The 60,948-nt window shown below is 37.9% G+C and overlaps 2 protein-coding genes across 6 annotated transcripts; one reads left to right on the top strand and one right to left on the bottom strand.

The window, feature by feature from the left end:
- The first annotated feature begins 7,703 nt into the window (after nt 1-7,703).
- Nucleotides 7,704-17,979, top strand: AGR2 (anterior gradient 2, protein disulphide isomerase family member). Of its 4 annotated transcripts, XM_017664931.3 has the most exons (9): nt 7,804-7,903; nt 7,989-8,024; nt 10,448-10,593; nt 10,853-10,916; nt 11,045-11,097; nt 12,448-12,521; nt 14,331-14,394; nt 16,387-16,470; nt 17,677-17,979. In XM_017664931.3, the coding sequence occupies exons 3-9, from the start codon at nt 10,455-10,457 to the stop codon at nt 17,724-17,726; spliced, it is 528 nt and encodes a 175-aa protein (XP_017520420.1). In that variant the 5' UTR covers nt 7,804-7,903; nt 7,989-8,024; nt 10,448-10,454; the 3' UTR covers nt 17,727-17,979. The 4 variants fall into 4 exon arrangements, with proteins under 4 accessions (XP_017520419.1, XP_017520420.1, XP_017520421.1 ...); XM_017664930.3 differs by lacking the exons at nt 7,804-7,903; nt 7,989-8,024 and adding an exon at nt 7,704-7,800; XM_017664932.3 differs by lacking the exon at nt 7,989-8,024 and having other exon boundaries at nt 7,812-7,903.
- Nucleotides 17,980-23,877: 5,898 nt separating this feature from the next.
- On the bottom strand, nt 23,878-53,636 carry TSPAN13 (tetraspanin 13). Of its 2 annotated transcripts, none has more exons than XM_017664934.3 (6): nt 53,348-53,636; nt 32,851-33,018; nt 32,126-32,206; nt 31,366-31,479; nt 29,907-30,020; nt 23,878-24,948 (listed from the first exon to the last, which is right to left on the bottom strand). In XM_017664934.3, the coding sequence occupies exons 1-6, from the start codon at nt 53,408-53,410 to the stop codon at nt 24,874-24,876; spliced, it is 615 nt and encodes a 204-aa protein (XP_017520423.1). In that variant the 5' UTR covers nt 53,411-53,636; the 3' UTR covers nt 23,878-24,873. The 2 variants fall into 2 exon arrangements, with proteins under 2 accessions (XP_017520423.1, XP_073094843.1); XM_073238742.1 differs by lacking the exon at nt 53,348-53,636 and adding an exon at nt 34,578-34,710.
- Between the last annotated feature and the right edge of the window lie 7,312 nt (nt 53,637-60,948).

Raw genomic sequence — 60,948 nt, forward strand, 5'->3', positions numbered from 1 at the left:
CTGAAAAAGAACCCAATAAAACTGGGCATGAAAAATAAAACCATTAAAAAAATGACCAGAGCCTACCACATACATGAAATGGATTGGTGAAAGCAGAGCGGCTGTCTTGTGATGAAGACATGAAGTGATTCCATTTGCATTCTTCAAGAGGGAAATTTCCCCAAGATGTCAAAAAGGCAGCACTCAGCCCCAGTTCTAGTAATGAGAAGTCACAATAATGCTCTTCAGAGCTCCAGTGGCATTATGCTAACAGAGCAATTACATAGGAGGATCCTGACTCAGTTCTGGTTTATAAAACTTCTTATGGGAACCTAGAACTCTGCTGAGCAAGCACACACGCATCCTTGGAAGATCAGGAAAGCAAGGATGTTTGAGGATATTTGAGGCTTACAAGTCTGGCTCCTGGGACAGATGCCGAGGGGATAAAGCAGGAGAAGGGTGTTCTGGGTCTTATTATAGGTAGAAGAAGCACTACTACCTTATTTTTTCTCCCTTTGCAAGAAGTACTGAATACAGATATGATGCTGGAACTACTTCTTTCTTAGACTTAAGATAACAAGATTAAACAATACATTCTTGTGACCTTACATTTGACACTGACCTGTGGTTGCCAATAAAATATAAACCTCTTTGTACCTATCTACCAAGGCAGAATTCTGGCAACTAGCTACCATAAACTGGCCCCCTGGGCACCACTTTTGCATTGCTAACTTCCTTCTTATGAGCTTAATAAATCTTTGTTTCATTATTGCCTAACCTGAACTGTTTCGCCAGAGTGCTTGTAAAAGGGAAAATGGCCACAAAATCTGACCCTCAGAGTGGTGTGCAAAGCTCCCTTGTGAAAGCTGTCATTTTCAAAACTGAATCAGTTCATTCTTCATTTCACTGAAATCTGTAGTGTTTCTGAGTGACAAGATATCAAAGGGTGTCCTGTTTGTTATGGTATGGTGTGCTTTACAGATTCATTTTTTAAGTTTAATGTTTTTGAATCATATGCCAGAATAAATATTATATGACTTCATACTAAGTCTCTGGTTTATTCTAGCTCAGAATATGTAGGATAACAAAGGGTGGAGGGGCAGCTTTGCCAAAATTCAGTAACATATATTTTTCAAACTGTTCAAAAGAAAAACCTAAAACCAATGGAAGTAAAATACTCATTTTTACTTCGTAATGTAGAAAAAAATCTCATTAAAATTCATGCATTATTTTAGTAATCCAAAGCAACCATTTAGGTCCTTTTAGCCACAATTCCATGGTCCAGTAGTACTGAACTATCTGACTGTAATAGGCAAAATCACAGAGAAAAAGCTTATGATGAAAGTTGACAGATGGTTCTGCAAGGAGAGTGGTCCAACCATGGCAACCAATTTACTATAGAGAATAATGAGAATAAAATGTATGATTTGGGAAATTTTAATTATTTCCATAGCTCTTTTGCTTTATTTCTTTTCCACATTTTCAGGAAATCATTAATTCCAGTTTTCTAAACTAATCTGAGCAATTTGGACATGTCATATAAAAGAGGAAATAAAGATTTTAATTTCTGAGCAGTGTAAAATGAGCCTGTTACTGAAATGAATCCGATAAGACTAATCTTTGATTCATAAAAAAGATGTCTATGTGTTCACTTGAAATTTTAAAATTTTGTATCCATAATTTAGTACTTAAGAAACAAAAATCATCCTAGCACTACATATAGCATTGTAAACAATGTGACCTGAATGATTCCATGTGGAAATCTGCATATAGCGTATCTGCATTTCACACCCTGCATACATTCAAATATGCCTCAAACCATCTGACAGTTCAGGAAATTCACCATATTCATTGAGTGGTTTAACATTTATACTAATTAGTTTGTAGAATTTCTTCTCCTAAGAGGCTTTATTTGGCAATGCAACATAAAATAGGAATAATAGAAAACTGGCCTAACTGTAATTAAGATACACATCTAAAATTACACCCTAACTATTCACTCAATTGGGACCCATTTTTCCCCATTATGCAGAGTCTAAAAGGTTATAAATAATGAACCATGTGATCTTTTTCTATAACCATAGATTAGGAAAGATGCAATGTGGTGAATATCACTAAGCTTCATCTTGAAGTGATGACAAGGTCTTAAAGAAATCAGGAAGAAAGTAAGTGTGACAAGTTTCTTCTCTGTTTACTTTCAGGGCTGACCTATTGCCGAGGACTATGAGAGTTATTACAGAATGAGTCACATGGAAAACACAGGCGAACAGAAGAACACTGAGAATATAAGTACGTGTTATATTTTCATTGGTACTTAACTTCAAGGATAAAACATAAAAATTGGATAGTGAAAAGTAACCCCAAAAGGTTAAACTGTGAAAGCTATAACTATTTCTTTAAATAACCACCATAGAAGATTTTTTTTGAAAACCCCAGAGTTACCCAAACTCTGACTTTTGAGACTAATTGTTCCATTTGGAGAAACAATATAACAAACCAGTTGGTATATAAAAGACACAAAGCAAATTTGAAATCCTAGATCACAGGATTGTTTTGATCCTCTAAAAAATATATTCAACTATACACACAAAAAATTGAAATCTTGGAAAGTTACTTACTTACTTGGAAAATCTTGGAAAGTCACAATATTACTATTGACAAATGAGAAAATTATAAGCCTACCAGTACTTTTTTTTTGAGCCTATTAGTTTCATACTAAAGAGTGTTTTCTGCTGTAGACTAAAAATATTAAAATTTAGGGGTTTTTTGCCTGTTTAAGAAAACTTCACAAACTTTGAAGTGTTATATGTTGTAGTGCATCATGTGTTTTATTTACCATGATAATATTGACATGCAATGTATTTATTCCTATATTTTGTAGGTATTCATTCACCACTGTACCTTACAAAACACCTGCCATTTCAGTATACAGACAGCTAGATAATAAGATAGAAAGCTCTGGTCATGACCACAAGACAATCTGTTTACTTTGGAAAGGAAAATAATGATATCATAGTTTTTAAAGGAGTAAAGGTGAAAAAATTACCAGAAGACACTTCCTAGAACTTGTCAAAGTAACACTATCACAGGAGGTAGGATTAGGCTTTTTAAAAAGTCACTTGCAAGCTTAAGGAGGAATGACAGCTTCTGACAGCATCTCTACTTATTCAGAACTCCCCACCCTCAGGAGTGTATTTGTCATGTAACAATATTGACTCTAGGGTCAGACTCCAACTGCTAGGGACACGTCTCCCTAATGTATTTGAAAAGCTTCTTTCACATACAGCTGAAGTAGTTACTGGATCCATATATATTTTAAATAACCTCTGTTTCCAGCCTACCCGAACTTGTTAGTAGCATATCACTTCAATGGGAAGTTCTAAATGTTTATGAGATTATTCATTTCAAATTCCAAAAGAAGGATGTCAATGTTTCCTTTATAAATACTTCTCTTCAAAAAGATTAGAGGTCTTGGGGAAATCACTTAACATATTGATGTTCATACATTTTTAATTACTTTTTATTTCCCCTTTCCTATGAGGCACACATCCAGCATGGTCTAAAAGGATTTTCAAATGTGAGCCTTTATTCAGATTAAACAGAGATTTTAACGCCTGTGAGACTGGGAGTCATCCAACTTGTAGTACAAGATATAGAATTTCTGGTAGTCTAGAAGAAATATTAGACTGTGCTATGAAACAAATGTAGAAAGCTAAATGCCAAATTCTAAATTTGTAGGCTCCTTGAGAATGTCTAAGCATAGACACTTGAACTTTTGAGGAAGAAATTTTAACCTGACATCTATGGATCCCACACAGGAATTTAGACATTAAGATGAACTCAAATGGCAATCAACTCTTCCTTTATGCTATGTGCCTATATCTCTAAGCTAGAGTCTAGGGAGAGCTTATATAGTCAGCAACTTGGTTTTAAGTTAAACAATTTTGAAAAGGATCCTTTAGAGGCAAAGTTCTCGAGTACAAGAAGTCATTCTCATTTTTCTCTACATAAGGTTCATGATAATTCAGTTTTGAGAAGCTAACATTTGCTTACAGGTACATCTATTTACTTCCTAACATCAGAAAACACCTTGGTGGGCTGCCAGGAATATTGGGTGAATTATCAGCAATTATGGGGGCTTTGGGTCCTATCTCTACACAACAGTTTTGTGTCTTTGGGCCAATTACTTCCATCCATTTGAGCTTACATTTCTTGATTTTTAAAGGAAAATAATCATTTCAGGAGAGGCTGTGGTGATAACAAATTAATGTTTCCTATAATATGTGTAGAAAGTCCAAGCCTTACAACAGGCTATAATCAAAGAGGAATCAAAGATTCTGCTGTCATGGAAGTTAATAGACTTAATATTATTTAACGGAGTTAATGGACTGAACTCTAAATGACTATAATACATAGAAGCAAATGATACATTCTATAATAAAAACTAATGCTTCTGAATCCTTACTATATGCTATGTACCATTCTAAGCACTTTACCTCAATTATTTTTATAATTTCTATGGATACTATAAAGTAGGCCTTACTATCCCCACTTTGCAAGTGATAATTTAACTCAAGCACAGAGAAGTTAAGTAATCTGCAGGGCTTAGAGTATGTAATAGTCATAAAGCTAGATTTGACCTTGAACCAGTCTGAATCCACAATTTGCCTCTTCACCACTGTACCTTACAAAACACCTTATTTAACCACCACAGGACACTTCCTCTTATGGATGAATTCTAAACTCCTTGCAATGGCATTCAAGGCCCCAAGCAAATAGCCTGAGAACACCTTTCCAAACCTGTTGTCCATGAGTTACCAGAAGGATCTCATTCCAGCAGGGCTATTCCTATTAAACATCCAAAAAACATTTTGCAAATTCTTTACCACTGTCTCCATCTGGAAATCTTGCTTTCTCCTACCAATTTGAGCATTCTAGTGGATAAAAAGTATAACAGCTGGTGGCTCTACCATTTATCTGTCCCCTATTGCATGCTGTTCTTAATTTTTAGTCAGATTCTCTCTTAATTTTTCAATCAGATCATAAGAAATCTCAGGGCAGGGGCAATGTCTTCAATTTCTTCGTGTTTTCCCCTGAATTACAATTATCTAATTGGTGTCTGGCTGCCTCAATAATGACCATGTCTTTCTCATGTTCTTATCCTTAATGCCTGGCATAGTATTTGCTACATAAACAGGTTCAGTGAATACTGAAGAAATATTTCTAAATGGGTAAAGAAATGAATGAATGAGTAGGTAAATGTGCATTCTGAATACTCAATAATCGCTAGTTAGCATTATTGTAAGTCTCTAAACTTTGTTCAAAAATAGGAAATAACCTACTTTAAAATCTGCTTGAATAAAATCCTATAAAATTATGATGACAAATGTATTACATACAAAGGTACAGCACCCACCTAATTAGGCTACTGTTAAGTACTATCATTGGTACTAAGCTTAATTTCACTTGCCAACATTATTTTATTTATCACATTGTCAAATCCCACTCAGGGAAAAAGGGCTTCAAAAATACCTAGTAACAAGAGATTTTTACAGTATCAGGCAAATCCCAGAGATTAGTCCTATGACATCACTGCTAAAAGTAATGAAGCTTAATAACATACAAGAAAAATTTGTACCACCTACAAAACCCTAGTTATTTCATACAAAGACAGATATATAGGCCAAAGATGCCAGTCACCATATGCATGGGATAAATTCTAATAATTACTTCCTCCCTGCTGTACCTTAACCACTATGACAAATACTCAGTTTTTATTGACAGATTAGGCACAGGAGTATAATGGTAGATTATGATATCATATTTAATTATAACAAACCAGAGATGTTTTTATTTGCCAAGTGGTAAGGGCTGAGTTGTGTCCCCCTAAAATTCACATGTTGAAGTGATAACCCCCAGAACCTCAGAATATGACTATTTTTGGAGATAGTGTCTTTAAGAGGTAATTAAGTTAAAAATAAGTCATTAGGATGAGCCCTGAACCAAGGGGACTGGTGTCTTACAAGAGGGAATTGGGACACAGGCATGTAGAGGAACGACCATGTGAAGTTACAGGCATCTAGAAGTCAGGCAAAGAGAGAGGCCAAGGAAGAAATCAAATTTACTGATACCTTGCACTCAGACTTCAGTCTTCAGAACTGTGAGAAAACAATTCTGTTGCATAAATCACCCAATCTGTGGTACTCTGTTACAGCACATTTAGCGAAATATACCAGGTACTTTTACATTTCTTCATTCGTTAAAATCCCTTTTAATTTGCAAAACAGTCATGGATGGTGATAGTATCCCTATTTTTTAGATAGGGAAACTGAAGTTTAAGAGATGTTAAATGATGTCTCTGACTGCCCAGTGAGCAAATGCCAGGGTGCAGGACTCAGACAGGAATCTTGTGATCCCAAATCTTGTCCACTTTTCACTCTCAGCAGGTAAGGGATAAGAGGTCACTTGGGGTTTGGTCCCTGTGATACTGTAAACTAGTCGTGGGACATTCAGAGTCATTAGCTTTCTAACATCTTTGTTTCTCCACCTGCAAAATGAGGGGGGAAATATTCTAAAGGCTAAATAGATTAAGGGTCTGTATAAAAGCCCTGTCAACTACACTTCAATAAAAAAAAAAAACATGTCAACAACAAAAGCCCAAAGTTTAAGAAGTCTAGCCCAAATCATTGTTTTCAAATCTCTAAAGAAATTATCACTGTAAACTCATTTAGAATTGAAACAAGATTCAGTGTTTTGGGAATCACTATTTTGCTCATGGAAATTTTAATTCTATAAAAAAATTATATATACTTGAAAATATTTTGGAATATTATGATCTCAAAACGTTATTTTTATAGAGTTTGTGTGCCATTAATTTTTTGCTATTAAAGATGTATCCATTCTGTGCTTTTTGCATATAGCTGTGTGAACAAAACTCAGGATTGAAATGTTTTACAGAAAATCTGAGTTCAGTCTTCAAGTCTTTAGAGAATAATTGCATAATCTTGAATGAAAAAAAGTAGTTGCAGACCTTAATTTCTAGGTCTGAAAGGTGGATTAAATGTCTTCCTGCATGTCTCACAGGAAAGTTTGCCATTACATGAAAGAATAGCTATGAAATACTTTTGAAATCTCTGGAGGCAAGCTGCTGCATATATTCAACTATAATGTAATTAATAGAAACTCATAGCATTAGGTATCTTTTTCCAACAACTTCCTCAGTTTTGCAATATCATATTAAAGCTTGCTTTGCAGTTTTTACATACCCATAGTGAATGAATATTTTGTTTGCCAGGAAGTGGGAAGTGTGTCATTGAAACTAATTTGAAGGATAGCAGATATTATGTGATTGTAGAGGTTAAACTTGTGAATCATCTCTTGTGTGTTTTCTACTAAATAAAGGCAATCTGACCAAGGGGAAGAAAAAAATCTACACACCACACACGCCATCCAATCACATAAAGACAAATCAGCCTTCAGACAAATCAAATGTCTTCATTTAAAGCTTACCTGGATTTGGCATTCTGCCCATCTTTCCAAATCTCTTAATATAGTTTCACAGTTAAAAACATGCCTACCGAAAAGAAAACGCTATATGATATTTTTTGAAACAAGATAGTCTTTAGCCCAGAGAAGACAGTCATTTTGGAAAAAGAAACTTCCTTTCTGAGTTTGCAACATGTAAATACGGGACTAGTGGGTGGGATTGAGGTGTGTTCAGGTACATAAATAGAGGCTTGGCTGAGCTAACACACTAGGAAGCTTGGACCGCATTGAGGCTGGCTGGCTGGCTCACACATACAAGTGGGTGGGGAAATCCAGGTAAGGCTCCTGACAATAGTGTTGGAAGGGCCCTTGCTAGAGTGAGCTTTGGCTTCTGGTCATTGTGTAACGTTGCAGGCAATCAACAGGCAATTAAGTGCAGGTAGGTTCCCAGGGCAATGAAATGCGATTTGGAGAGGGAACATGGAGTTTCTACCAAAGGCTTACTGGGATCTTTCTTTCGCCAGAGCTGGCTGAGTGCAACCCTCCTGAGCTGGTTCAAGGTAATTCTTTCTCCCTCGGGGGATAAGAGGTTTGAGAGCAGGTGATCTCCAGGACTTTTCAAGCCTGGGACATGGTCTGGGCTTTTCTGTCGTTGTGCACTGGTCACTACTGAATGCTCTGCATCTCTGGCTAGAAGCAGAGGCCCACAGGATGGGGAAACCTCAGCGCAAATGGCCTGCTAGGAATTTCAATTCAGAATATAATTGCAGAATATTATTGCAAAAAAAATTGTTTGCTAGTACATTCACAAGCCCTCTTTTCTGTCTGGTGTAAAGATGCTTTTGTTGCATTTTTAATCTTTAAATTCACAGGATAGGCAATAGGAGATCTGGTTGCTTTCCTGAAGCGTTTATGAACACGAACACTGAAACTTCCTGCAAGTTCATTCCTCACTAAAGATAAGAAGACAGAAATATAGTGACCAGTAAAAAATGCTGGTTTCATTTTAGAGAGAGAGGGCATGTGTGCCTGTGTTCAAATAATCAATATCCTTTGTGGTTAGCATTCTGTTTTGAGGTGGTTTACTAAGTTTGCAGAGCAGAGCCTATTCATATTATGAAAAGTCATTAGAGTGAATCTCAGCAAGTCAGCACACAATAGTCTGTTGGTACAGCAGGAGTTCTATTAGGCTTCACTGAGCCATCCTGCCATAAAACGCATGTAATACATTAATAGTTCCAACCTGTGAGCTGCAGAGTTATCAGCAGGGTTCCTCACAGCCATTTGCACAAGAGCTATGGATGGACTAAATAGCCAAAAGTACTTCACTACAAGTTTACTATTTTAGTTTTTCTAATATACATAGATGTATTGCTATAAATAAAATGCAAAATCAAATATTTGCTGATAAATGCAGAGTAGTTATTTGCCATGATATGTTTTTTAATCAAATCATTCAAAAAGTACAATTACTCTCACATAAAAGTTTTTCCTTTTCACGTTAAAAGGCAGTCTTTGTACTAAGAGGCTAGGAATTGTTGGCTTGTGATACGTTTGAGTTATTTCAGCAGAACACTAGGATACAAAAATTGTTATTTGCATTTCCACATCTCTACTGGTGTAGATATGAACAACGTGTATCCTTACTTTTTACATCTTTTTCGAGTAAGCTCTTTTGTGGCTACATGCTATGACTTGGATAATAACTGATCAGTTTACCACAAGGCATCATCTGGATTTGGTAATTGAGTAAAGCTTTAAAATCAGCAAAGGTTCCCACCCAAACTATCTGAATGTGAAACACTTTCCTCCTTAAAAATACGGAGCATTGATAGCCTATCCTGCTTTCCTTGCAGAGTTTGATTTCATTCAAAACCTACACCAGTATTACAGTTAGGTATTTCTTTTTAAACAATTTCAGTCTTTGGGTTTACTAGAATCCCACGTTTCCAGCTTTGCATGCCATGGTCCCTGGATAAACACAGTAATTTGCTAGTACACTCACTCTGTAAGCTTGCTCATGCACTCACAGATCTTATCTCGCCATTCATGCTCCTGTGCATAGGCACCTGCTTCACATTGCTATAACTTTCCGTAAGAATTAATCATGGAATATTGAAAAGAAAAAAGTTAACAAAGAGGCATTTATGGGGGTGGTTCCTCTGTGTTAGAAGTCACATAGAATATTTTTGTGCACTGAAGCACATGCCTACAACACTACCTCTCAGACCCAGAGAAAGAGTCAAAGAACCATCTCAGTAGAAGGAACTTGTATTGACCTATTTTAGTTGATTCAGAACTAATGGAGTTTGAGTAATGTTACACTAGCAAGATACACAGGTGCACATTTTCAGTTAAGTGACAAAGTTGACAGGTTTTAAATTAAATAACAGATCACTCTACTTAGATCTTATTCTTCACTGAAAATGGCCCCATTTTAACTGAAGGCTAAAGATGTTTGTATGTTTAGAGTGATCGTTTCAGGGTGGAAAAATGTGAGCCAACACTGCAAAATGGCAAAGTTCCAGAAACCTTGGTTCTGCACCCATCTTATTAACTCTCATCCCTCTGAATTTCAGATTCTTCATCTATAAAATGATGCATGGGGGGTGGCAAAAGAGAAAGTAAAAGAGGAAATGTAAATTTCTTTAGCTATAAGAATATGCACATCTATTTATTTTCTTGAAATGTATCTATACCTGTATCTAATTTTATGGTGTGCATTTCTATAGCAATCTGTCAGTATATTTTTATCTATATGGATCTCTGTAGATACATATATATACACATAAATGTGATAGTCACACTATATATCCTTAAGAAAATTCTGTGGAAGGTAGTTTTTCACTCCAGTCCCATGGTTTCACCTCAGCCAAGACTCAGTTCCTTTGAACCCCATGGTCGTGATGCAGTCTGAGAGTCTGGAAGACTGCTACTTCCCTTTTATATTATTCTCTTTTTGTGTGTTTGTTTTCCACATTAGATCTGCCATGGAGAAGATCTCAGCGTCAGCCTTCTTGCTCCTTGTGGCCCTCTCCTACACTCTGGCCAAGGACACCACAGTCAAACCAGGAGTGAAGAAGGACACGAAGGACTCTCAGCCCAAGCTGCCTCAGACCCTCTCCCGAGGTAGGCGACGGCCTCGCCTTGCCTCCCAATGCTTTTTAATCGGGAAGCTAAGACTCATGTGCTGAACACAGTTTTGTATGTGTTCCTTCTAAAGTTGTCAACGTTTGTCATTATTTCTACTTTCTGTAGAGATTTTTCTGCTTCCTTAATGTCGAGTATCTATGTACCCTAGTCTTCACCTTGCTTTTCAACAGCTTTGGTCTGAACTAGCTCTAGTAACTATGAATAGCTTCACATGGAGTGGTTCATTTTGTTCTAGGTTGGGGCGATCAGCTCATCTGGACTCAGACATATGAAGAAGCCTTATACAAATCCAAGACCAGGTAAAGATGAGCACTATGCAGAATTATCTCATGGCTCTCAAGAGCACCATCTAGTGATGGTCCCCTATAGTGAGCTATGTGAAATACGACTCATGAAAAGTTATCCAATCTCTCTTTGTCTCTTAAAGCAATAAACCCCTGATGATTATCCACCACTTGGATGAATGCCCACACAGTCAAGGTAATTTATTCTTCTAAATATGATTTCCTTTATAGGCTGTAGCTTGAGAGCCAGGGTTCAGATCACTCATCTTTACATCCTTAGCACCATTACATTAAAAAAAAAGAATATTTTATGCAGTACAAAAGTTTTAAAGTAATCTCAAATATTTCCATGTTTAGTTTTAACCGTTGCTGTACATTTTGAAAAAACAAGTTCTAGGATTCACTCTTCTTGCTTTCTCTTATGTTCTGCATCTAATACACCAGCAAACAGCACTGTTTTAACTTCAAAGTATCTCCAGAAGCCAGCACCAGCCTCGTCAGCATGCTATCCATGCCAGTGCACAGGGCCCAGTTCTTGGAAATGCCTATGCTTGGTTCAAAGCTCTATCATTGCTGTCTTAAAATTCATAACTATTTCAGAACAAGGGGCCTGATACATTCATTTTGAACTGTGCCCCATATTTTATGTAGGTCTTGCCCAAATCCAGCAATTTCCTATTGCCCCATTGCTACTGCCAGGTCCAGACCAAGATTGCTTCTTGTCTGGAGTACTGTGATTCAGTCATACAGCCACCTAACTGGCCACACCACAGTCAGTTCTCCATACAGTAGCCAGAGTGAGGCTGTAAAACATAGTATCAGATTCTGTAACTTATGTGCTCAAGTAGCTTCTCATCAGAGATAGTTAAATCCAAATTCCTGACACGACCTACAAGGCTGAGCATAATTGGGCCCCTGGCTCTTTCCCTTCTCACCACAGCCCCCTTCTTTTCTCTCCTATCCATTCAGCCTGGCCTTTGTGCTTTTCCTCAAACAGCTCAGCTCATTTCTGCCTCAGGGCTGTTTGCTCTTGTGGCCCACTCTGGGTGAGAAACCCCAAGTTTTAGGATGGATCACTCTCTCATCAATGTCACCTCCTCTGGGAAGTCTACCCTGACCACTCTAGAGCTCTTAAATCTCTTGCTTTGCTTCATTTTTCTCAAGAGTATCTATCTCCACTGCAAAATTCTTACATATTATTTACTTATTTATTGGCTGTCTCCAAACAAGTATTTGAGCTCTATGATGAAAGCACATTACTTGTTTTTCCATTGCTGTGTCCCCTGTGCATAAAACAGTGCCAACCACATAGTAGACACTGTGTAAATATGAGATGAAAAAACAAATGGATGAATGAATGAGTGAGTGAAAGGCAAGAAGCAGTGGTAGTCTATGGCCCAGACGTTACTTCCCTACTCATCTGCCAAAGGGGCAAAGTTAAACACTGTATCAAAAAAAAAAAAATGTTCGACTTAAAATGTAACAGAGAACAATGGTTTTAACTGGTGATGAGATGAATGCTTAATGATTTTTCTTTATATTATAGCTTTAAAGAAAGTATTTGCTGAAAGTAAAGAAGTCCAGAAATTATCTGAGCAGTTTGTCCTCCTCAATCTAGTTGTAAGTTTACTTTTCATCATCACTGACCTTTCTTTCTCCATGGCTCATTATTTGAAAAGGATGATTCTTTTGTCCTATACATCTTAATCATGCTGCATAACTGAGATCTGTTCCAAATACTTCATCTCATAGATCAGAGAGAAAGAAGGTATTTTATTTTGTTAATAATCTATCTTGCAGGTCTGTGTTTTTATTTAGTAATTAATACTTTTATTTAGTAACAAATGACTTTAGTCTCATGCATTCTCACTTTACTTTGCCATCACCACCTCTCCTGATCTTCAAGCTTTCTGTGTACAAGCCCTGTTTACTCAGTACACAAAATAGGTTCCACTTTTCTTCCAAAAGGAAGCAAACAACTGAAAGAACTACTATACCCAACCAGATGTCCTCTGCCCCACCCCGCTTTCTCTCAGCCTCTTCACAGGTTGACACACTGGCTTCAAAGAGCATCCCCGCCACTAGTTCTTACCTTCTTCCACAAACTCATTTTCCTCTTTCTACCCCTTAATGTCAGTGATGTGGTGAATCTCTCCTTGACCTACTTTTTTTTTTATATTTTATATTCTTTATGGACAAGTTCATCTACATCTGCCTTTAATCAATGCCCACACACTGATAATTCCCACATCTTACATAAATGTGTAACAACTTCCAACTTGTGTGTACAACCATGGTCCATGTATCTCTCATAATTAGCTTAAACTCAACTGAATTTATCAACTTGGTCCAGAATTTTCAAGTAGCTCTTTTCTCCATTCCCTATTTTACTGTGTTATTTTACTCACCTCCAGCAGTCAAGAAGCGCTAATTTCAATTCTCACTGTTGATTACTTCCCCGTAAACTGAGGTCCGCTAATTTAGTATAAGGATTTTTCACTTCACTGAGCTCCCTGCCCACAAGATAAATCTTGTCTAATCCCACATGGCCAACAGGGTAATCACTTTAAAAACTAAACTGGAATAATGGTATCTCTCTCCTATCCCTCCTGTAGTTATCTGTCTATGAACAAATGCAAACATAGTGGCATGGTGTGTGCAAGGCCACTCATGAGCTGGCCCTAAAGCAGCTCTAGTATCTTTTCTGGCTACTGCCTCATATATTGCTGTCCGTTAGTCTTCCCCAAACACTTGATACCAAAAAGTTTTCTGCCTTTGCACAATCTCTCCCCCTGCCTGGAATGACCTGCTTTTCCATGTAACTGACTCCCATTCATTTTTTTAAATTCCTCCTTACTCTCTTCAGAAAATTCTAGTGGAGTTTGCATACAAGGTTAAATGTCTTGCTCTGGGCATCCTCTGTCCATGCATATCCTCCATCATTTCAATCCCTGACTCCTCCATATCCATTTTCCTACTTGTATCTCCCAATAGACTATGTATTCCTTGTAGGTAAGTGTTTATATTTCTAAATAAAGACAATTCTAAATAAAGTGATAAATGGATAGATGGGTGCTCAAGATCATCCTGTTTCTGTAATTTCTCCAAAAATGACTTCTGCTTTTTTCATTCATCTTTTTCCTCCTACTTCATCCAAGATACCTTCCCCAAACACTGTTAACTCCTTCTGAGTTCTCCCTCCCTGAACATTTTTGCTCTTTATCATATTCATTCAGCTCCCTACTCATTACATTCTGCTTATTTAGATGTAACTTGATCCCCCATCTAGATTATAAACTGTGGAAGAGATGTGCCTTAAAATATCTTAAGATGCCTAGCCTAGTAATGGACACATTTTTGTATTAACAAATTCGAAAATAATTGAAGGATAAACAAACTAAAAGCTGCTTTATTTTTTTTTAACCTTAGTATGAAACAACTGACAAACACCTTTCTCCTGATGGCCAGTATGTTCCCAGGATTATGTTTGTTGGTAAGTAGAAGTAACAATGATAACAATGTCTGAAAATCACACAAATGCTACCATATCTCATCCTCTGTCCTACCTACCCTCATCTGCTGCTCCACCATGGCCAAGGTCACTACTGAGCTCCAGCAAGGGGTATAATGTTTAAGTTTCACAGCATACTTTCATTATAAAATGCAAGCTCCTACCTGTTTCCACTTTATTTTCCCTCATCTGCTGTTGAAATTTTATCATTTGCCCCAAATACATATGATTAAGAAGTAACCTGTGAACTATTTGAATGTGTTGATGATTTTCCAGAATACATCAGGTCTGTAAACACTTAGTTTCATCAGGCAAATGTCTGTATGTTGGCTTTTTTTTTCTTTTTGACACTTTTGATAATTATTTTTAGTGAAGTTAAGAATGTAGGCTGGAAAAAAAATCCATCCCACCACTGGTACTTTTCTCATGTGGTTCTGCTGCTGGAAAACATTTCCTGCTTCTCCCTCTGTACCTCCATGCCACCTCGCTAACTCCTCCATCCTCACTGTCATTCACAGACCTGGCCAAATCCCTGCTATGTGCTCTTGGGGCACCATGTTTCTCTCAATAGTCACACTTTCCTCAGTTATAATTTTGCAGTTGTTGGGTGACTGTTTAATAAATATTTTCCCCCACAGGACTAGAGCTCCTTGTGTCAGGGACTGTGTCTGTTTCTGCTCACCATCATATTTTCAGTATGACCCCTGCAGTAGGTTTGCAATAAATATTTGTTGAATGAACAAATCAATTAAGTTCAGCTTGGATCAAAGTCATACTGACTGAAAGACAATAGATAAGTAAACCCACCCCATGGCAGAGCTCACCCTCATCAAGGGGCCCACCTTCGCAGCTCACCCAAATTCACACTAAATGTATAAAAGAGGCGAGAGAAACAAGGGGGAAAAGGAGGACAGCTGAACTAGAGCTGATTTTATAGATTTGGCTTTGTGAGGGTTTAGAAAATCGAGAACCCTTACTTCGGGACTTTACAGGTCATCCAGGCACACCTTGAGCAGGAATCCTTTTCACAGTTTTCCTGTCTGAGGCCATTTCAACTCACCTTTGAGTCCTTCAGTCTAAAAACCAACTCCGAGGTAGCTTGCTCTCCCAGTTCAGTAGTTCTCCACGTGGGCTGCACATCAGTCACCTGGAAGATTTAAACCATCAAGCTACCCAGGCCACACCCCGAACCAATTAGATCAGAATCTCGGAAGGGTGGGACGCCCGGCAGCAGGATTGCTAAAGCGGTCCAGGTGATTCCCGTGTGCTGACAGCGCTCCTTCGGTCACGTCGCTCAAGGCAAGGTGTCTAGATCTCTGTGAATTCCAGTACTTCCCTTTTGGATATACCTTATTTTTAAAGTACCTTTTATTCCTTTTTTCTCCTTAATAGCTTCAAGTTAAACATAGAACATGAAAAAAACGTATTTAAATTGAAAGGAATGTATGCATATGAAAGGGACGACTCCTAAATTTCTATTTTTAAAATGTGGTTCATTAACAGTAAAGTAGAAAAGATGTGTATTTGGCCTTTGCTGCCCTTAGGGCTTACTTTATTAAAAACAAACAAAAAAACCTTGGTTTTGAAAACTAGCCCTGGGTATGGTTTCTAATGATCTATGTTGCTTTCCGCAACATATTTCAATGACAACATAATCATTTCAAAAGTTTATAAAGTAATTCTTTAGTAGAGAATGCCAAGGTTTTGACCAAAAATAAAACCACCACCCCAGACGTACATATTACCCCGTTTTTAGGTTGCTATAGACGACAGGGCTCACGGGCTTCCCCACCATAGCAGTGCCCAGCTGCTGAGCGCTTCTGCCCTGCTTTGGGTACTGATGGCCAGAGCCTGGGTCACAGAGTGGACAGAGTAGAACTCGAGGCAGCAGGACATGGATAAATACGCGGGCTTCATCATGCAGTAAAGCTTACTTGGAAACACAGCACTCCATTCCCTGTTTTTTCCTTATAGACCCATCCCTGACAGTTAGAGCTGACATCACTGGAAGATATTCAAATCGTCTCTATGCCTATGAACCTTCGGATATACCTCTATGTAAGTGTTCCCTCATTTGGACACCTCTGCTGCCATCCAGCTGGAGTAGAGTCTGCATGGAGAAGGGGAGAAAGTTCCTCTCAGTGACACCAGGGAAATCAGTTGGATCCTAAATAGCCTTTTGTCCTCAGGCAAATCACATTCACTTTGATAGTTTTTCATCTCCATTAAAATTAGTTAGATTAGGTATCTTTTCCTCTGGGAGGATTCTGTGACCATATTACCTGCATTCCCGGTTCCCCAAACATACAACTCCTTCTACCACAGAACCGAATGAAATAGTAATTGCACTACTGCACAAATAATAGCAGCAACCTTTGTTAAGTACTTTTTTCCAAACAACAAAAGTGAAATAATGTAGTCCAGCTCGCCGAAGCTGAATTCAAGTTCAGTTTTAAAGATCAGCAGGGAAGATGGTTCCAAACAATTGCCAAGGTTCTCATTCTCCCTGGGGTTGCCATAAAATGGAAAAGAAAAAAAAAAAGGCAGGTGAAGAACCTCAATGGGAAACTGTACCTAGTACTGACAGCTAATTAGTCCTTCTGGGAAGAAAACTGGGTTTTGTCCTAAGAACCAATTCTGCTCAAAGACTAGGGTCTGCCTAGAAATGTACTGCCCAATATGTTAGCCATTAGCCACATGTAACTGTTTACTATTAAATGAAAATGCAAATTTAAAATTCATATTCTTCAGACACACTCACCACATTTTGAGTACTCAGTGCATAGACTGAGTATTTTTCATTATCATAGAAATTTGTACTGGGCAGCACTGACCTAGAACATCACACTGAGAAGAAGTTAAGGCTGTGTCTGGGCAGCAGGGAAGAATATTCAATGGTCCATTAGCAATGCTCCAATGGGTGCTGGGAGGACCAGGGAAGCACATTCCAAAGATGGGCTGTTCTCAAGACAATAGCATTATCTTAATGAGATGTTGGACACCTTAAAGGCAGGTATCCTGCACAGGTAAAATCACAATGCTCTGTCAAAAGGCATTTAATGGATATTGGAAGAAAACTGGATTGCAATGAAAGCCATTTCACATACTTTTAGAAAAAAAATTTGCAGTAACATTGTCAACTATTCATCCTATGATAAAATAGCAGCCCATTAAACAATTAATAGAGTACCAAAGTTTGGGAGTTTAGTCTATTAACATAATTTCTGGCGATGTCTTGACTCTTGCAACTTTTTCTCCTATTAGTGCTCGATAACATGAAGAAAGCTCTCAAGTTGCTGAAGACTGAATTGTAGAGAAAAATAAAAACACAACTCTGCAAGCTCTTCTTCCTGTTAGGCCTTGAGACTTGGAAGCAGAGATTTTAGAAGACTTTGGACCACGCAGTAACACTGGTGGACACACTCATTAGATTATGGTTTAATGTTACAAAAGCTGTTTTTTTTTATTTGGTTTCAAGTATACATGTATGAAAACAATTTTGTATACTACCATCATGAGCCATGATTTTTAAAAAAATAAATCCTTTTCAGGTGTTCAAACTGTTAATTTTTCCCCCAACTTCATCTTTCACAGAAAAGCTGTTTGGTTCATTCACCAGGTATGACTTTTGGACACACAAAACATAGGACAAGACAAATGTAATTTGAGCAATGCAGACAAAGACCAAGTCATCTTACTTCCCTAGAGTTTCTCACTGGGTGACTAACAGTAGACATGAGCTAAAACCACAGAAGTTATCAAACAGAAAATGCTTTCATGTGAAAGAATTCATAGAAAGGCATCTGAAGAAAATCAGGCCCAGCCTGGCCAGAAACTCCTGTGTTCACACTTTAATTTAGTAATGCAATTTTAGTTAGATTTTGCTCAAATGAACCCTCTCAAAGAAAGCCTCTGGCTGGAAGCTTTATCCTTCAGAAGAGTAATTTCATGAAAAAGTCACAGAACATCTGTACCCATGAGCACACCCTGAAGAAATCCCAACAATTAGCTTTCTAACACACTCGGCCTCTCAAGGGTTTAGCATACTGGACTGGAATAAATACAGTGGAACTGTTTTCACCTTCTTCACCAAACTGACCAGCCGGGAGAAGAGCAAAGGGCAGTGATAGCAAGCGTATAGGGAGATCAGAGGTCGATACTTATCTCTGGAAAAGTTGAGAGGGCTTGGCATCAGATAAAAGAGCAACCTTAGTTACTTTTAACTATATTCTGCCTGACAATAATTAAACTGTATTCATTTCATCACATATTTACTCTCACATCCACTATCATATGGAATTCCTTTATTACTCAGCCCCCACTGAGTTCTTTGGCCCCTGAATGGCTGTGGTGGTCTGTCCCACAGTAAGAGTCAGTGCTTTGCATATTACCTATTGCTTGTCTCAAGTAACTTTTTTTTTAATAGATCTTTTCCTGAGTAGATACTCTGACAGTAACTTATCCAGGGCAGAAAATACAGTTTAAGTTGTTTTCTCACCATACTATTAAAGACCAATGTACTAATAGGTTCTGAGCATATACTGATTTAATGACATACAAATCCTCAGCAAAAATATCACCAGAAGGACTGGCTCCCTTATCATAAGTTAGTAACCTACATTTGCTTAAAAATAAAATATTCCATTTAGAAGCTCTTCGGTGTTAACAAGAATAAAAAGTACTATTGCCTTGTATACACATAGTTTTAATAATACAAATAATTCTCTGGGAAGTCAAATGTCAAGGTTGCAAAGAAAATGAATCTGCCTTAGGAAAGTGTTAAACACAGAACAATAGTCATAAAAAGAAAATTTGACTTTGATCCAGTAGTCTCTACTTCTGAGAATTTGTCCTCATTCAAATCAGGAAATCATTCAAGAGAATTAGAGATTTGTGAAAATGCCAATGGCAACATTATTTAACATACCAAAAAAAATCTTCAAATATAATGGTTACATACTTTATTAATACAAAGTACACTATGCTTTCATCTATAGAAGTAATGAATATTATGGAGAAACCAAAAGAGTAAGTGAAAAAGTTTAAGTATTTCTACACTATAACTCAACTACAGGAAATATACATCACAGGTAAGAGAAGTGAATATACAAACACTGCTGTTTTTAAGTTCATGGAAATATTAGCAATGCTGTTCTATTAAATTATTAAATTATTATTGTCTCACCACCTGTCTTGCGTGTTTAAAAATTTTAACTGAAAACTATTGACTATTTCTCTAACTACAGAGAAGAGGAAGAATGCTGTAAGACTAGAGATTATTTCAAACAGCTGAAAAAAAATGTTGGTAACATACAGGGAATGGAAAATGGTGTAGCCACTTTGCAACAAAGTAAGACTGTTCCTCAAAAATTAAATACAGAACTGCCATACGATCCATTAATTCCACTTGTATTTACCCAAAACACCTGAAAGCAGGGAAAAGGTATTTTCACACCCATTTTCACATCAGCATTATTCACAATATCCTGGAGGTGGAAGCAACACAAATATTCATTAATGGATAAATGGATAAACAAAATGTGGTATGTACATACAATGGGATATAACTCAGCCTCTGAAAGGAAGGCTATTCTGACATAGGCTAGAACATGGATAAACCTTGAGGACATTATGTTAAGTTCACAAAAGGACAAGTACTGTAGGTCTCCACTTATGTGTTACCTAGGTGAGACATTCATAGAACCACAAAGTAGAATGAATGGTGGTTGCCAGGAGCTAAAGGGAGAGGGGAATGGGGAGGTTGTTTAACAGGCACAGAGTTTCAGCTTGGGAAGACAAAAAACTTCTGGAAAAGGATGTTGGTGATAGTTGTGCAACATGTGAATGTACTTAATGCCAGTGAATTATACAGTTAAAATGGTTAAGATAATAAATGTTATGTATATTTTATCACGATTTTTATTTATCAGTTCAATCTGAGGCCCCACGGCTTAGGGAGAAAAAAGAACTAACTTTTTAAAAAGTTGGTAACATCAATTGTCTGTAAAAATCATTTATGTCGATGATCTACAGGCGTGATGACACCACTTTACCTGTTTTTGAACTGCAGATTTCTTCAAATGATCATGTATAAACATCCAGCTCTGCTTGTTTTTTTATTTTATGCATTCAGTAATCCTAAATAGTTTCTGAGATCCTTCTATTTAGCAATTGCTGGGTGACACTGAGAGCCGGGAGAGAACAGAAAAAAACTCTAATGCAAGAACAGAACCCTCTTCAAGGGTCTCATGAGAAAGGCAGACTTCTAAGTCTAAGTCAAGTCAGCATAATCTATTAAAAGCGTTTTGTGAAATTGTGATCCCATAAACTGCAAAATGCAAACTCTCGAAATTAAGAGAGGCAGTATCGTCCTTTGAGTGTCAGACTCCATTCTTTTGACATATTATTTTAACTCCAGGCAACTCCTTCAAGCCCTCATTTGAAAGTGAATTCCACACGCTGATTTTCCTGATGAAAATACATGAGAAGTAGCCTGGCACATGGCAGGAGAATCTGATTTTCCCCTTTCCCACTGTCTCAAGAGGTATTTCAGTGACTACAATTGCCCGTTTGTAACCTTGACGTTCAAGAAAAACTTCAACATGAAGGGCTCTGTTCTTTTCTCGCTCTCTCTGCGGTGCAGTGGACGTGTGGGATGAAGAGCATTATGGGTTGTTCCCTTAAAATTGTTGAGAAAACATTCACCAACAACACTTATTGTAACTATATTTGGCATACAGAGCCTGGTGCAAAAAAAAATGCTAGCCCCCCACACACAAAGTACAGAACAACTTTACACAAATCCCATTGCTTATCCAGAAACCTGGAAAACTTAGTCTTTAACTTTATAGTAAGCTCAGTAAAACAGCTGACAAATGAATGATCATATTTATACATTCGCAATGCCTGAAAGTATTTTCTCTTATGAAATACTATGTAAAAGGAAATTCTAATTTTTTCAGTACTATCAAAGAGTGGAATAGCTTCATGTATCTACTCAGTGTATTTTCAAAAAGATGAATAAACTTAAATGGGTTATTGAGAAAAATTGTAGGAGGAGGTTTTTAGCTTAAGGAAACTAAGAACTAAAAGCCATACTTCCTGTTTCTTCTCCCTCTGAAAGGTACCATTCAGAAGCATACCACTGAGGTAGAACACGCAGAACTGGTTTTCATACCAAACTCCTTGCTGCTTAGGTAACAGAGTATCTGAGATGATTTTACGTCACATGAGCTCAGATTTTAGAAATTAAAGCCTTTTATTTAGAAATAAAAGCCTAATTTTTCCTTTTTATTAGCATTATAGTAACTAAAAATTTCACGTTTAAGGTGGACTTGCAAAACTGTTCAAGGCTGACTAGGCAAATGTTCTAAGAAACATTCCTTTAAGTGGAATATGTCAACAGGGAATAAGAGAAATTATTCATAGTAGTATAGTTTCTTTTTTAAATGAATGCTAAATTGAGAAGAAAGAAGCTCTGGATCTTGGGTTTGCAACCCAATCATTTGTTGTAATTGGAGGACAGACTCTGATCTGAAGCTCACCCTCTTTTGATGCTCATTTGTGGCAACATTTCTGTGACTTGGACAGCGGCTTCCCTGTAAGCCTGGCATCAGCCTGACTTCCCCAGACTCACCAGCCAACTGGGACTCAGAATAGATCCATTCAGATGCCTTTCTAGTATGTGTTATACATATTGTACTGGAATGGGAGCTGTTATCTGTGTACCCAGAGATAGGATCACAGGACACCTCCTAGAAGAGCGTGGATTACCTACCTTAAAATCTGCCCGGGATTGTACATATTGTTAATGTGATCCTAAATTTTAGGTTGTGCCAGTAAAATTCCATTGGCTGTACTTTTTCATTTCATCACTGTATTTATGTATTCCTCGCCATCCTTTTTAAAAAGAAAAACCAGTGGTTGAAAAGACATGTACTTCTGTTTCTAGGAAGTGATGCAATTGTTTTTGTAAAAATAAACTTTCAGCATATTTAAAAAAAAAAATCTGCCTGGGGGTACAGAAAACCCAGATTAATCTGATAAGGGTGTTCTTGGTACTTGAAAATGTTATTATTTCTCACATGGCCAGTCATCAGTTATTACTCATTCCTATAATCCTACAGTTAGTAACCCTAAGGTAGGAACCCTAATCAGATTCCTAGGCCCTGATTTGTAAATGGGTTAACCAAGTAAGGCCACTGCAATTAGAGCACAAACCAAGACAATTGCTGGTTCTCTGTGGAACAGCCCTTTCCACACAGAGCCATTTATACCAAGAAAGGCATTTTATTAGGGGATTCCAGAACCTTATGGGAACTTGAAAATGAAACAAAACAGGGAAAATACTAAATGCCATAAAGATGACAGAGGTTCAAAAATCTCACTTCCTTTGCATGTCACTTACAATCCCATCTTATGGTTCAAGTGGGAACATGGTTAGTGTTGTGCAGAGCACAAGGGTGACATTGAAGGATAGCAGAACATGCCACCCCAGAATATGCCTCTACAGGATGTAGATGATTTTGAGCTGATTATTTTCAAGAAACAGCAGACACAGGACAAGTTCTGGAAAGAGCATTAGTTTACCCTCCAAGGTGCCAGGATATCTCCTTCTCTGTATTCGGAAGAGAAGGATGACTGTAAATCATAAGAAACTCATCAATGTGGAAGGTGCTTACTTAATTAAATCTGCGTAACAGACCTACTCATGTTCATTGTGCTCTTCCTCCAAGCGCAGTCCCCTACCCTCCACACACACATCTTTCTTTCTTTGGCATTTAGCTGGAGAGAGTATTTATAATGTTGGCTTAGGTCATGTCAGGGAGCTACTTGGTTTTTCTGGGTATCTCTTATGGATACATGAGGTATACCCATAAATAAACTTGTTTTTCTCTTGTTAATCTGTCTTTTATTACATGAGGTCTCAGCCAATAAATCAGAGGAGTGAAGGGGAAATTCTTTTTCCCCCCCTACAACATTCTGGGAATTGCACGATTCAGTTTTCTTGAAAGATTGGCCAGTCTTCCAGTCACAGAATTGACACACCCAGGAAATGCTCTAAAATTCTGTACATCAACAACTTACCCTTCTTTCTTGGGTAAAGCCCATCAAAACAATTACCAATAAAATAACATACACTACATAGAATGCAAGACAAGAAATCAGTGATTTTTGGTAACAGGAAAGAACTTACATTCTTTCCCAAATAAATATGAATGACTTTTCTTTCCCAAAACAATTCTAAGGAGAAAATATTAAACATTGAAACCTTTCAAGAAAGAATTGTGGGACATGAGCACTGGAAGTTCATTTTCGTGGCTGGATTATCCACTGAAATAACAATGTTCAGCCCGTGGTCTGTCCAAGAAAACCCAAAGCAAAAATAAAAGAATTCCACTGCACTTAATTCATTTGTCAATTCCTCCATTACTTTCTTTTAATTCAAACATTCATACACACAGAAAGGTTTCCATCCTTTAATTTTTAACATAATATACAGAACCACAATACTCTCAATTTCAAATTATGGGAGATAGCATTGAAATATGCTTGTATTTGACAAGTTGCTCTTACCATACTGAGAAATTTCATGAAAAAGTAACAATTTGTAAGATAGATAACTTTTTGCTAAGTGGGCCAATGCATTAAGAGTAACTTATTTAAAAATGTAGGCTTCAGGACTTCAAATTATTATAAAAGAATGTCAAGATTATATAGATATACTTTCTAATTTCTCAGACTCATTCCATTTTGAAGGCTGAAGGCAAATATTAGACATTAGGACATTCATAAGACCATTTCTCTTTTGCACTTACCTGTAAAAATCAAATACTAAGCCACACTGTCCTAAAGACACAGCTACTTCTAGAATAGAATACATTAGTGCAATAATAAAAGACTACTAGAACTAAATTATCACTTTTATGTTAACAGTTTTCACCACAATACATCTTCCCTAAAAAGACAAAAAAGTTGGGAATTTGTATTTTTTCCCTTATTGAACATAACAGGATTTCATACTTCCTGGCTTTAATAAACTTCAACTTTTTTTTCCAGTAGGAAATATCTACACAGCACAGTGCTACATACAGTTGATTATTCCAGTGAAATATGTATTTAGATTCACAATATGATCTACACAATAGGGCCATACAAAGTTTTTCTGCAGGTAAAAATGCTAATAAGAAAGGCCACAGTGGACAGTGCCAGACACTGTGAATACAGTAGGTTACAGGTACCACTGAGGTGTAGAGGTGACCACAAGTTTTTTTTTTTCCTTTTTTAGCAATGGGAAAAGAAAAACATTTAGAGAAACATAGGAGAGTAAAAAATTTATAATTCCACTGTCAATAATGTACTGTTTCAGATACTGCTTCCTTAAACAAGCAAATTAGCTCAACTCAAAAGGGAAAGAAAGTGAACAAGGTCAGAATATGAAAGATTTTCCTTGTTTTCTCATCAAAGGAATGCACTAGGATTAGCACGAGGATCTTTCTGGTTCCTGTATCTGTAGGTCAGCCAAACACCCAGGATCTGGAAAGGAAGGAAAAGAGAAGAAAGAGAAAGTAAAAGCTGTATACATTTATTTAGTTTATCGATAAACAGTCTGGAACATCTGAGGCACTTTACACTATTTGATCAAAGAAGAGATTTTGTTTTCTTTTTTAAATGACCCCAACTAGAGGTCTTTAAAAAAATAGGTCTTAAAAATAAATATGAACACTGGGGTAGGCTGAATAATGGTCCTCTAAGGATGATACTCCCAACTTGCCTAAGCATGATTTCCCTGACCCTGCCTCAAAAACAGTGGCATACAGGGAGCCTTGATCAGAATTTCTGAGGTTAAATATTTTGATTATCACCCCTGGATATATGCCAATAGTGTTAAGTTACAGTCATTAGACAAAACAAAGCAACTGCATAAATTAAATACTCATAATCTGAAGCCACATTTTACCAAAATTTAATTCCTCAAATTTAGCTGTAAGTGACAAATGAGATGACAATCTCTTCCTTTGCCCCACTGCTGAACCACGACTTTCGCCCACACTCCCGGGGAGAGCATGGTAGGGAGGCTACACCCCAAATGCAAAGAAATCAAGGTTAGGTAATTACTGGATTTTAAACTTACAAAGGTGCTCATGATTTAAAATTTTTAAGGGTGACTTTGACTAGACCTGGTCAGGAACACTGCTGATTCTAGGACTTACACCCTGTCTGCAGTAGGTCACCAGAGTACACCTTGTGACACAGAAATGTCTATAAAGAGTGTGCAATAAGTTTGTACCTTATTATTTTTTATATTTATTAAATATAAAAAGGCAGAAGGTAATATGCCAAAATATAAATGTTGATTATTTCCGAGTAGGTAATTTTAGCTAGTAGGTATATTTACTCTTCCACCTTCAAAACTGCCTATATTTTCTAACGTTTCTACAAAGAATGCATACTAACCATGATAACTTTTTTTTCTGATTCTAAATCAGTGCTTCTTTGATGATTTAAATTTATTTTCAGATACTGTAAGTGGTTCAAATCAAAGCTTTCTATTTCACCTATGATAGCTAGTTAGCCTCATCTCTTCAAACTCAGAATCTGTGATTGTGTGAAATACTGAATAAAATTAAAAAATTTTAAATGAGAAGGCCTATAAAATATTCACTATCCAGAATATATCAGGCTGGATAAATTATTATTAAAATCTCTTGGTTGATTTCAAAATGACATGGCATACAAAATAATGGAGCAGGGTTCCATGAAAGAAACTAAGTCTTCTTGGTTAGAAACCTAAGACTCATGAGGTTATTATTAAGTTACTGAAGAACTAATATTTTAAAAAACAGTGGGGCAGCACAGATGACTAGGGTGGTGAAAATGCTCTGCATTTGCCATAATGATGGATGCATGTAATTATAGTTGTGGGAATCCACAGCACGTGCACCAAAAGCAAACAGTAGCATCAACTACAGACTGTGGGTGATTAGGTGTCAACGGAGGTTCATCAGTTATAATAAATGCTCCACTCTAGTCACTCTGCTAATAATGGGAAGCCTCTACATATGGAGGGGTAGGGGAAAGAGGGGAATCTCAGTACTTTCCTCTCAATGTTGCTATGAACCTAAAACTGCTCTTAGAAGTCCTTAAAAAAAAAAAAAAAAAGCATACCTGAAGGCAGAATGATCTGCTGAAAAGAAAATGGAGCTATTCAAAAGAACTAAATTCTCAAAATAAATTGAAAATATAAAAAAAGAAACCATGTGGCAAAATTCTGGCAATTATTGACTGTTAATGGGGTGTATGGAAATTACTCACTCTGGTTTTTTTCTCTGGTTTTTAAGTTTTCCTAACAAAAACTTTCATTTTTTAAAGGAAAGAAAGGAAGAATCCACAGGATTACTTTCAGGCTATATATGAATTTTCTTGAATCAGTGTCACAACCAACTCACATTTCTCTTCTGTGAGAAAAAAATGAAATGAAAAATGCTCGGAGTAGGAAGGGGAGCAGGCAAAACTTCTTTTAAAAAGTGAGTACTAAGCTTGGTCTTTATCTCCACTTTGCAAATAACAGCCAAGTGTGAAATTTTCATTTTCAAGAGGAAAAAAAGAAACTGCATTATAATAAAACATACACATGTCTAAACCATGCTATATATTATGCACATGTATATATACATAACATATACATTATATACACAAATGCAATACATGCATTATATGTATGTTACAAGGACAATCAAAATGAGAATCTAATGTATAACTTGGTGACTATATTTGATTATACTATGTTGCATATTTGTGCATGTTTTGTTATATACAGTACAATTAAATTTGCTAAGAGAGGAGAACTTAAATGTTCTCATACATACACACACACACACACACACAAATAACAGGTCATGGATGTGTTCATTAACTAGATGGGGGAAATCCTTTCCAAATATACACACACACACACCCCAAATCATCATGACATGCACCTTAAATATCTTACAATTTTAATTGTCAGTCATACTTCAATAAAACTGACATATATATTCTTTTTTTTTTTTCTCTCTCTCTCTATATATAACATATATTTATATTTCATCCCAGATGGAGCTGCTTCTGTCCAGGGTGCCATATCACCAAAACAAAAACTTGGATAACTTTTGTGTCCCTGTAAATGCTCCACTTGATCAGAAAAACAGTACATACCCAGTCAGCGAATCCCCAAACACCAAGCCAACTCTGGGCCTTCTCACCCAAACAAGGTTGACTTTGTGGCCCCAGCCAATCACATCTTTTCTGTTTTTCTCTTCCTTGTTCTTTATCCTAAAAGCTTCCTGCCTTTGGCCCCTTTTGCAGTTCTCCAAAAGGACACTGTCCACTTCACGAAGTGTTAAATAGTTTGCTTGTATCACTTACATTGTCCTCTTCAATCATTTTTTAACATATATCAAAATGTGAAAGGATTTTCTAAACATAAAAATCAACTGTATAAACCATACATGAAAAAAGCAAATTTACATGAAAGGTAAACTCTTCCATAAGTTTTAATTAAAAGTCATTAAAGAAAGTTAATTAAATGCCAAAGAAACTGAAAGCAGAAGAAAGCAGCCTAGTAGTGTAAGGAATGAGAAGAAGAAAGGGATAGATCCCCAGCTTTGATCTTAACTTCTTGCACACCTTCAAGGACATGAGGCCCGCTCTGGTATTCTAATACAAAATTTCCCTTTACTGCAGTACATTATTTGAGTTTGTTGCATGCAATCCACAGGCCTCAGTCAAGACAAAAGTGGGCAATTCACAAACAAAGAAATGCAAATTGTCAAAAACATATCGTCAAATTCACAAGTCACATTTTCAAAAGACCAAACAGACTTTTGGCACTACTATTTTTACCCATCAAACTGGCAAATATCTTTTTTAAATAAAATATCTGTAGTAAGTGGTTGAATCAAAATTTGGTAGAATCTCCCCAAACAGCAATTTAACAATATTCATTAAATACTTTTAAAATGTCCACATACTGAGTGTGTCATCTTTTACTTCTGGAGATGTATTCTAGGGAAAAATATCTAGAAAATATAGATAAAAATTACATACAAGGAAGTTGACCAAGGAACTATTTACCATAGTAACATAGAGGGAATATTAAATATTTTAAATATTCAAGCAATTAAATGAACACCATTAAACTTCAACCATATCTTCACCACAAACTTCAATCAGAAAAAAACCTTGAGATTTTTCTGACTTTAAAGCTCACTCTTACAATAATCTACCCTATACTTCTATACTTACATCCACAATCTTACTTAATAGCATGCTATTCTACACATACTATCCTATTATCTATTTAAAACAGGAGTGTGACATGGACAACTACCATGATAATAATAGGGGTCCCATCACCTATTTTTAATGGGGCAGAATCTGGTGACTTACACATCAGTAATTTACTAGTGGCTGCAAAATGACAGCTAATATTTACACAGCACCTACCATGTACCAGGTACTATTCTAAGCTTTATAAGTTTTACACACATTAACTTCTTTAACCCTTGCAACAACTTTATGAAATAGGTGCTTTCAATTATTATGTCTGTTTTTAAAGATGGGAACAGAATCATAGGAAGGTTAGTAACTTGCTTAATGTCACACAATTAACAAGCAGTGGAACTAAATTTCCAACCCAGACAGTACACTTCTTAACTATTTCTTCTTGTCTAATATACCCTAATTTAACCAGCTCATTAGTAAGACTACAATCTGGCCCAAAGGTTTGCTTTTATAAACATTCTTGAGTATTCATTTTGCATTGTTATATGATTATCTCCATGAAAAAGCACCATAAGTACAATTTATGAGTTAAGGAAAAAAATTTTAATTTTGATATAAATTGCCAACTCAGATGCATCAAAAAATGTTCACAACTATTGAGAGTTTAATAAAGACACTGAGGAAGGAATAAGTATTCCTCAAAAATGATCAAATAATATGTGTGTGGTTTTACTAAGATATGTATGTTATATATAAATGTATTAATATGCTAAACATATTAATATAAGTATTAGGTTATATAGATAAGAAATTAGTAACAGTGTTTATTAGGAACAAAAGAGACTGCGTTGGAAGGCAATTTTTCAAAGCATACCTGAGTATTAAGTATGTGTGTATATATTAACATACAGGAAACAATGTGAATACCCTACCTATTCCATAATTAAATTTAGAATTATCATATCTCTAGAAATAAAAAGACTAGCAATAACCCAGTCTAATCTCTCACTTGTTCAATTAGTTTTACATAATTTAATGATTAAGGCTTTCATCCTGTATAAAGTTAATACTAGATTTGTGGAGCCTTCAGATGTCCAGCCAGAGCTTCTCCTATTACAATATCCATGGATACATTCCAAGAGTTAAGTACCATGCTAAGGTAAAATGCCATGCCCTCCTGCCATATAACACAGGAATCCTTATAACAAAGGGGAGTTGTTTGCACATACCTCTGTGAAACTGAAGAAGAGGCCAATACCACCCACAAATCTCAAAACCTCTCCGGCATATTCTCCTATTATGGGAGCACATGGTGAGCAGGAGGCGCTGCTTTTAACACAACTCTGTACCAATTAAAGAAAAGAACTTTTACTTCAAAGTGCATTTATAAAAAGTAGATAAAAACTGTACCCATATTAAAATTAGTGTCTGAAATATTATAGCCAATCTGGGCCTTGGTTCTTGGATAGTTCCACACTTCCAAAATAGCTCCCATGGTTTCTACCTCCAGTGTACACACCCTGAATAATTATCCCTTGTGTGTGGACAGGATTTGTAAATATGATGGACAGTCACTCCCATGTTTATGTTCCATTACATGAGACACCATTTTAACAGAATGGAGAGTTTATCGAGCTGGCTTGGATGCTGTCATGTGGTGAAAGGGCTGCATAGTTAGGACCTCTGAGTAGTTTCTGGAAGCTGAGAGACACTGAGCAAGAAAACAGGACTTGAGTCCTACCATGTCCAGAAGCTGAATTCAGCCAACAACCACTGAGCTTAGTAGAAGACACTACATATGAGATGGCAGCCCTGGCAGAAACCTTGATTTTACCCTGGTGAGATTCTAAACAGGATGCAGCTAATAAGCCATACCCAGACTCCTGACCCATGGAAACTGAATACTAAATGGGTGTTGTTTCTAGCCCCTAAATCTGTAACAATGTGTTACACAGCAATAGAAAACTAACAATCCCACAAACAGGCTTCATGACTGGATATCCAGCACAGGGCTTAGAGAGGTGGTAAAAGGAGTTTCCACAAAATATAAACACATATGAACTTCCAAGGAGAGCCAAGCTCCAAGTCCATCCTCATACAGCATTGGGTTGAAACTTGAAGGTCAGGGGTCTGGCCTGGGACTAAATACAGGATGGCTCCAACTGGGCCTCCACTAGCTCAGCTCCCAGAAAGAATGAACATGAAGTGATGATGGGCAAAACAGGATAGAGGAAAGAGGCTGGTTCCTCATGTCCTCTGCCCTGAGGAGTTTAGCTGGTTGAGAAGACCATTCTAGGATAGACCACTCTCCTCCTACCACCCTGATATTTCAAAACCAAAATATTTTCAAGCTTCCTCTAGATCTCTAAAGCTGATCTGCTGTTATTTCTCTGTCTCTTTCTAAGAAGAGTTGAATGGGAAATAATGAGCAGAAAACCAAAAGCATGTGTGTCTCACAGGGCTCTGGAATATTCAGTACTCTCAGGAGTGGGTATTTGAGAAAAAAATGATACACTAGTATACATGGAATGGGATGTATTATAGTTAATACATTATAATGTAAAATACAAGATACATGTAAAGCATCTTAAAAATATAATTCAGCATCAGAAAGTCCATTTTTGCATGTGAATCATGATTCATCTGCATGCAATACATCTCCAAAAAACATTTCGTACTATTACTTACAGCCAGACAGGTGTCATTTGGGTTAAAACCTCGGAACCCGCAGCAGTTTAAATTTCTCTGGATGTCATTTCGAGCACTTGCTGTATTGTTCCAACCAACTTCCAAAAGCTGACCCTAGAAAATACATTTAATATATACGGTGTGTCATCTCTGCACCAAATGCATAAAGCTAGAGCTACTTTTCCTACTCAGTGTGCCTAAAATAAATACTCTTAAAATCAATAAAACACTTAAAGGATTATACCTCAATCTGCCACAGAAATTATGGCAGTCTTTCTATCCTAAGAATGAAAAGTCTTAATTTTTATATGCAATTCAATAGAAGCACTTGGAATAATTGTTACAGCATAGCAAGACAAATTGTTTTCCATTGCCCCAAAACAGAGACCCATATTTTGCAAGTTAGAGTTTGAAAAGAGCAGTTACTACAATGGAACCACAAACATTCTGGAGCAAATGTTTCATTGCATAATGGTGGGAAAAGACCAGGTAAACATCTCTTAGAAGCAGCACTTTTTACCCAGTGAAAGCAAAATCCTACTTAAAGGATACAAAACAAAAAACAAAACAAAACACCACCTGATGGTGTCTGAGGGCTCCAATCAGCCCCACTAATGCAGTCATGAACAAAAGATTTTAGCTATGTAGAAGGAAAGAGATTTATGAGCAAGAAGAAATTTTATATTCCAATCATTTCTCCCCCTTTTTTCTTATACATACTATGGAGCACAATAACATAGGAAGAAAAATTTCGGCTTACCTGTTGCTCCTGGTTCAGTGCTAAACAAGCACATGATACAGAAAACTGAACAATAAATACAAGTAAGAGAATAATCATGTACTGAGTATTAGTCAAGGATATTCCTCGGTACTTTTAAAATAACGTTAAACAGAGGTACTAACAACTTTAAAATGCACTAGAAGGAATTCACCCAGAAAACAGAACAAATAGCACTTAGAAAAAGTTCAAGAAGAATATGCATAATTATTATTTTGGTAATACTCTGTAGATAAAAGTTCATATACAAAAATAGTATGGGTAAACTTGGTCTATTAGAATTTCATTTAGATTAAAATAAAAATTCTTAAACATACATAACATAGGAAATTAGTATACATAAACATATGTAGCCTTTCTTACTATTTATTGTCTAAACAAAAATCACTGTGAAATTCCCAACCACACGTGATTTTTGTTTAGACTGTGAACTGAATGAGGTCACCAAAATCAGTTGAACGGAACTCTGAATTTGCATTCATGAAGTGAAGAGGAGAAAGTGGGAACGTGTTAAACACACAGTAACTTCACCCTAAGAAATGTGTTGGTGGAACGCACACACACGTACACACACACGGTTTGCTAGGAGCTGCTGTCTGGCAGTTCATTTCCTAATGATAACTTCAAATTCGTTGTATCTATCAAAACAAAAATCAATGAAAGAATAAACCCAATTGGGGTGAAAATCCCACTTCCAAAAAGGATACAAAAAAAAGCAACACCTGGTGGTGTTTCACGGCTCCGATCAGCCCCACTAACGCGATCAGGAACAGAAAGATGCCCACGGCAATGACCACGCCCACCACTCGGAGACTGGAGATCAGCCCGAAGCCGATGCCCCACGCAGCAATTCCGATGAGCAGCAGACTAACCAACTGCAGAAACCACCAGAGAGGACAGGGTGCAGTGGGGAGAGAGGGGTGGGAGAGAGTGTCAGTTTCTATAGAAACATCAAGATCATTTTTCAGGCACCTGCTTATTATCATTTGAGTACAAATACTCAACCCTAGAAGACACACAAGGTCTCCGTACCTAGTATTGTTTTAAAATATTATATAAATTCTCAGTCATGCATTAAAAAAACCTAACAACAGTCTGTACAATTATTATGGAGTCTCAGAGGTCATCTGGTTTACTAAACCTAAATAATGTCTATTAACCTTTTGAAATAATAGCCTATATGAAGTTCTAGATGCCAACACATCTCAGTCCCACATACTGATTTCTTCACATGGAAATCACTTATCTTTCCTTCAGAGCCCAGCTTGACTGTAACCCTCTGCACGAGGCCTTCCTAGTCCCCAACAAACGAAAATAATCTCTCTCCCCTCCTATACAGCCTCTTCTTTGAATATGGCTGCTACTCCCCTCATGACATTCTATTCCCACACATATCTCTCCTAGGAGACTGAGAGCAACTTGAGAGTAAGGACCCCATCTTCTCACCTATGCACAATCCCAGAACCAATCACAGACCTGACCCCGGGCAACAGTAAAAATTTCTCACAGAATTTTGTTGACACAAACTGCCTTAAATGTCATTATCAATTCTATTAGAATTCATATAAAGAAAGAGACCATTAAAACTCTTAGGATGAAAAGAGTATAAGAGATTTTAGCTATTGAGGCTAAAATGGCATTCTGAGCAAGAAGAAATTATATTCTATTCCAATCATTTTATTTATATACGTATAAAACCAAACCAAGGAACACATGCCTCAAAATTGGTCATTACCGATGTCAGTTACAATTACTTCTTTAAAAAAATAAATAGCACACCATATGAAGATTAAAATTAACTGATAGAAGATACAGTTTAAACAGGTATGCAGGAGGGATGGGAATGGGGGTGTGGAGATAGTACCTTCAATTCACTGGAGAGTCAACTCTTTGCTGGGGCAGAATGACAGTATAATACCCAGTTGGGAGGAATCGAAATATATATAATGCACAGTCTAGCACCATTTCAAGACCTAATTAATCTTTTTTTAATATGAACTAAATCACCACTCATTCAAATGATTTTTTTAGTTAAATGTGTAATGTTTCATGCCTGTTAGCACAGTTTATTAACACAAATTTTAAATGTCTTGGTATATAAAACTTCTTATACATGTGGAAATACAAATAAAACTGATAAATAGTGACAAATACACCATCTATTGGTATTTTTATCTACTCATTATAAAGAAGCAAAACTTGACAATGAAAAAAACCTATCTGTAACGTCACAGGACCATCTTCTGAAGTCATATGGCCTTGGTGTTCTCCACTACAGCTACTACACACAGAAAGCTTGTTCCCAGAGGGGAGTAGAGGGAAAAATTTCCATAAACTTTACCACTCAGAAATTTGCTTAGTCCTTCTCATTTTCTCAACTGCGCCTCATTAGCTGGTCTATTTGCTTCTGTCTCATTTTTATCATCTCACTCACCATCTTCTCACAACTTCAGACAATCTTGGATTGTGAAAGAGTCCTCTGCCCCATCACCAGTGAACTTATTTCTGACATCATGGTATCCAAATATAACACATTTCCTTTCATGGGGTGTAAAAGGCAGAAGTCTGGAGGAGATGTGAAGGAAGAAGGTGAGATGAAGCAGGATCAGGCCTCTGCTTAGCATCCTCACTGCACTGTGGTACCTAACGCTGAGGATGGTCCACATTTGCAACACATCAAGAGTAACCTGCTGTTGCAGTCAGGGTTCCCCAGAGAAATAGACCCAATAGGATATATATTTAGAGAGATTTATTTTAAGGAATTGGCTCATGCAATTGTGGGGGCCATCAAGTCCAAAATTTGCAGGGCAGGACAGCCGTTTGGAAATTCAGGCAGGATTTCTATTATGCAGTCTCCAAGCAGAATTCTTTCTTGCTTAGGAAACCTCTTTGTTCTGAAAGATAAAAGCTTTCAACTGATTGGTAAGGCCCACCCACAATGTGAAGGCAATCTGCTTTACTTAAAGTCAACTGAGTATAAATGTTAATTACATCTAAAAAATATCTTCACAGCAACACTGTACCAGCATTTGACCCACTATCTGGGCACCAAAGCCTAGCCAAGCTGACACATAAAATTAGCTATCACACTTGCCCACCTCAAGTCTTGCAGGTGATGTATATTTCCCAATTCAATTAAATCCATGAGCAGTATTATCACTGTATGTCTTTGAGTCTTCTGGCCAAAAAGATGAGAAGCATGAATAACATAATACATAAACTTGTTCTAACTCTATAGTTTTAAAGAATACTTTTGGGAATCATACCAAATCCTTAACTGTATTAATGAAATTCTTATAAGTTAAATATTCACCAACAAAGGGTTGGTGACCACTAAGTACTGCAAGTCAGAGACAAGATATTCCTACAAGAACAAAGGTTGACAAACCTTCTCTGTAAAGAGCCGGATATATACCATCTAGCTCTGTGGATCACCTGGTCTCTGCCTCTGGCTGTTCCACTCTGCCACTTACCAGGATCAGTAGCAGACAGCATGTAAATGAGTGAGCAGAGCTGTACCCCAATAGTACTTCAGGTACAGATACTGAAATCTAAATTCATATAATTTTCATGTACAACAAAAATACCATGCTTCCCTTGACTTTTTTTTTTTTTCAACCATTTAAAAATGTAAAACCATTCTTACCTGGCTAGCTATACAATAATAGACAATGGAGTAAATGTGACCCCTGGACTCTTGCTCTAGAAGTCAGTGTAGGAGAGAATGAAAATTTACAAGGAGGCAAATAACTGCTGTATCAGAGATTTTATAAAGTGGATCACACTACAGAACAAAAATCCAAAAATTCCCGATAAACTGAATAGGACAAAGACTGCCAAAAAAAAAAAAAAGAAAGAAAAATCAGAAAAGGAACAGGTAGTAGGCTGAAAGCAATGACCACACTATGAATATTACCTTATACAACAAGAAAATTAGTATCATCTTATATGGGCAAAAGATGTAACTAATGACCTTAAAGAAGGAGCTTATCCTGAATGATCAGGTGGGCCCTAAATGTCACCCTAAGAGGAAGTATGTGGCAGAGGGAGATTAGAAAAGACAGAGAGGAGACAGCAATGTAAAGAGAGGCTGGCATGACCATAAGACAAGGAAGGCCAAGGAATGCCAGCAGCCACCAGAAGATAGAACAGATTCCTCCCCAAGGGCTTTCACAGCAAATACAACCCTGCTGACAGCTTGATTTCAAACTTCTGATCTCCTGAACTGTGAGAACAACTGTCTGTTGTTTTTAAACCACCATTGTCTGTGGAAATTTGTCACAGCAGCCATAAAAAGCTAATACAGAACAATTCTCACATCTGGAGTTGGGTAAGTCAGGGACCTGTAACTGTTACAGAAATCTGCCTGGCATTAACCACCAATGCAATCCCCACCATCTGGCTGCAGTGAAGTACTCAGGAGTCCTTGTCAGCAGCCTCCTAGAAAACCTAACTTTGTATTTACAGCAGCACTTCAGCAAAATGAGGAAAATTGTTCTCTGCTTTCTCAGCTACCAACTGACCGTTTCGTTAATAACATAAATCTTTTCCCCTTCAAAAAATAATGTCTACAACTAAAAGGGGAGAGGCACCCCATAACTTTCATAAGCAGTCCCAGATCACAGGTTATATATTATGCTATTACTGAAAACATTATCTAGAACATTCACAAGTACCTTTGCTTTTTTTTTCTAAAGTAAGGGGACAAAGAGGATATAGCCTTCTCTATAATCCTGTCAAAAGTACTCCTCACCAAGTTCACTGCTCTGTCTCTAATATAGTTTACAGTCTATCCCCATCACTAAAACCAGACACCCCTCCTTCACAAATGTTGAAGAAGGTTTATCAGTTTCCTATTGTTTTAACAAATTACCACAAGCTTAGTGGCTTAAGACAACACACATTTATTCTATTGCAATTCTGGAGGTCAGAAGTCCAACAAGGGTCTTACTAGGCTAAAAGCACAATGTCAGTAAGGCTGCATTCCTTCTAGAAGCTCTAGGGGGGTATCCATTTCTTTGCCTTATCCAGCTTCTAGAAGTCACTTGCATTCCTTGGCCTGTAGCCCCTTCCTCCATCTTCAAAGCTAGCAGTCCATCTTCAAATCTCTCAGACTACAACCTGCTTCCCTAAGCATATCTCTTTCTCTGAGTATAACCCTCCTACATCCCTCTCGTAATGACCTTTGTGATTACTTTAGGACTCCCCCAGAAAAATCCAGAATAACATCTTCAAAGTCCCTTTTCCTATATAAGGTAACATTGTGGGTAAAACTGAAGTTATTTTCAGAATTTCCCACCAGGTTTTAGTTCATCTGCATATCAATAGGTGTTTCAAGGGGTGGAGAGAAGTGGTCAATCTACATATCAACAGGTAATCACAAGGGCTTGCAAGGGTTTATCTGAACAAGAGAGGTTGGATGGAGTTCTCTTCTGCCGTAGCCTGGTCAAGAGAGAGGATGACAGCTTGTAAGAAATAAATGGGTTTCTTAAACTTTATTTCTCCCTTTGACTGATTTCAGTTTCAAAGGTATTTCACCCTGGATTTTCCCCCTGGAATTACAAACATATTCACAGGTTCCAAGAATTATAATGCGCATTCTTTGCTGGTACAGAGATATTATTCAGCCTACCACAGAAGGTTCTAGGAACAGGGGCAACTTAGCTATTACACTTATCCCTCCTGCTATGAATACTTTAAAATAATGAAAAAGATTGTGGCATTTGTTTAAATATATAGTTGAGCACAGAGAAACTCTGTGCAAAGTCCTGTAGGCCAGAGAGAAAGGAAAAACAGAAAGTCATAACTGTGAAGGTACAGCTGGTGGCTGTGGGGCCCATGAGAGGATGGGAAGAAGTTCCTGGATCAGAAAAGTCCCTAAAGGGGCAGGACTTGGGTCATAAAACAGGCAGAATTGGGAAGTGGAACTAAGACCCTTGCACAACAATGACATCAAGAAAGCTATTTTTCAGCATAAGGGGTTACAGAAAATTACAACACCACAGCCAGGAAGACAACAAAAGTATTTTGAGTCGCTTCAAAAAGTTTGCAGAAAAGAGAAACTCCACATGTACCATGCCCACATCTGGAGTACTCTAAATGTATACTACCCAGGCATACAGGAATCTTCAAGCCAAGCAGTTCAGATAAAAGCTGATCATGGGCAATGATGGAATTCTGGGAGGGAATTTAGGGAAGAAAAACTCCCAGAAGCCAATTCAAAATAACTCAGGAGGGACACTTCTAAGTTCTGGCCCTCACACTTCCAAAGAAGAAATGAAAACTTTGCTGTAAATCAAAAATCACAAAATGCATTGTGGGGGGACTGTGGGGAATTGGGGGGAGTGAGAGGAATCTACCATGAGGGAGATGAAACAGACCCAGCAACAGAAGGATTAGAACTCTCAAGAGTTTGAGGTAACACAGGTAACTCAATGAGACTAAAACAACATTTTTAAACTAAAACCATAAAAGAATAAAAACAATATGGAAAAAACAAAACCATATTTAAAAATGCAGACTTGAAAAACAGCCAAACAGAGAAGATCCAAATAAATTAGAAAAAAAATCATGTAATAGGAAAGATAAAGTTTCATTAAAAAAGAAAAAATGGCAGGTATTCAGCAAAATTATTTTTTAAGGAAAAGAATAAAATCCCCAAAATTGTTTTAAATGAATAGCTATCAAAAACCCAAAGCCAATATTATATTCAATGACAAAACCTGTGTAAGTCCAGGGAAAGGATATCCCAGGGCAAAATACCTCTAAAAACCGAAATCAGTCAAAGGGAGAAAGAAAGTTTAAAATCCATTTATTGCTTACAAACTTCAGTCTGGGACCTTCTCTCTTTCCTGCTCCAGCAGAAGCAAAACCAATGCTCCCCTCACCTCTTGGGTACAGATGAGCCCTTCTTGCCCAGGTAATTACCCACTGATACGGAGATGAACTTCTCTCCACCCCTGAGGAATGATACAAATGCACTAAAGCCATACTTCTTTCCACCTCTGAATGCCTATTGATATGCAGATGTGCAAAAGTCAAGCGAGATATTCTGGAAATGTTACAATTTTACCCACAACCTGAGAAACATTTCCTTTAAATTTCAGGAATAAGACAAGGGTGCCAGCTATTACCACTTGTATTCAGCATTGTAATATAGCTCTTAGAAAACAGTAAGAGTGAACATGGGAAAAAGATGAGGAGAAAACACAGCTGTCATTATAAAATTAACATGAGTATCTACACAGAAATCCAAGAAACTGAAAATATTAAAACTGGTGAGAATCAGAAAAAGTTGCTGGAAATAGGATCAATATACAAAAACCAACAGCATGTTGATTCACCAAAAAAATTTTTAATGTATTTTTTTAGGCTGTAATTTTTTAATAGGTCCCCAAAATACATGGTACAGATAAATGAATTTAATGAAAAGTATTATAAAACCTTTATGGTGAAATGAATTGAAGAACTTAGGAAAAACATAAAACCTAAGTTAAATGAAGAGAGAGCATGACCAGGAGTAAGAACACTCATTACAATGATGTATCAGATGACCTTCAATGTAACCTACAAAGTCAATGTATTCCTACTCAAAGTCTCAATAGGGTTTTGGGTGGAACGTTATATATTAATTCATTCATTCTCATGGAAGAATAAATGTCCTCAAAGAGCTAGGAACATTTTGATGAAATTTCAAGAAGGCCTGTGTCTACAGCACTTTTTCTCAGCCCAGCTGCACTGTCACCAGCACCAGGCTTAAGAAATGTTCCTACTAGTCAATCAACCTTTAACAGTAGCTGTATCTAACTGTCCCAAACTCTTTGCTGTTGCCTCCATCATGCTCTGCAGAACCTGAGCCTGACTTTACATCTTTTAAATGTGTTTTGTTTTCAACAGTAAAATTAAATATATAAATGAAACTTAAAGTACTAAATTAGTTTAAAATCATCCAAACAAGTATGAGCACTTACTATAACAGTTAGGTAATTAAAACTAAGTAACTGACACAGATTGAAATAAGTCAGCACTATGGGATTGGAGGATACAGAACTCTAATAAATCAGTAGGGAAAGAGGAGGTTTTACTTAATAGCCCTATGTACCTGTCCATTTTGAAAAAGGATAGTAAGAGTCCCTATTTCACACCATAGATTTAAATCCTAAAAATAAAAAGGAAAACTTGAACTTTTAAGAAAAATGACAGAAAAATGTATTCACCTTGTGCTTAAAGAAAAATTTCTTAAACAAGACCCCAAAAAAGTATATGTAATATGGCACTTACTATGTGGAAGTATTCTAAGTGCTTTATATTTATTAACCAGTTTAATCTTCACAACAACCTGAATGAGTAGGTAGTACTATTTCCTCCATTTTCCAGATCGGGAAAGTCTTGTATAGAGATGTTAAGTAAGTTGCCTGAGGTTACACAACAAGGAAGGGATACAACTGGGATAGAAACCCAGACTGTTAGGCTACAGATTCTGTGTTCACCTACCACACTATACCTCCCATTAAAATGTTTTAATTCTATACAATAAAAACACCAGACAAACGTTAGTATAAGCCTGGGACCAGGTGAAGGGATTTGCAGCACATATATATTAAAAGAATACCTACAAATCAATTCAAAAGGATAAAAAGCACACTGAAAAGTGGTCAAAGATAATAAGAGGTAGTTTACTAAAGATGAATCCGAAAGGCCAATCAGTACCTGAAAAATGTTCAATCTTATACATCAGGAAAACAAAAAGTAACACAATGAGATTCCACCTTACATGCACTAGACCGGCAAAAATTAATCCTGATGATACCAAGGATATGAAGAATCTAGAACTCACTTTTGAGAAGTGTAAACTGCTGTAGCCACTTTACAGAGCAATTTGGCAGCACCTAGGAAAATTAAAGACATGTATCCCTTACTAAACCAGCAGTTCTGCTCCTAGGTTAATACCCAAAGGAAACACCCATCTCCCCAACTAGACATACATCAGGTTTTTGCTGTAGCTTTGTTTGCAATAGTAAAAAAATTGAAAACAACCTCAAATACCATGACTGGGGAATTCATAAACTCTGTTGTGATCACACAGTAGAATACAAATGATTTTGATCTGTTTCTATCAAATTGATAAATTTCAAAACATAAACGAACAAACTGGGCGAATGACAAAACATCATATATGTAAACTTTTAAAACACAAAGAACAATACAATATATTCTTGGTTGATTAATAGGTCAAATTGTCATAAATATATAAAATGCATGAGAATGACATTGATTTTAGGAGAGTGAACTTCTTAAAAAGAGGGAAATGTGAAAAAAAAAACCACTGGCATTTCTGAAATAAATCTTTTGGTTCACAGCATCTACCATACTATTTTCTGTGCATGGATGTTTCCTAAATGAAACCAGCCTTGAAAATGTAACAGCCCCTTTCCTGCTGTCAGGTTGCTAGGCTGACATGAGTGGGTCCCTCCCTGTCCTGGACAAGGTCCTCCCCCACTCCACCTACCCCCTTGACACCAGATGGCAGAAATCAACCAAAACCCCTCGTGTTTATGGTTCAGTCTTCTACCTTATCAGGACCAAACAAGATGTCAAAAAGCCCAGCATGGCTTCCAGACCACCAACATGGTTGGCCAGAGGCCCACGAAGACCCAGGAGGTAACCAGGAGTTACCTCGGGGTTCATTATAACACAAATGTAAGAAATTTACATTGAGGTTTTGGCCTCCAACCAAAACCACCCCACCCCAGGGGGTTCACTCAGGTGCTTATGGGTAAGTGCCTACGCACTAGGTGGTTTATCACAGAAAGCAAAGCTCTAGGTCTGTCACACTTGGGTATTCTCACATGTGAAACACACCACCCTATTTTCCTCTTCTCATACCCAACTCATAAGCACACACACATGTGCAAACACACACAAACATACATTCTCATTTGTAAGGTGGAAGAGAACACAGATAATCCAAAATGAATTTTGCATTTATTATAATGGTAAAACTGAACAAACTTATTTGAGTTATTCAATTTTCTGACAAAACCCAAAAATATGCCAGATTGTTTTAATTTTTAAAAATTGCAAATATGTTTTCTTGTGTATGGCTGGTGTCTCTAACACCAGTCTTTTGGTTCACAAGCATCTACCATATTATTTTCTGTGCATGAGATGTTTAAAAAAATCTGTAATAAAAAAAATCCCCCAATAATTAACTTTTTAAATTAGAGATAACATCTAAAGGTTTATGCTATGCTGCTAGTTAGGTTTGATTATCAGTGTTCCTTTAATTTTTACTGAAAATGAGACATCTAAAGATAATAATGGAACAATTTACTTCTGAAGCATGGTAATTGCATGTTATGGCTGGTTTGTAATTTTGAAGAGAGTGAGATTATATGAAGTCTTCCAAACTAGTGATCTAAAAATTATTGATTCCAAAAAAATCAATTCTCACTGTATAATTAATTAAGCCTAAGTTTGTCACTACAACTTGGTAGACAAAAGAACTGCAAGAACCATTTGTTCAATAACGATAACAGTTTCCTTATAAGACCAATTGAAACAGAAAGTAAATTTAGACCTATGACAAATAGTTTCCTTCCTTTGGGAGACATAATGCTGATAAAAACAGATTATGGATCTGTTAACTAGTTGATAGCAATGTTTTTATACGCAGGAAGAGCCAACCTTTCCTGTTTTCTCTTTGAGACAAAGTAAAGTATATCATAATAAAAAGAGCTCTTAGGAGAGAAATTACGAGAGCCATGATGGAAAAGGCATGCCAAAGAGAGACTGTAAAAGTATCCACAACTGGCACCACCTCCCCAGGCAAATCCTAAGAGGAGGTGGCAGCAAAAGTAGTATTGCACACAAGGAGAGGTTCTGATGAAGGCCAGGAGACCGGACATCACAAGAGGAGGGGGCACAGCCATTCTCAGCCAAGGCTCACGCAACAGCACAAACTCATAGGACACCAAGGCACAAAGCGACCTGGCCCGTGAACTTACGCATCCCCTTCATTTTACAGGTGATGAATCAGAGTAGCACAGTGACACGCCCAATGATATGGAGGCAGAACAGTGGCAAACCTCTGGCTTCAGGCACTTTTTTCTCCCTGCAGGACAATATCATAGTGCCTGGCAATATATTTAAATAATTTTTAACACTGAGACATAATGCTAAAGATAATGTGTAAGAAATTGTAGCTCTTGCTTTGTAGCCAGATCGATACATGTGTGAAGAGCTTCCTTTGAACTTACTCCCTGTGAGACAACAGTCATGTATAAAAGAACAACAAAGTCCTCTATTCAGTGCATTTCTGTTAGTTAACTACCAAATGCTAGCTTATTCATTTTTCTTGTACTCGGCCTAGAAATTTTGTCACATCCGCCTACACTTACACACAAGCACACAGTGCATTGCCTGGAATAAGGGAGCAAGAAATTCTACTCAGTATGAAGAGATCACTTTAGCAAATACAGTCGTTTAAAACTAATAAGCATGTATTATGCACCTTTTGTACCAATACATGCAATGCCTTTAGAGAATGAGGAAAAAAATATGTTGTGCGTAACATTCTTTATAATCTACCTTAGGTGGGTGTTGAAGTATCAAGCCACTGTACTAAGCCTGTCAAATGATGGAGCTCCTAGAATATTCTAGAATTAGGAATAGAAGCAGACAAATTGCCACTAGAGAAGGAATTACCTCTGTAGTGGACATACATTGCTTTAAAACCCAGCTCACACAACTCTTGCAAAACTCTTCATTATAGTGTCTCATTGGCTCCCTCCAACCACCACCAGCAACAGAGACACAAGTCTTGGGCCTATGTATAGTGGATGCACACCCTCCTATATATGATTGGTCCATGGGTTAGGTCCATAAACCCAGACTCGGTATGTCACATATAATACAGGGATTGAAAGGGGGGAAAAATGTGTTCCTCTGGCATAGTAAGCTATATCGATAATGAAAATTGATTCTGCCAATGAACATCTTGCACATGGGAAGATCTAGTGTCAAAAAGTTTCTAAGCAGAAGGCAGCTGAGGTGAGGAGTGGATAGAAGGAGCAGGAGAGTTCTGACCTATTCTGAGCCCCTTGATCCAGCCATACTTGATGACCCAACTATTAAATATCCCACTGTTATTCTTTCAAGAGTTTCTAATATCTCCCCAATACATTCTTTGAGCTCCTCAGTAAGTCATGAAAAATTTTGGCTACTATAAGCTCGAGCAATCTTGCAAGTATTGATCATAAAAAGTTTAATAGTAACAAACTTGCAGTGACCTTCACAACTGTGGGCCCTTCCCTTCCTAGACTTAACTCTAAAGTCTTCACCTTGTCAATGGGCTTTTTAAAAAATATGAGCTCTTTCTTTTAGCTGAAAAGGACAAAACTGGAACGGAATCAATGAGCCAGAGAAATGTCCTAGGCATCTTTTTTTCAGCAAACACCCTCCCTAGGCTTACCAAATTTAATTCCAGCCTAAATTTTACTGCTGAGCAGGTCAGTGGTTGCCTGCAGGTTGGGAGCAGGGGTTGTATGGCAGGAGGGAGTGATGAAAAAATGATTAGGAAACTCCGGAGGATAATGGATATGCTTGAGGTCTTGAATTTGGTGATTGGTTCACATGTGTGTACATATATATACTGATCCCCTCCAAAAAAATACAGCTTTATAAGGGACAGCATTTTACAGTATCAGCCTTTTGCCATGGCACAAATCATGATACCTAGAGGTGCAAATGTAATTTGCTGACAAGGAAGAAAGTCACATACCCAAGGATGGGGCAGGAAAACAGATGGAAAGGGGACCTTGAAAACAAGTTTGAATTTCATACCTGCTCCAGATATCTTGCCACATGAAAATAATAAAGTTTACTATTTTAAGAGGCAGTTGCTGGGTTTCTACTACCTGTAGCTGGTCTCTCTTCCTAGTATGGTGGTCTCTGACAGTCTTGATTTTAAAGCCAGTAAGATCAGGTCATTCCATGTTGGCTATATTTCGTTTCTAATCTTGGAATAAAGTCCAAATTCCAGGCTGACAAACCCAAGGCTGTAAGGTCCTGCATCACCTCTAGAAGTAATTCATTAGCTACTACTCCCCACCTCCAGCCATACTTTGGATTCTTCTAACAAGCCTGCTACACTTTAAGTGTACACAGTCATGGCCCATGTTGATCAATATTCCCAGCACCTGGCTAGGTACCTGGTACAGAAGTACTCAAAATACACTGCTCAGTGAAAAAATTCATGATATTGCTCATCACACATTAAGGACAGGCAAAAGCTTTTGAGCATCCAAATTCTACCAGGAAGGGAACTGCTTTGGGGATAAAAGAGAATTATAGAACTTTTGAAAAAACTGGATTTGATTTTGTAGCTGATTATTCAAAAATGTTCTGCCAGCACTAAAGCAAGAGAGAAGTTGTGATGGTAGTGGAGAGTGAAAGATGTAGAACTGTAGTAAGATTTTGAAGGACTAAGCCACAGAAATGTAACCCAGCATCCACAGACACATGAAGGATACAAAGGCCCTGGACTCTGTTCCCTCTATCTTAAACATTCACACACTTAAACACGGACTCCCCCTCTGAACTTCTGCCTAATATGAAGCACTGAAGAACAATTCAGCTATGATCAAGCGTGTGTGTCTCTGATGCCAAACATCTGGCTAAAAATCTGTTAATTCTAGAAATAATCTAGATATTGGTAAAGATCCAGACATTTAGTGTTGATGTAAGACCTCAGCTCTTTGTTTCATTTTCATTTTTCAAATGACACTAGGAGGCCTGAAGGGCTTTGTCTCATATTTTTCTTCTTTATGTTCTCCATGGTACCAAGCATATTATTTTATATTACTAGGCACAAAATGCATGGTATATAGTATCTGCTAGGAAGAAACTATTCAAAGGAAATCAAAAGTAAGAGATTCATTATTTTCCAAGGATAACTAGTTTGAGGGGGCACCCACAGCCAACCCCACCCTACTGCATCCGTCTTTGGAGCAGTTCTGGAAACTGGAGTTGTGGGCAGAACAGCCCTGCACTGATTCTTTACTTCATTTAAATAATACCAACCCTAGGCCAGGGTTGTGCTGGGCACACAGGAAAGCAGAAGTGATTACAACATGGTCCTTACTGTTGAGGGGCAGATAGTCTATTCTGTGAAAAATGAAGGGGTAATTGTTCTTTTCAATGACTTCTTCAAGGATCACTTTAAGAATCAAGTTTTAATCCTCATCTTACTTAGCATTTGACCCACCTATTCAATTCTGCCTCCTTACAACGATTGGCACTTGGCTTCTAGGACGCCAAGCTCTACCAAATTTTTCCCCTACCCATCCAGGCATTCCTTCTCAGACTGCCTTGCTGAATCCTCCTGGCCTCCCAAAACTCTTAAGAGTGTCTTTTGTTCAACCTGCAGACCACTGCCCTTCTCCATCAATTCTCACTAGATTGTTGATTTCACCCCGTATCAACTCCAAATACCATGCTCTCTGTTAGTGGCTCTCTGAATTTAAACCTCCAGCGATTCTCTCCCTTGAAATCCATTGTTGTTAGTCTAACTGCTACTTGACCTTCCACCTGGGTATTGACTGGCATCACATCTGATTGTGAGCCCCTTACTTTCCTCCCAAGCCTGCTCCAGCCCCAGTCTTCCCCATTCCTATTAAATAGCAGACCACCCTACCAGGTACTTAAATCAGAATCACGGCTAATCTGACTCATCTTTTTCTCACCCCCAATTCCAATCCATCAGGAAAATTGTTGGTCCCACCTTCAAAATTCACCCAAAATCTGTTTCTCTTACTTCTATTGCTATCAAAGTGGTCCAAATCCCCATCATCTCTTGCATAAATTACTGCAATAGCTTTGTATCTGATCTCACTGCTCCCATTTTTGCCATCTATAATCCATTCTCAATTCAGTAGCTATGCAGTGTTTTAAATAAAAATCAGGCCCAAAGCCACCAGTGGCTCCCAACTTCCTCATGCAAAAGCCCTCACAGTGCTCCCTCAAAGAGCCGTTCATAAACTGGGCAGACCTTCTCTGACTCATTTCCTACCACTCCACCCCTTGCTCACTCTGTCCAAGCCACACTGGTCTCCTCTCTGTCTCGCATAAACCAAGAACACTCCTCCCAGGAACTTTCCAAAGGCCAGTCCCTGCAAAACTTTTCCCAGCTCTTTGTCCTTCATCTCCTGCAAGTCTGTTGCAGTGCTGTCTTCCTAAGCAGGCTCATTCTGACCACCACATACAAAACTATGGACATACCCTCCCTGACCTGCCCCACCACTCCTCATTCTTCTTACTCCACTTTCCTCCATAGCACTTTTTTACCCTCTAATATGATGTATAATTTATTTACTTATCTGCTTATCATCTGTCTTTCTCCATAAATGTAAGATCCACCAAGGCAGGATGTTTCAGTTTGTTTTATTCACTGCTGCTGATGCTCAATTAATATTTACTATCAGAGTGAACAAAAGTATTTGGGTTCACCTTGTAACATACTCATATTAGACTAATAACATAAAGAACCCTAGCCAACTAGGATTATGGTACAATTTTACAGGAAGTAGATTTGTTCATGGGAAATGTTACAGAAAAACCTCAGAAGTATATGAAAGGTTGGCCAAAAATTGAAGAAAAAGCATATTAGATTCTACAGTAGATAGATAAAAGCAATGCCTGCTTATTATTTTTAACCCAATACTAACTTCCATGTTTTAAAATATTTGGCTGTCTCTAGGTTTACCTTAGTCAAATCATCATTTGTATGTAAGTTTTCATTTGGTATGTTTTACTTCTGGTGAAAAGGGGTTAGCCAATTCTGTTAATGCAATTCAAGAAGTACTGAGAAAGATAGGCTCTGCCTGGGAAAAAATAAATAAAGCTACACACTGATGGCTGCAACAAAGCCAGCCGCGATGTCTGCCAACAAAAGGTTAATGGTCTATGGGGGGAAAAGCAAACACAAAGCTATGTGCAATACTGGGCCTCCGCATGGTCAATGGCAAGGTAAAGCAGCATCTTATCACACTGGTTCTCAGCCCTCACCATATTTCAGAATTAGCTAGAAAGCTTTAAAAAATGTTTAAAAAAAAAATCACAGGCCTTCCTCCTTTCCCTGAATCCTTACTCAGTCTGCAATGGTACTCAGGTATTAATATTCCAATGTGAAAATTTAAGGAAATCATTCTTCTGATCAAAGAAATAGAAGGCATTATTTGTGTTTCTTTACAAAGGCAAAGCAAGGTTTAGGTTGTGGGCAGAGGATGAACTCAGCAAACAAGGAAGGCAACAAAGGGCAAAATGTATGGGGAATCCTCTGTGTAGCCTGCCTTCACCAGTAATTCAAATGTGTCTGGCAGAACAATGGTCCACTTTTAAACCACCTAAAACCTGTATGTAAATTCAGCCACTGAGAGGTTCAAATCCCACTTTCAAATATGGGCTGAAATAAAATTTTCCCCAAAATGAGTTGTTTCTTTCTTTGTAATTCCCTTTTAATCAAAGTGTTAAACTTTGTGAAAGTCAATAACCTTGTTTCAAGTGAGAAATGGCAAACATAAATGGTACATTATTGTTACTGTGTTTTTAAATCACAAATTGGGAAATTCTATAAACACATTTGGCACAAAGGCAGAGTATAAACATCAGCACAATAGCATCATATGAAAATTCCAGGTTCTGCAAATAGTGAATCATTTTTAAACTCAAAGTAAATATTTAGCAACCACTTAAACACTTTAAATTCCTTCTGTAGTTTGAACAAGGGCAGAGAAATAACATAAACCTAACCACACATTAAAATATTAAACAATAATTTGAGAAATGATTATCATAATTTTGCAAAATGGCAAATGCAATAATTTGAAAGTAATTACAATAAGTAGTTTTTTGGGGGGAGCGCTAAAGTACTAGTGTTTTTCATTGATTTTGGAGTTGAGACTGAACAAAATTATAACTATTCAGCACTCTGATGACTAGAATAGGATTCAAAAAAATAAACACATAAATCACTTCTAATTTATGCTTACGGCACCACAATTTCTTTTCTTACAATTTAAAGATTAATACTATACTATATTGCCTCATAAGGCCCACTTAACCCTAATCTGTAAGTGTTAGAAATACCAAAGCCTTGAAAATCTTTTCATTATAACATGCAAGTATCTAATTCAGAAATTTAAAATAATTCAACTTCTTTCACTTGAAGCTCTAGTAACTTAATCTTTTTTCTGTAGTGCATCCAAAGCATTTATCCACATTCTTTCACTTTATTCAAACAACCCCGTGAGGGAAAAATGAAAAATATCAACGCCAGCTTATAAATTTTTAAAAAAATGAAGTGCAAATGAAGTACGCTGTTTGCCCAAGGTTAAATTCCAAGCAAATTGTAGAGCTGGTATTCAAATTTGGTTTTCTTACTGAATCCAGTTCTTCTTCTCATAATTTACAAAAATATATGTTTCAAACTTTAAATATGGTAGTTTTTACCTATTTTAAGACAATCCCAATTTTAGAGATATTAAAATGTAAATCAATGTGTGTCTTCAAATGGATGTAAATTAGTATAATTTTTAATACTGCATGGGAATTTTTCCCAAAACAATCAAAGGTATAGGGGAAAACAAACTGCCAAAAAAAAAATCAACAGAAATAAACTTGGAAAGATTTAAGAACAAATATGGAAAAAGAAACAAAACTGAAACTTCTGAAATCACTTTTCTCATTTAAGGTCACAAGTTATTTTCTATTCCTTACATTCCTAATTAAAACAATTTTTATACATAAATATAAAATCAGCACAATTCCTTTTTTCTCTGCTTAAGAAGAAAAAGGAGATGTATTAAAAATCTTCAAAATGTAACATTTTAATATAACACTTCATATTTCCTAACATTCCCCACAACATAACTAGATTTTTAAAGTTGTTTTTCATTTTGTCAAAATATTTTCAAAATTATTTTAAAATAAACTATTAAAAATAGACCGTTTTCCCAAAGTAGTTTTCGTTTGTGTTTATATCCCAAACAAGAAGACCCATGCTATTTCTACATTCCCCCAGTTTGACCATACCCTTTTTCACTCCCCCAACTTCCCTAACTCACAAAGATCTCCTCTAACCCTAAATTTTATGGCACCTATATTCAGTCTTTTTCTTAAATAGCATTTAATTTTCCCACTTCATGAATCCCAACTTAGAGCTTGTCTTCAGAGTTAGGTGTTTGCCTCTGAATGTGTTTGTTATTTCCCACAGTTCTCAGAAGAGTACACACAGCAGGTAAATAATATATTTATTGACTGAATAAAGCTCAAGATCGTATGCTGAAAAGGCAGTAAATAAAAGAGACTTCATAAAGGCATACTGATTTTAAAGCCCAGTTTGGTTTACTGTTGCATTCCCAGACTGACAGCAGAGCGTTGCACACAGTAGACATACAATAAATAGCTAAGCGAAGAAAACTGTAGTTTCTTTAAACCAGGAAGTTCTAAAGCAAGTCATTCTCTTTCTTATAACATAAAGGTGCAGGAAGAGATTGTAGTTTTTCTTTTTTGTCCCATAACTATAAACTGTTTATACACACTACACTAACTTAAAAGTTGTTCAGTATTAGGGGTCCTATTAGTTTAAACAACCAGACCATAGACACAACAGAAATCAACTGTACCTTTGGCTATGAGAAGTAAAGAATGTTCCTTCTGACCTATTTTAGTGACACATTTTCTGGACTGATCATTTCTACTCTAATCTTAGGCTCATCAGCAGGCCACTCGAGCATGTGGACAGCTTGGCTGCTAGAGTCCTAAGTTCCTCAAGAAATCACAACAGGGATGACACTTAAAGCAGGCCATGACCTTTACACCTGTCACTACCTGGTTTTACTAACAGTTATAGAAACCACCTCAAACCCAATCCTGCAACTTTGAGCATATTTTAGAGGCAGTGACCCAAGTAAGATTGGGTCCTCCTATTCATGCTTTAAAAAAAAAATGTCTCCCAAGTTTCCAGCCTCAACCTTGCCCCTGACCACTGCACAATTCTCATCTCAAAACGTTGAGCGAGAGACCAGGGAAGTTAGAGTTCACATAACAGCAGTGGCACAATTTCAGCATCTTTTTAATATCCAGTCCTATTTTTGCCTTTCACACAACTCTCAACTTAAAATGCTGAATTTATTTAAGCCTGTTCACAGTTTATAAGAGCTAGACACTGCTTCATTTTAAGAAATATACTTTGTCCAAAATGTCTAGGATTGAAAAGGACTAACCATTTTCATAATCCTGTGAATTTTCAATTAATTAAGTTTTACTCCATAGCTTTTAAAATCAACAGAATACATTTGAAGGTCAATAATTTAGAATAGATATGTCTTAATAGGTTCTTTTACAATCAACTTGCTCCTCACTTCCCTGATAGTAAGTACAACTCAAAATGACATCTTGAAAGCAACAGAACTAGATTTAAAATAGCTTGCCTTTAAAAAAAAACTTAAGCTGCACATTAACCTATATTGACCCCTCAGTCAAGTAAGAAAGCCAAGGAGACATTCTTCTGTGTGTTAAGCAGACACTGTAAGGTTTGGTGTCTGGTGATTAGGTGACTAAATCATTGGAGGGTTGGAGTAGAAGTCAGGGCACTAAATGGGGAATCTATAAAGTTCCAAGCAGGCCACTCATACAAATAAAATACCTGGAGAATTGGTCAGCATTTACTTAATAAAAAATCAATGTGATAAGCAAGCCCCAAGTGACACAACGGTGAATTCTGATCTGAAACTTGACATGGATCTCCAATTACAAGGGGTTGAATCACCAGGTGTTCTACAATTTTTTCCCACAAGTCTACCACTAGGTACCATGTCGATGAGATTCCTACTAACTAGCCAAAAAGCATACTTTATTTCAGTTTTTGTCTGTCTGCAAAGCTTTGCAATCATGTTCACATACAAACGAACAGGAATGGTAAAATTACCTGGCCTCTCCTGTTAGTGACCACAGGGCAACCTCTCTGTTTCAAGGATGTAACTTAATCTTGCACAGATGGCCTCGCTCTCCTCTAATGCAGGGGGGCTGGGTTTGTTTTCAGGGTGGGTACTATAAAACGCCAGGTGTATTTATGGAAGGGAGAAAAACTAGGATGGAGGGAGGATGACAAAAGAGCAAGTTTCTTCTGCCTGGTAGAGAAGCTTGCGGAAAGATCTGGATTCCAGTCCTGACTCGCCACCTACCAGCTATGTAAACTTATTAAAACGCTTTTTGGTCTGTTATGTATAAAACTTGGACAATGCCCCTTGCCTCGAATGGTTGTCAGAATGACGAATGAGATCATGTATGTAAAACCTGGGACATGGTAGGCAACCAATAGACTGCAGCCTGCTCTCCCACCTTCCTGTTCACCCAGAATTGCGCCTCTAAAATCTCAGAAAGACTGCAGCCTTAAAGCTAAAAGGGCCACGCTGGTTGGCAGGGAAAGAGACGACTTGGCTGGTGGCTCTGTTATTTACTGGAGGGTTTTGCTTAAAATGGAGTTAGGATATTAATAAAAAGAGACACATGGAAAAAGCATCAAGCATGTGCAAAATTCTCCCCGCCCTCCAGACAAAAAAAAAAGGCGTCCCTTTTCTAAGCACAAAACAAACTTCGGAAGCTGCGGATATCCTGTTAATATTCACTGGGTGATTTCAATTAAAATCACAAGAGCACGTAGAGCTAATCAAGACTCACACCATCCATATGCCACCTTGTCAGTTTCGGATCATGCTATTTTTTGCAGAACTGTCCTCAAACTCAAGGCGGCTCTCTCGCCACCAAACCCAACCCAAATGCGGGTTTTGGAAGCCAGGAGGGAATAGCAAAAGGGGATAGGGATGGAAAAGCGGGAAGCTCTGGTAAAAAAAAAAAACGAAAAATAAGGCGGTGGGTGAGGGGGCGGGGCAGAGCAATGTAGCAGAGACGCGCCCAGTGAGCAAGAAAGCCGGCGGCTTCACAATGAGGGAACGGCAGAGACTGCGACAAGCGCCGGCTCCTGGTCGCCGGAGGGGTCTGACGGCAAGGCCGGGGGCGCGCAGGGCGTGGGAAGACGGCAAGGGGGCGCGGGAGAGTGTGAGTCCTTGGCCAGGCACGAAAGCCAAAGAGCACCGAGCAGCAGTAAAGCCCCCAAGCGGGGAGGAACTGGCTGGGGATACTCACAGTGTAGAGCAGGTTGAGCGCGCACAGGCAGTTCTTGGAACACGCGAAGCCCCCGCAAACCATCTTGGAGCCTGTGGGTCCCAGCAAGTGTGGGTAAATCTGGCTCCAGCAGAGCCTCCCGGAGAGCCTCTTTGTCCTTGCCTTTAAGGCCTGACCGAGGAGGGGCAGCAGCGCGGGCGCGGATGGGGGTCGGGGCTGGGGCTGCAGTGCGCGGCGCGCCCACAGCGGCTCAGACCCGCTCGGGAACCTGCGGCCGCAGCAGCTGGATGCCGGAGCCGGAGCCGGAGCCCGAGCCCCGCCCAGCACCCCCGCCTCGCCCCGCGCGCTGATTGGCCGCCGGCAGGGAACAAAGGTAGAAATATGCAAATAAATGCGCTCGGCCAGCCGGGATCCGGGAGGGCGGAGCGGTCCCCGGGAGAGAGGGAGGGGGCCGAGGTCGCGCGGTTCGGAGCCGGAGGCCAGGGTGGCCTCGCGGCTGTTTCCTGGGGAGCAGGTGAGGAGAAGAGGGCGGGACTCCACGGAGATCCGCGCTCGCAGGGAGAAACAGGACAGCACCCTTCGGTTCTTGGCCCTGGCGTGTGGCTTGACACCATATTGAATGAGGTTTTTAAATTAAGCACCTGACCTTCTTTGAATGAATGAAGGAAGCAATAAATGAATAAATGTGAAAAATTTTAGGGAGTGAAGTGGGGAAAAAAATGAAAGGAAGGAGTGAAACAATAAAAGGAGAGAATAAAATCTCTCAAAAAACAGGTAAGGTACATGGCCTATACTTGTGACTCTTGTCAGATCGTATTTATTTTACCAGGATTTGCAAAATACTAATAAACTTTATGAATACTTGCATGCAGAAAAAAAGAGAGATTATTTTTGTCTTCCAATCCTGAATTTCAATAAACTTTTTTTCTTCACAAATAACTGTGAAAAAATTTAAATGTCACAGTCTCCACTTCAGTCAATTAATTCATTATCACTTTGAGTGTCTACTGTAGAAATGCATCTTGTAGCCTCAGATTCCTCACCTATAAACTGGAATGTGAACGGGATGGCAAGCAATTTTCAACAGTACCTGTCACAGGGCAAGTGCTCAATAAATGTCAGCTAATATTAGTATATCCAACAGTTTTGAATACCTACTTTGTTACAAGCACAAAGGTAAGCCAGTAAAAATTTGGTTATTTCATAGTATTGTCTATTAAAAAAGGTTCTAATGAAAAAATTTTCAGATACTTATATGGAACCTAACGGTTGATGTTGAGTAAATTATATAGCAAATGCTAAATGTATGTGAAATAAAACGTTGCACTGATTAAAATATTGTCTAGGAATTTTCTGCTCCATCTTCTCACTTCTTCTTACCTCCTCAAATCCCACCACACCAAGAAGGCCTCACTGATTCTTTAGCTCCGGTATTCCTCCTTAAGCTTTTGTAGACACGCACAAGTACTCAGAAAAATCAATCTGGAAAATGACCTGCAAAAAGGCCAGAGATTTATTAAAGAAAGTATTAGCAGGGAGCTATGTTTTTCCTCTTTTCCTAGATGACACCAATATTGCCACCACTTCAACATCACTCAGCCAACTATGAAAACTCACTCTTTGCCCTCTTCATAATACTCTCCACTATCTACCTGTGGCTTGAATCTCTTTCTACTTCTTAGAGAAATGCCCCTTATCATTTGGGGGGCCAGCATGAAGGAGATGGCTCATTCAAAGAGCATAATTGAGAAGAGTTTAATAAAGGGACTATTTTCCAAAATGTGGACAAGGTTAAAGAAAGCCGACAAAGGATGGTGATGCAGCTCAGACCTGCAAGAGCAAGTAGTTATGACTGCCTGTAAGTATGAGGGGCAATTTATGGGAGCAGTTACAGAAGCCACCAGAGCTGTAATTTTAGGAGGGTTGTTTGATTGGAGCTGTGGACTTTAATAGAGAAAACAGGAATGTTAATTGAGAAAGAAAAAAAATGAACATAATGGAAAACTCCTTAGGATTTGGATATAGACATTTACAAAAGACTATTTAGTCCCACCCTAACAAGAATGAGGTAGATAAACTACAAAATTACAGTTTCTTAAAAACCTATGAGAGAACTGAGGACCCAAAGATATATAAAGGAACCAAAATACAAGAAGCAACTAGACATTCTTAGAAAGAAAAAGCCCACAGTTAATTTTCTCTCTTATGGGTTGGCTAGAGAAGGAAGACTGCCATAGAAAGGGATAATGAGAAACGAACTGATCCTTTAACCATCTTTCAGTGCCCATATATGGACTAGAGTAACAGTTTACAGCTCAAGGAGCCTCAGCCACAGAGTGGGTCTACAAATACTTGCCAGCTCTAACCCCCTGGGCCTTTGCTTTCTACACGGGTTATAAGCTCCAAAGCCTCTAGACAAGAGTTCTCCCTCCCCAGCTAGGCTCATAGGCATTCCCAAATATAAAATAAGTGGCTAAAAACTGAAGTCAAGATAGGGAAAAGAGAGAGATCCCTACAAAGCAATCTGGATCTTTGGAGAAGGGAAGAGTCCTTCTACAGTACAATATGGTAAACAAAAAGATATCAGCCAGGTTGTAAAGCACAGAGATCTCCCAAGGCTCAGAAGCTGGTAGGTGGGCTACAAAGCACAAAGAGATCTCTACACAGACCTCCTTCTTGTAGAAAGAAAGTCTTAATCATGCACTCAAAAATATTTGAAGCCAATGCTGAATTAAATCTAACTAAACCTATAACAAATCCTGACTCAGCTAAACTACAATTTAGACGGATCTAGGCACCCAAGTCGGACAGAATAAGGGACTCACCATTTTCTGGGGTAATTATTACTTACTTCAGTCTCAGTAGTTCTCTTTTTTTTTTTTTTTTTTTTTTTGAGAGAGCATCTCTCATATTTATTGATCAAATGGTTGTTAACAACAATAAAATTCTGTATAGGGGGGTCAATGCTCAATGCACAATCATTAATCCATCTCAAGACTAGTTCTCATCAGTCTCCAATCTTCTGAAGCATAACGAACAAGTTCTTACATAGTGAACAAATTCTTACATAGTGAATAATTTCTTACATGGTGAACAGTACAAGGGCATGCATCACAGAAACTTTCGGTTTTGATCACGCATTACGAACTATAAACAGGTCAACTATGAATATTCGTTTGATTTTTATACTTGATTTATATGTGGATCCCACATTTCTCCCTTTATTATTATTATTATTTCATTTTTATTTTTAATAAAATGCTGAAGTGGTAGGTAGATGCAAGATAAAGGTAGAAAACATAGCTTAGTGTTGTAAGAGAGCAATTGTAGCTGAGCAGGTGTGTGCCTGTACACTATGTGCTAATCCGAGCTAGACAAGGGCAATAAAACATCCATGGATGCAGAAGCTTTCTCTCAACACTGGGGGGGGGGGGGTGAAGTTCTAAGCTTCACCAATGTTGCTCCCCAATTTCTCACCTGATGACCCCCCTGCAACTGTGCCTGTCTTAGGTTGTTCCTCCCTTGAGGAATCTTACCCGTCTCTGGCTAACCAGTCATCTTCTGGGGCCATACAGGGAAATGTAAAGTTGGTAAGTGAGAGAGAAGCCATATTGTTTGAAAAGGTTAGCTTTTTACATCTTTGCAAATTTATGCCCTGTGGCTTTTATGCCCAGCACTTGTCTCGAGGTATCTTTACCACCTGGAGGAATTGTGATACTCGGTAAATTCAATATGAGGCACGAATTCTATTTAAGGGTTGTAATTAGGAAGGAAGAAGAAAAGCTATAGAGGTAGCATATGGAAGGAAACATGGGAGGATTGATTATTTCTTTGACATATCTTCTTGTAGAGTAACTTAAACATGTATAGGTTTTAAACTACTAACTAAATTGCGGACACATATTAACATAATAGGAATACGGTGACATAAACAAAGCAAATCTATAATTACCCGCCATCTCCAGTGAAGCCAAGAAAACCAGTTAGGCACCCTAGGCATTTGTGAAAATTTGTCTATGATATGATGGATATTGTACTACTTTACTTGAACAGTCTGAGAGAAATTAGACAAATTAAAGCAACCCATTTCTGGGATCTGTTCACATCCCATATGTTCTTTTAACCGTAGATAGTCTATAGTCATAAGATTTTGGAGCGCTACAACTTGCACCCCTCCCAACTCCTGGTTCAGTTCCAACAGTACAGATCCAGTCAAATTTGTTGTCTCACTGTATGCACATGCCAGCCTAGACATCTCCCTCCTCATTCCAATGGCAAATCCAGGAAACGGTGGGATGGACGCAGCCACAACTGCAACATCGCCAGGATCCCTGTGAAGGCTTTTTGATGATCATCCCCCAGCACGAGTCCTCCAGAGAGTGTTGATGCCGGAAGCTCCTCCTCATATCGTATCTTAGTTCATTTTCTGGGTATCCAAGCTAGGCCTTGATCTTCTGCGTAGAAACAAACAGGCCCTTTGCCCACACTTTGACATGCCCTCTATACCACTGTGCAGAACTCATTGGAGGTCAGCACACAGGAACTGCTTTTTTTTTTTTTTTTTAATTAAGAGAAAGGAATATTATCAGAAAAGAGTACCTCCATAGCTGATCAACTGACACCCTTTAAGTGATCAACATTAAGGATATTTAAAGCATGCGTTGATCTTTGATTTACCAATAGTTTTATCGTGTCAAGGAGTAATCCCCCTTTTCTTTCTTTCTTTCTTTTTTTTATACTTTAATCTACACTTACATGAAGAAGACTATGTTTACTATGCTCTCCCCTATACCAGGTCCCCCCTAAAAACCACATTACAGTCACTGTCCATCAGCATAGCAAAATGTTGTAGAATCACTACTTATCCTCTCTGTGTTGTACAGCCCTCCCCTTTCTCCCTCCCCCCCCCCATGCATTCTAATCTTAATACCCCCCTTATTCTTCCCCCCGCCTTATCCCTCCCTGCCCACCCATGCTTCCCAGTTCCTTTCCCTTTGGTACCTGTTAGTTCATTTTTGGGTTCTGTAATTCCGCTGCTGTTTTGTTCCTTCAGTTTTTCCTTTGTTCTTATACTCCTCAGATGAGTGAAATCATTTGGTATTTCTCTTCCTCCGCTTGGCTTATTTCACTGAGCATAATACTCTCCAGCTCCATCCATGTTGCTGCAAATGGTAGGATTTTTCCTCTTCTTATGGCTGAGTAGTATTCCATTGTGTATACGTACCACATCTTCTTTATCCATTCATCTACCGATGGACATTTAGGTTGCTTTCAATTCTTGGCTATTGTAAATAGTGCTGCGATAAACATAGGGGTGCATGTGTCTTTCTCAAACCTGATTGCTGCGTTCTTAGGATAAATTCCTAGGAGTGGAATTCCTGGGTCAAATGGTAGGTCTGTTTTGAGCATTTTGATGCACCTCCATACTGCTTTCCACAATGGTTGAACTAATTTACATTCCCACCAGCAGTGTAGGAGGGTTCCCCTTTCTCCACAGCCTCGCCAACATTTGTTGTTGTTTGTCTTTTGGATGGCAGCTATCCTTACTGGTGTGAGGTGATACCTCATTGTAGTTTTAATTTGCATTTCTCTGATAATTAGCGATGTGGAGCATCTTTTCATGTGTCTGTTGGTCATCTGTATTTCTTTTTTAGAGAACTGTCTGTTCAGTTCCTCTGCCCATTTTTTAATTGGGTTATTTGTTTTTTGTTTGTTGAGGCGTGTGAGCTCTTTATATATTCTGGACGTCAAGCCTTTATCAGATCTGTCATTTTCAAATATATTCTCCCATACTGTAGGGTTCCTTTTTGTTCTATTGATGGTATCTTTCACTGTACAGAAGCTTTTCAGCTTAATGTAGTCCCACTTGCTCATTTTTGCTGTTGTTTTCCTTGCCCGGGGAGATATGTTCAAGAAGAAGTCACTCATGTTTATGTCTAAGAGGTTTTTGCCTATGTTTTTTTCCAAGAGTTTAATGGTTTCATGACTTACATTCAGGTCTTTGATCCATTTTGAGTTTACCTTTGTATATGGGGTTAGACAAAGGTCCAGTTTCAATCTCCTACATGTAGCTGTCCAGTTTTGCCAGCACCATCTATTGAAGAGACTGTCATTTTGCCATTGCATGTCCATGGCTCCTTTATCAAATATTAATTGACCATATATGTTTGGGTTAATTTCTGGAGTCTCTAATCTATTCCACTGGTCTGTGGCTCTGTTCTTCTACCAGTACCAAACTGTCTTGATTACTATGCCTTTGTAGTAGAGCTTGAAGTTGGGGAGTGAGATCCCACATACTTTATTCTTTCTCAGGATTGATTTGGTTATTCGGGGTCTTTGGTGTTTCCATATGAATTTTTGAATTATTTGTTCCAATTCATTGAAGAATGTTGCTGGTAATATGATAGGGATTGCATCAAATCTGTATATTGCTTTAGGCAGGATGGCCATTTTGACGATATTAATTCTTCCTAGCCATGACCAGGGGATGAGTTTCCATTTGTTAGTGTCCCCTTTAATTTCTCTTAAGAGTGACTTGTAGTTTTCAGAGTATAAGTCTTTCACTTCTTTGGTTAGGTTTATTCCTAGGTATTTTATTCTTTTTGATGCAATTGTGAATGGAACTGTTTTCCTGATTTCTCTTTCTATTGGTTCATTGTTAGTGTATAGGAAAGCTACAGATTTCTGTGTGTTAATTTTGTATCCTGCAACTTTGCTGTATTCCGATATCAGTTCTAGTAGTTTTGGAGTGGAGTCTTTAGGGTTTTTTATGTACAGTATCATATCACCTGCAAATAGTGACAGTTTAACTTCTTCTTTACCAATCTGGATTCCTTGTATTTCTTTGTTTTGTCTGATTACTGTGGCTAGGACCTCCAGTACTATGTTAAATAACAGTGGGGAGAGTGGGCATCCCTGTCTGGTTCCCGATCTCAGAGGAAATGCTTTCAGCTGCTTCTCACTGTTGAGTAGAATGCTGGCTGTGGGTTTATCATATATGGCCTTTATTATGTTGAGGTACTTGTCCTCTATTCACATTTGCTGAGAGTTTTTATCATGAATGGATGTTGAATTTTGTCAAATGCTTTTTCAGTATCTATGGAGATGATCATGTGGTTTTTGTCTTTCTTTTTGTTGATGTGGTGGATGATGTTGATGGATTTTCAAATGTTGTACCATCCTTGCATCCCTGGGATGAATCCCACATGGTCATGGTGTATGATCCTTTTGATATACTGTTGAATTCTGTTTGCTAATATTTTATTGAGTATTTTTGCATCTACATTCATCAGGGATATTGGTCTGTAATTTTCTTTTTTGGTGGGGTCTTTGCCTGGTTTTGGTATTAGGGTGATGTTGGCTTCATAGAATGAGTTGGGGAGTATTCCCTCCTCTTCTATTTTTTTGGAACACTTTAAAGATAATGGGTATTATGTCTTCTCTGTGTGTCTGATAAAATTCGGAGGTAAATCCGTCCGGCCCCGGGGTTTTGTTCTTGGGTAGTTTTTTGATTACTGTTTCAATTTCTTTGCTCGTAATTGGTTTGTTTAACTTTTGTGTTTCTTCCTTGGTCAGTCTTGGGAGGTTGTATTTTTCTAGGAAGTTGTCCATTTCTTCTAGGT

This window comes from Manis javanica, chromosome 6 (genome assembly GCF_040802235.1).
Source record: "Manis javanica isolate MJ-LG chromosome 6, MJ_LKY, whole genome shotgun sequence".
NCBI classification, from domain to species: Eukaryota; Metazoa; Chordata; class Mammalia; order Pholidota; family Manidae; genus Manis; species Manis javanica.

Excerpts from the sequence above, each read along its gene's own strand:
- AGR2 (XM_017664930.3), top strand. The coding sequence starts at position 10,455 with ATGGAGAAGATCTCAGCGTCAGCCTTCTTGCTCCTTGTGGCCCTCTCC. Across the intron at positions 10,594-10,852 it reads GCCTCAGACCCTCTCCCGAG|GTTGGGGCGATCAGCTCATC; the intron begins GTAGGCGACGGC and ends ATTTTGTTCTAG. Across the intron at positions 10,917-11,044 it reads TTATACAAATCCAAGACCAG|CAATAAACCCCTGATGATTA; the intron begins GTAAAGATGAGC and ends TGTCTCTTAAAG.
- TSPAN13 (XM_017664934.3), bottom strand. The coding sequence starts at position 53,410 with ATGGTTTGCGGGGGCTTCGCGTGTTCCAAGAACTGCCTGTGCGCGCTC. Across the intron at positions 33,019-53,347 it reads CGCTCAACCTGCTCTACACT|TTGGTTAGTCTGCTGCTCAT; the intron begins GTGAGTATCCCC and ends TGGTTTCTGCAG. Across the intron at positions 24,949-29,906 it reads TCTTCTTCAGTTTCACAGAG|ATCCTGGGTGTTTGGCTGAC; the intron begins GTATGTGCAAAC and ends CTTCCTTTCCAG.